At 40.1% G+C, this 72089-nt stretch overlaps 1 pseudogene; it reads right to left on the bottom strand.

The window, feature by feature from the left end:
- Positions 1-26051: 26051 nt before the first annotated feature.
- Positions 26052-49933, bottom strand: LOC127493279 (protein archease pseudogene; annotated as a pseudogene).
- Positions 49934-72089: the final 22156 nt, after the last annotated feature.

Raw genomic sequence — 72089 nt, forward strand, 5'->3', positions numbered from 1 at the left:
CCCTCCTGGGCAGGAGGACTCCAGCTACTTAGCCATCACCACTGCCTTCTGGATTCTGTATCGACAGGAAGCAGAAGTCTGGAGCTGGAGCTAGGACGGACACCAGGCATTCCCAGGGGGGTGTGGGTGTGTCCATTGCTATGGTAACTTATTTTCTATCATATGTTTTCTCCTCGGGTTTTATTTTGGACACTTCCTTTCACAATTAGAGTTCAGTCTGAAATGATGTTAGTGCTTTCATTGATCCTTTAACATAAAGCCCTAGAATCTCTGAGCACCTAAACTCTACTGTCTTTGTCTTATCTATGTTTATATTTTTATTATCATAATGATATGTGTATGACATATTTTCTTGCCTCTTGTGTTTTGAATTATTTCTTTATGATAGCTTTTAAAATGAAACATCTTATTTCTGAATTTAAAGTTACTGGAACATTATCTCTTTAAAATTCTGTAATAATGCGGCCGGTGCTGCGGCTCACTAGGCTAATCCTCCGCCTAGCGGTGCCGGCACACCGGGTTCTAGTCCCGGTCGGGGCGCCGGATTCTGTCCTGGTTGCCCCTCTTCCAGGCCAGCCCTCTGCTGTGGCCAGGGAGTGCAGTGGAGGATGGCCCAGGTGCTTGGGCCCTGCACCCCATGGGAGACCAGGAAAAGCACCTGGCTCCTGGCTCCTGCCATCGGATCAGCGCGGTGCGCCGGCCGCAGCGCGCAGGCCGCGGCAGCCATTGGAGGGTGAACCAATGGCAAAAGGAAGCCCTTTCTCTCTGTCTCTCTCTCTCACTGTCCACTCTGCCTGTCAAAAAAAAAAAAAAATTCTGTAATAATGCTTTATTATTTTTAGCACTCATGGATACACAAAATAATACGATTTCATTCTGATATATATTGCTTTATATGTGGCGGAAGCTTTTTGTTTTTGTTTTCCTTACCTTGAAAACTTTATAATTTGTTTTTTAATCTTATAATTGTCAGATTTTATTTCTATCATAAGGATGCAAATAAACACTGTGAATCTTCCAAATTAACTGTGGCTATTTTTAAGTCCTATTAATCTTTTATTGCCTATTTTTTAGTTAGCGTATGACTTGCAAGTCTGTTACCTTTTATCTCATTGCTTTAATATTTGTCTTTTATGCTTCTTCATTAGAGAGATTTTCATAATTTTTATTTAAAATTTTTGCTTTTCTGTAGTCATTTTTCTGATACCTTTCACATATATATTTTTTTAAAGATTTCTTTCTTTTTTTGAGGGGTAGAGTTACAGAGAGAGAGGAGAGACAGAAGGAAAGGTTTTCCATCTGCTGGTTCACTCTGCAATGATCTCAATGGCCAGAGCTGGGCCAATCTGAAGCCAGGAGCCAGGAACCTCCTCTGGGTCCCCAACACAGGTGCAGGGCCCGAGCACTTGGGCTGTCCTCGACTGCAGTCCCAGGCCACAGCAGAGAGCTGGACTGGTAGAGGAACACCCAGGACAGGCACCAGCATCCATGTAGGCTACCAGCACCACAGGTGGAGACTTAGCCTTCTATGCCACAGCACCGTCCCCTACACATATTTTAATTCTGCTATAGTAACTGTGGCTCCCTTTTAGTACAGCAATCCCACCTTATATATGCCTTCAATTTTCACAGTTTAGTTACCCATGGTCAATCACAGTCCAAAAATATTAAATGGAAATTGCTAGAAATAAAATATTTGTAACTTTTAAATAACTTTTATCATAGCATATAGTTATGTTTTATTTGATTGTTTATTATTGCTATTGATATCTTACTGTGCCTAATTTATAAATTAGATTTCATCATAGGTATACATTTGTAGAAAACCACAGGGCTTATGTGTATATATCTATGTATTTCAATACTGTGAGCAATTTCAGGCATCCTCTGAGGCTGGATCCACTGGATCCACTGGAATGGATCCACGGAGGCTGGATTCACTGGAATGGATCCACTGAGGCTGGATCCACTGGTATGGATCTCTCTGGGTGACAGGGGTCTGCAGCTGACGCATTCAGAGTGTTCACCCACGATCTTGTTGCTTTCATTTAGTGTCTGTCGATTTGCTTTCTCTTCTGTCTTCAGCACTGCATTCCCCGGGTTTTTTATTTGGTTGGATTATTTGCTTCTTTGGATATTGTGATAACTTGTATCTTGTTGAGTACACCTTCAATATTTTCTCTGCTTGGTCTTGCAAATCCTTTTCACATTGGCTTGTTCTTTAAGACTAGCTCTTCTCTTTCCTGCCATTTTTTCTTATTCTAAGTTGTCTTCTTCCAAAAACATCTCTCTGCAGGAGCCAAAAACCCTCAGACTGAACACATGACTCACCATGTGCGATGCTATGTCTCCACTTTAGCTTTACGGTTGCTTGCTCATGGTTGGTGGAATCTCTTTCCCACTTCTTGAGAGCTAAATCGTGAATCTGCGAAGGCTTCAGACTGAAAGTGTCTGGTTTTAAGTCAGCTTTGTAGGTTAACCTGATGCCTTAGGAAGTCAGTGTCAGGGACTCAGGGCCTCTCAATCAACGGAATAAAGAAACAAAAAGTAAAGAGCCTGCAATCACCATTGTAGACTGAGGGCACCAGAATGTATGTTGCCTCTACGTCTCCATGCTGTCAACATTGTAGTTACAGAGATCAATCAAAACTGCCAGGAGGTGATCGTGTCTCTCTGAAAACTTACTTATTTTCTTTAATCTAGCTGCATTTCTCTATGAACGTATGTAAAAACAAAACGGAGGGAGTAACAATCCCTCAAGAAGTGCAACTCACATTCAAGGGGGGAAAAATCCTTGCCGTCTATGCTTATATCTCATGTAAAGATGGGAGACAGACGCTCTAGACTGACTCAGGTACCTGCACTAATACCTTCCTTTGGCCTCTGAAATTCTACATAGTCTGGAAAGCTCCACGCCTTTGCTTCACTGACCCAACTATGTCTTAAATATCATCCAGGTCTTTGCTCAGATCTTAGTATATAACTTCCTCCAGGCAATATTTTTGAGTTTCCTTACATTAGTTTCTCTGTTGGATACCATGGTAGTCTGGAATGATTCCTGTTGGAGTCCTTAGTTTAGTTCATGGAACGTTCCTTAGTACTTGTTATTGTGGAGGTGGTATAAACAGCAATGCACTACTACTAGAAATAATCTGTGCCCAATCAATAGAAAGTAATTGAATGAATGCAAGAGCTCCTAAAGGGGTGTCAATGCTCTTTTTAAACCCAATTTCAGAAATTAATTTTCAGTTCCCATGGGTGTAGGGTATGATAAAATCTATGGGCTCGAAAATTTTTAGTTGATCAGAAAACAAGGGACGAAGGTCGCCAGGATGACTGTAACAAGAGGAGGGAAGCCTCATCAGCACTGAGAATCTGCTCTTCTTTTGACACAGCTCCCAGACTCCGCCCCTAGCATTACATCCTGATAGTGAATCAGGGGAGACGGATACCGCTCAGAACCCAGACTCTAAGAACCCAAGAACACGGGCACTGGGTCCTAGAAGCCTGGAAGATGCATTCTCCTGGACCGGTTCACTGCTTAAGGAAATGAGTTTGTGGCTCTGAGCTGCAGGTAAACATCCAGGCTTCAGGAATTACAGGTATACATACTGTTCCTCAGGGCTCAGAATTTCAATTCATAACACTGAACAGTTTTTAAAAGCTTCAACACATTATTTTGTTTGTATGCAAATGAGGGCTGCTAATTTTAAATGAGTCTTAACTATTTACGTAAGTAGTCCCAAGGGCTCTCTATTTGAACACAATTTGCTGGCAGTTATTTCAAGTACTAGACACACACACTCAGAAAATAATAAGCTGTATGCTTAAATTACTCAGTAAGTTGGGTTACTGATTCCAGTAGATCTCATCCAACAAAATTAATCTGAGTTAGAGATTCTATTGCTATGGCAGACCTACATTTTTTTTCCAAATTTAAGATTTTGAGGGGAAAATGAAAGTAAGTTAGAAACTTAGATGAAATAGGATTTTGCACTTCATACACAGCATTTATATGCACTACCCTATTTGAACCTGACAAGAAGCCAGTGAGGCATGTGCTATTTATATGCTTCTTTAGAAAATGAGGGATGTAAGCCTTTAGAGCTGAAGTCAGTAGAATTGGAACTTGAACTTGAGACTTAAATCTAACTACGCTGACTCCCAATGACCTTCTTTGCCGAGCTGCCACATTGTACGACTCCAGGTGGTCATGATTGTAACAAGGAAACCAGTTAGTAACTCTGATTGGACAGTATGCTTAAAGTGATCGGAGTATTTGCTATTGTCACATACTGGCATTTACAGCAGCAAAAATCTCAGAGTTACTGAATTGGAACTTGACCAGTTCTTCATATCATTTCAGCATGCTAAGGCAGCAGAACAGGGTTGCTTTCTTTTTGAAATAAGAGACACACTGAACAACTGAATGTGATCTTCCCAATGCTATCTGGATTCCAAATTTTGGATTTGATCCTAGGTGGATGAGATTTTGAGCTCATTTAAATGCACAATATGCATTTGCAGATGTTTAAAGCCAAGATATAGTAAGGATTTGTTAAAATCTGAATGTTTAATTTGCGGCAAAACTATATAAAAAACAAGTGATCTATTCAGTCCAGATTTTTTTTCTATAGTATGCTGATTTGAATAATGTTTGCTAAATCATATAAGCATTTGTAAAATATTTCCCAAATAATTATAGGGATAAAGTTATTTTCATAGACTATAAACAACATCGGTCTATGACTAGTTATAAGTATCAAGAAAAAAAACTTTTACTCTTCTTAGATGCTTTCCCTGGGGGCCTACTAATTAAGCTAACAAAAGACAAATCAATGGGAGAAAGGCATACAATTTATGTCAATATTTATGTACAGAGGAGTGCACAGAAAAGAAGTAAAACTCAGTGAAGTGGTTAGAATCAAGGGTTTACATGCCAGTTTAACAAAGGGAAGAGGGTCAGGGCTTATGTGATAATCGTGGGGAAGTAATCATGGGAAATCTAATGGAAGGTAATGTTTACCTTTGTAATGTTTGTGCAGGCACATTGCAATGTTAGCTCCCTGTCCAGTGGGAAGAGTGCACATCTCTCTCTGGTACAGAAAGGACACCTTTACGCAGGAAATTCATGCCCTACTTATTTAGGGAGACAAGAGGAGGGAAGATAATTCCCTACATCTGCTGATACTCAGTTTCCTTCAGCTAAAGATAATTTTTATGCCAAAGTGGTAGAATACTCTGGACTTCTAAGAAAGGAGTTATTTGCTGGATAGTGTCCAGAAAATAGAAAGAGCCCAATACATTTTTATTGATTAGTTGAAGAGTAGAAATAATAAATGCTGTGGAAGCATCCAAAGTCATACGTAAGTGGCTTAATAACTATCAAATACATAAAGAAATTGCAGAAGGGGATAGCTTAGTGCTAGAGCAACTAACTGCAAATACCTAATGAATTACATGTGTAAAAGGAAAAATATGTCATGTTATTATCAAAAATTCAATGGCTGTATATCGTGTATTCAAGAGGTCTTCAAAAAGTTCAAGAGAATTGCATACTATTTAAAAACTAGGCATGGATTTCAAAAGTCACTTGCACTGAAATAAACATCTTTTCAATTCTATATTCTCTTGGACATCTTGAAGCTCCCAGGGACAGATAGGTTTATTGCCTGCTCTGGTACGAAGCAATGGTACAATTTTGGAAATAATACTTAACTTGGACATCAATTTTCTCACTTTCAAAATCTGGATGTTAAAAAAATTGCCTATTGTAATTAAACTGAGCCATTTTAGGGAAAAGTGTTTTTTGTTTGTTTTTACTGGTGTGAAAACAAAGCGTGCTAGTTTTTTAGATAGCCAACCCTAAGCACTCAACATTTTAACATAATTGAGTGTATTTCTAGCTCAGGACACTGCCCAATGACTTAGGAGAAGGAATGGGACCTAACTTCTATTTGATTAGTAGCTTTCTTCAAAGGCATTGATATGCAAATGTTTGTACACATAAGAATCTCTTGGAGGGTTTGTTCAAGCAGATTATCAGATCTGCTTCTGGAGTAGGCTTGAGTTTCTGATTCAGGAAGTAGGAGTTAAAACATGAGAGTCTGCATTTCTGACAAGTTCCAGATGATTGCTTCACAATCTGAGATCTTCTGTTTTTATCCATAGTATCCATCTTCCATGGAGAGGAGATAATCGTGGGATATTGTACAGGTTAGTTCTGGAAGTAGCACACATCGTTTCTTCCCTCAACCCATTGGCCAGAAGTTGAGCCCCGCCCCACTGAGATGCAAAGCTGGCTGCAATCAACAGGATCCCCACAATGGAGGAGAGATGCAATCATTAGTGTAAACTAGCAGGCTCACCACAACTCATTACTACATTATTTGTAATGATAATAACAATACCTAGTGATTTCTTTTACTATCAATGTAAACAGGGAAAAATTGAAATTATAGCACTAACTCGCTGTCATTGGAATTCATTTTCATCTATTAAGCAAGGGGGTAATAAACTAGAAAGTCATTGACTCCCTGAAGAAGCTCATTGGTAAGATTGTTAACTGCGATGTTCACATTTGCTGATTTTAAAATATCCATTTGAACTAAAAATGTTTAAAAAAAAATACAGGTAATACACTTTTTGTGTCAATAAGAATATCATCCAATTCAAGTCCAGCATTCCCCCCAAGTGACTTTCATGTGTGAAATGAAACAGCATGTGTCATTTTGCTGAGGGTTTTATTTATTTATTTTCTTATGGGTTTTATGTTCCTAAGTGTAATCTGAACAGTTTCAACTAAGTTTTCACTGCTCCATTTATAACTTTTCCTATATTTATCTACTCGGAAATATATTATTCTTCGTGTCATGATGCCAAGAAATCTGGTTAGTAAAAATGCCAGATTCTTTTATTTGATTTTATTTGATTTCATTAGGGACCATCCGCCTAGCTGCTTAAGTGCCCGACTACCGTTTGCAGTTAAACATTCATTAAGGAATCCCCAGTGGGTTCATTTGTCTCACTGAGGTCCAATTACAGTGCCACAAAAGCAGTTTTGGTAGCAATTAGTGGATTTTTCCTGTTTATGTTCTGTCTCTTTAGGAAGAGGACTAGCTCGCGGAGGTCAGATTTTTAATTAGGCACGATTTAGGGCCAATAAGAAAACTGATAATTTACTAAATGGCAGTGATGGACTTAACAGCTCAGAGCAGAGGTAAATAACGCAACAGGGACCCCAAGACTCTGTTTTCCTGGTGTGCACCGCTTGGAGCCCTGCAAAGTAAGGAATAGATTACTGTTAAGTGGTTGTCATTGATGCTAATGTGCTATGTGTTGCAGGCCACCAATGTCTTAATCTCAGACACTGTCGGGGTTTGTCACTGGCAGTGGTTCTGTTCTAGTAGCACATCATGAAGGAGAGGCACCTCTTTGCAATTTATTCCCTGAAAGATGGTTTGAGGGAAAAAAAAGTCAGGGAAAGCAGTGCAAGAATATTGTATAGAGAACGTCGTGTGACTCAAACTCAGTATTTCCTCTGGGTGACTTTCATGTGGGAAACTGCACAGCATGTGTCATTTTGTTGAGGGTTCTGTTTATTTTTGTATGCGTTTTGTTTTTTTAGGTGTAATCTGAGCAGTTTCAGTGGTGTTCACTTTTCCATTTATAATTTTTTCCAGTATTTATTTACTCAGGAATATATTGTTTTATTATTATGTATATATAATTAATTGTGATGATAATAGTAATTGCCAGAAGGCTGGGGAGGACGTCTACTAAATGACCTTGAATTGACCCCAATGGTGAGGTTAAACTGTCTCGGGCTGAATTGTGTCTGCTCGGATTCGTGAGTGTGAAGTCTGAACTCCCAGTCCTTCAAAACTGTGACTTTACTGGGAGACAGGGTCTTGAAAGAGGTAATGAAGTTAAGTGACCTCGTCTGTGTGGGCCCCAATCCAATCTGCCTGGTGTCCTGTGAGAAGAGGCGATGAGCACACAGACACACACAGAGGGAAAATCAGGCGGAGACTCGGGGAGCAGGCAGTCAGCAAGCCAGAGAGGCCTTGGGAGAGCACACAGGTGAAGACACCTTGAACTTCCGGCGTCCAGAACGGAAAGAAAATAAATCTGTATCGTTGACGACATCCAGTGTGTGGTTCTTAGGGCAGTCCTGCAAAACAGATATGCAGAAATAGCTGAGGAATTTAAGCCATTGTGTTTAAACAGTAGACAGGCATGATTCCTTACGTTCTCATCGACGTGTCAACTCACAGGATAGCTTCAAAAGACGAAAAATGAGCCATATCGAAGTCAGAGCTAGAGTGTTCACTTGGCACGATGATTTCTGTGATCCACAGGAACCAACGGCACTACCATGCGCATCCAAAGTAGTTTTTCTGCAACCTGTAGCTGCTTCAGCTCCAAACCACAAGAGAAACGCAATTTTTGAAACTCAAGGATGAAGCAAAGGACTGCAATGTGGAAAGACAGTTGGAAGAAACGGTGAGAAGCCATATATGATTCAGTGTGTGCATTTACTAAAATAAAAGCGCAGTAAACGCCATCAGTCACTAAGTGAAATTGATTTTATTCACCCGAACTCTCCTATTCCTTTAACTTCAAAGTGAGCTTGTAAATGTGTCTGGCTTCATCTAGACAGTTTGCCTTCTCAGAGATTCTGTTTCAATGTCTGGAAATGTATCAAGATATCTGTTGGAATTTCTGATCTAAAGTTTTGATTCCACTTCCTCATTCCCTGATCCTAAGACCACATCCTGGTTTCCTGCTCCTGAGACAGAGAATTGCTTTGATGTTGGAGATGTTTCAGAAAAGTTTTTTTTTAATTAACTGGCCAGAGATGAGTACAAGGGCACTTCAAAAAGTTTGTGGGAAAGGCAATTAAAAGATGAATTAATTTTAGTTAAAAAATTTTTGAAATTCAGGTTTTCTTAATATCCATTTTCCACTAAAGACCTCTTGTATACATGGATTTCAAAAATTTTTGCACCAAAGTAAACTTATCTTTTAAGTTTTTTTTTTTCATGAACCCTTTGAAGTCCCCTCATACTGATTTTTCAAACCATTTATGGGAACTATGAACCCTTCATGCTAGAGCCAACCCTGACAACGCCTCTCACGCAAGCCTCGGCCCACCTTGTCCACAGAGAGCTTGACTTCCCTTTAGTTACCTCCCTTCCTCAGCCCTCATCACAAAGAAAATGAAACAAAATGCACAAAGCAGCTCAACTGCACCACATCCTTGTCAATACCTCCTTTTCTCCATTCCTACCAATCTCTAGTCCCTGCCTTTACCCACTAGAAAGTGTGGCAGAGCTCCCGGGTCCCAGCACGGAAATCTGCCCAGGATAGTTGGTGCTTGGTATTCGCTCTCATATGTTGAGATTTCACTATGATAGTTGATGTGTGTATTGGTAAGAATTCATATTTTCTTTCTCTCTCTCCCTCCCATCACCCTCTATTTGTGTGTGTGTGTGTGTGTGTGTGTCTTCCTAACGACAAGAACAAATTAAATTAAGTGAAGTGTTTTGTTTATTTCTTCTTCTTGCATGAAAAGCCAGCTTTTTCTAAACAGTCTAAGAAAAGAATTTCAAGATTTTATTATGTGCCATAGCAAGTTAAGTGCCACTTGGAATACCAGCATCCCACATTTGAGCACCAGTTTGACGGCCGGCTCTTCCCTTCTAATCTAGTTCCCTGCTAATGATGTGTCTGGGAAGTCAGTGGACCCATGTGGGAGACTGAATGGAGTTCCTGGCTCATGACATCCGCCTGGCCCAAGCCCAATCGCTGGGACTATTTGGAGAGTGAATCAGCAAATGGAAGCTCTCTGCCTTTCAAATAAACAAATCTTTTTCACAAAGTGAATTCCATTTGGGATCCTTAGGATAGTTCTTTTGTGAGTTTTCTCCTTCTCTTGTTGTTGTAGCTGCACTGCAAACCGTGGCACGATTATCTCCTCTCCAAGGAATTAGAAACCTGAAGTCATTACCCACTAGATTCAAAAGCGGAAAACAACAAAGAACTCATTTATTCTAGTTATAAATTCCCCATTTACTCATTTGTTCTATTGGTAATTTTTTTTTTTTTTTGACAGGCAGAGTGGACAGTGAGAGAGAGAGAGAAAGAGAAAGGTCTTCCTTTTGCTGTTGGTTCACCCTCCAATGGCCACCGCGGCCGGCGCACCATGCTGATCCGAAGCCAGGAGCCAGGTGCTTCTCCTGGTCTCCCATGGGGTGCAGGGCCCAAGCACTTGGGCCATCCTCCACTGCACTCCCTGGCCACAGCAGAGGGCTGGCCTGGAAGAGGGGCAACCGGGACAGAATCTGGTGCCCTGACCGGGACTAGAACCCTGTGTGCCGGCGCCGCAGGCAGAGGATTAGCCTAGTGAGCCGCGGCGCCAGTCTCTATTGGTAAATTTTAATAGGTGTCAAAATGTCCTGTACATCTTTGAAAGTACATGTGGAATATATAGAAGAATCTCAGAAAAGGGGAGTATTCATCACCTGGGTGTAGAAAGCAAAGATTTAAACTTGAGCGTCCAATTTTCTTCCTCAGGAGATTTTTGAAACTGAGGGAAAAAAATGTAGAAGAATTCTTGGAAAGATACACACCTCTTGGAGTAGTTTCAAGAATTCAGTAACTATGTATTGATTACTTTAAATCTTCTCAGGAGAAACTAAAAGCCCATTCAGATTGACGTACTGTGATATAAAACTTGGAAATGGAGTTGCTACATGGGGCAAAGCAACCCAAACAGACGGTCTATGTGATGTTTTTGGGTCTTATTACATTTTCATGTGTGTAGTAAACCACACTTTTAAGGCTTTTAATCTAATACTTCTTGTGCCTGTTTGGCTTGTGTAGTTTTCGATAGACTTTTTTGTTTGTTTGTTTGTTTCTGTTCCTGTTTCCTAGTGGTTATTGAATATGACTCACGGAGGAGTCTGCCCTAATCCTCAGATTTGTAGTTTCAAAATCAGCAGGCTGTAGCAGAATTTTTATTCTGAATGAAAACTCAGAAAAAGTTGGTTCTTGGTCCTCTTTGGTGCTCAGCTGGGCTTTCTAGTTTTCTCAGGATAAGTCTAGTGTGTGTTAGTCGAACTGGCATTTAGATGAACTGCACTGTAGTTCACTCACAACTTGCTCTTTAGACAAGAAAACAAATGTTCTTCCTACTTCTAGCCAAGATTCCGGGTAAATGTCTCTCAGGTAAGTAATATGTTTCCTCCTAACTAGGATCCCAGGCAGACAACGCAGGATGTCCTGGGGCCCAGTGTGGCAGCTTTGGTCTTGTCCTTGACTAAAAACAGCGACTGTCAGGATTCCAAGCGCAAAGTTGATAACCACGTTGTCGGTTAATTTTGAAACCCGAGTCCAGTCCGACTCGAAATTCTTTCAGGAAGGTAATTAATAATCAGCAGTCACTGAAGGAGCTTTGTACAAACATGAGTGGAATTAAATTCCCTCAAGGCCAAGAATAAATATGTACCTTTTAGAGAATTATGTTCAAAAAAGGACAGTGGCACTTCCCACATCGTGTGTAGACTTTGAGCTCACCGTCTGTTCTGTTTCAATAGGGCTCATAAATGGGTCATTCTAGTATCCCACATTTAGCACTTTCAATAAATTGATAGTTTGTACATGATTTTTTTTTTATCATTGATAGACAAAAAGATGCAGTAGAGGATAGCAACTTTAACCTGCTCTTAAATAGTGGACCAGAAAAACCCTATATGTTTGAGTTTTTCAAAAGTGCTTATTGAAATATAAATATAAATTTACTAGGTTATTGAGGATACAAACAATGTTCTTTTGAATCCTGGGTGAATCTGGCTTGCTTTATTCCTGCAACAGACAGTCCAATAAATTCTGTTTCCCAGTAGCAGTCATTCCTAATGGAAACCTCCGTAAACTTTCTTTCAACAAGTGTTTAAGTCTACATCCTTGAAGTGAAGTCTGGCAGGCTATTAGGTCAGAACATGGGCTCAGGCTATTTAGCATTAAGTAGTAACTGAAACCCACACTTTAATTTCTCATAATTTATAATCAAGCTGTACATTTTGAATACATAAAGTTTTGACAAGCTAGAATTTTTGCTATTAAGAAAAATTGGACATAATAATTTAGAGTCTTTGAACAGATATTATTAAACTAGCAAATTAAATACAAACAGGAAATTTATCAAGTCAAAATTAGTTCATATTATGCTGGGGCTTTTCAACTACCTGAAAGCTAATGATGCAATACAGATTTATATAGAAAATGATCTTAATCCTTGTAAAAATATTGAAGTCATATGTCAGGTTGAACTCAAGAAAAGCAAACAGCCTAATGATTTTGTGTTGATTTAACTTTTTCATTGTTGTTCCAGGCCAGATTTTTTTTAACTACAGAAGGAGGGATCCAAGAGAACAAATTAATAATTCTGTTAGTCTCATTATTTATCATGCCAAATTTAACATGTGAATTTTTTTCTATGTTGCTTTCTTGCAAATGTCAAACAGCCTACCTCATGTTCAAGAAACACAGGCATGTATTTCATTTAAAATTAATAGAGTTTGGCAGTAAAAAATGGAATAGGAAAAAATCACCCATAAGCCAAAGGGTCACATCTGGGGGGTCTACACACCACCAGCCTGTCCTGATTGGCTTTCAAGGTTGGGCCCAAGGGAGAGGTGGGCTTCTTGAGCGTCATGCACACTCGTATGGTCCCAGTCCCTTTATCTAAGACCCCTTGTCTTTCCCTGGGCTGCTGAATCTGCCTCAAGTTTTTCCTGGCATCCACTCAGCCTTCTTCATTTCAGAATAGTGCTTTAATTGCTTCCAGAGTGAACTTTTAAAAATGTTAATTGGCTGAATGCTTTATTGGCTTCCCATTGTTCCAAAAATAAAGATCAAAATCTGGATGTAGCAAGTAGTGTTCTACCAGATGGACCTCTTCCTCATGTCACCTTGACCGTGCTATCTGTGGTCCACCCACTTCTGCTAGCGTTCAGGCTTCTCACAGGCACAGGACCTTCTCCTCTTCCTGGGTGTTTGAGTCGAGAGAACCACGGTCAGAGCAGACTTTTGAGTCCTCTGTTGAGGAAATATTGAGGGTCCCTTCCTGGATGGTGGGCGATTTAACTTATGTGTGAGAAGTCAGTGCAGGGAGGCAGGGAGCAAGAGTTTATCCATTCTCCCAGGGTTGGAAGCACAGCTCTGTCTCTATCTCTGGCCCTGTATCACTTCTGTATTCTGTCTAAACTTCAAGTATATAAAATGTACATAAAGATATATAAAAGTATATAAAATGGTGATGTTTTAAGGACATACCCCACAGGGTGATATAAAGATCCAGAGTATTAATGGCGTTTCAAGCCCTCTTAGCATGGGTGAAACAAAGCAAACACCCAATGCAGGCTATTATTACTGTTACTTTTTAAAATAAGCTCCAACCAAACCACATGTTCTTATAAGTTTCAGAGGCCATAAGAATTGTGTTCATAGTACCAGATGGATGAAGCAGTCCTGGTTGTAACATAGGCTGACATAGGAAAGAGCAATTTTGAATTCAGAAATGAGAATGGACAAGATTTAATTCAGGAATTGGAATTAACACTGTGAGAAATAATGATAATTTTCTTTGTTATACCTATCTCAGGATTTTCCATTTTCTCATGAGGAGGAGTTAATATCAGGTTCATACTACACCCTATTCTGATAACATCACAAAGTTCTTCAAAAATATTTACCTTGAGTAAACACTATATATTCTTGTCACCCAGCCCTGGTAAAGTTTATTTCTGTTTGAGTTGTACCCAATGTTAATGTTCTCGTATTCTGAGTTCCTTCAACTGAGCACAGCCACCAAAATTGGTTTCCAGAACGTTCTCTGCTGGTTTGGATTATATTCCTGGAAAACGAATGCAATAATTACGATGGATTGTTTTTCCCCAATAACCCATGTTCTTATCTGAAGTGAAGATCTGGCCTGAGTTCTAGCAGTGCCAGTAGTGTGAACACAGCAAGGCTGTGGGCTGGCTCCACTGCTCTCCACGGAGCAGACCACTTGGCTGTTGGGGCTGTGTATGTGCTGCAAGGTTGCTTTCCTGTCAGCCTTGTGAATCTAAGAAGATAGCTTTTAGCAACATCTTTATTTCATTTGTTTTTAAAAATGCCCTTCAAAACCCTTTTCTATTCCAGTGCTTCTCCGTGAAGTGCAGACTGTGCTCCCAGGCTGTTGCTGAGGCAGCTGCTAAGCTGAGTCAAAGCAGAGAAACCAGAAGGAGCAGAGTGACGGTAACCCAGGGAAGAGACTAGAAGGTTCCAATAACTGTGCTGAGATATGATTGTCAGCGTCCTAGACATATCATGGATTTTCAATGCATTCAACACAGTTTTAAGTAGATATCCCTGCTTCCATACCCACAGATTCCACCAATAGCACATATTTTGTTTGTTTTTAAATCGAATCTGTTCTGAACATGTTCAGGCTTTTTTTTTTTTTTTGCCATTATTTCTAAATATTGCAGTGTAACAACGATTTACATCAAATTTACATTGTATTAGGTATGTTAAGCAATCCAGAGATGATTTAAAATACACAGAAAGATGTGCACATTTTATATGCAAATGCTATTCTATTTTATAGAAGGACTTGAACATATGCAGGTTTTGTCTGTGAGGGGATCCTGAAACTAATCCCAAGTCGTACTGAAAGTTGACTCACTCTATTATCTATCTATCTATCTATCTATCTATCTATCTAACCATCTGTCAAAGGGGTGGGAACATCCTGCCCACTGACCTTATAAGGCCTGCAAAATCATCGAGTCTGTCCCTGCCAAGTCAATCACAGGTGGGACTTAAAGTTCAATAACTGTGTGGCAACTAATTTTTAAGGTGATAATTCTGCATGGCCCGTGCATGACGTTATAAATATCCAAATTACACCTGGCAGAAAAAAAGGTCCCCTATCCCTGAATTCAAAAGAAAGAAAGAGCAAGCAAAAGAGAGAAAGGAAAGGAAAATGGAGAGAGAAAGGCTGTTATATAATATATAGAAGTATAAATAAACACTTTTTATCAAATGTATTAATGCGCACATGTGACACAAAGAATATTTCCTTGAAGTTCTTGTTATAGGATACATTTTTGTGTTGCAATTGCCCAAGTACTTTCGAAACTCTTTTCAGAATTTGCCATGTGACATATTGTTAATTCTTTGAGATGAAATAGAACTTTTAAATACATACATAAGAGATGGAGTAAATATGTATATTTATACATTATAAATTCAAGCTCTAATTTATGAAATAATAACACTTATTTAACCATCGGACTCAAAATTGAAAATGAAGATAATCGCGGAACTAGAATAACAAAAATGGTTTGAACAGAAAGAGAAAAAGATTCTCAAAGGGACTGTGTTCAGTACTTAGTCAAGCAGTAAGTGCCAGTTAACTCTGCAGTAGATGTTGAATGTATGAAGAGAATTGTCATAATTCCAGTTTGACTGAATGTACATCGCTCATTTGAATGCACAGATTCCAGTCTACTTGGGGTTTTCTCAGTTCAGTGCATATTTGGTATCATAAAATACAGAGACAACATACTTTATCAATTAAGAGAAAAACCTGCAGTTTCAGGCAGGCGCTCACCAATCCCTAGCATTTTGTCTTTGAGAAGTTATTTAACCTTTTTAGCCTGATTTTTTTTTCATCCATAAAATATGAATGTAGCCATGATAAAATTGTTGTAACATATAAATGAATGGGCAAATGAGTGAATATACAAAAATCTAACTTCACATTCAAAATTTTTTAAATTACTGTAGATAGACTCAGTATCAATTTTATTGAGTTAATTTTATTAATATGCATCATCAACAATGATTTATACAAAATGCTTAAGCACATGTATAGCTCAATGATGGATAGAACAAAACTCTTTAAACCATCATTGCAATCTTTTCTACTTTTAATTTGCTTTTTATGTGGTGTGGTGTTGATTGCTTTTGCTTTAGCTGGGGGGGGGGGGGACAAGATAAGGGAGTTTCTTTTTCGTGAGGAAAGGGCAGCTTAAGAAAAGTGTTCAAGAGATGCTGAAACAGTCGCTAAGAGAAGAGTGACTTCAGGTACCATATTCCAGAGAGTTTATTTTTCTTTCTCACTAGTTTCAAATGGGTCAGCATATCAGTAAGACAAGAAATAAACAAAGACCTATCTCAGATTACATCTGCTCCTGGGGCCATCAACAAAGTAAACATCAGTCACTCTGTGAAAAATACAACGATTACCTGTTACTGGACACTGGCAGGCCGGGCCTGACCACCAAGTGGCACCCTTAATGAATCCACTTATTTCTAATACAAATAAACCGGAGAGAGGAAGTGGTCAGCCGAACCTGACTCTGAAGTCATGTGGGGAGATGGTTAATAAAAACGCTCAGGGCTGACACTGCCTTTTATTTGAAACATGCTTTTTCCTCAGATTGACATGCTCTTGATACGGTTTAGTAAGCCTCAGCTGATGCCAGATTTTAAGGTTCTTTAGATGTGTGCTCTTTTCTTATAAGTGAAAAAAATTACTGAAAGAGACATTTTAAAGTTTATCATGGTTTCTACAGGATGGGAATTAATACATAGAAACTGAATTCTTTTCATCTTTAGTCATTCCTCTCTTAATGATTGATGCCAAGATCTCTGAGAACCCTTTAGATTGCTCAAATCCACTACCAGGATGATTTTACGTGGATAGAATTAGATGTTCCAGAGATCATCAGACATGTGTTTGAAAATATGAGCGGGCTTCAAAAAGTTTATGAAAAATAAAATTAACAAACAAATTTACTTTTGTTCCAAACCACCTCAATAGCCATACATACATTTTACATAGCGTGCACTTTCCACGAAATCTTCGATGACTCCTTGTATATGTAAGAGAACATCCCAAATCACTTATATCAGTGACTGTGAAACAGAATAATCTAATGGCTCAGGAAAAAATTAACTAAATCATGATAAGTCCATATAATGAAACATGATGATTTTTAAAAAGCATTAAATGACAAGAGAAAATTGAAGTGCTAAGGGTAATATTTGCCACTAGGTGACTCGTTCATAGCCATTTTCATCATTTCTGTGTTTCAAGTTTTCATAAATATTATTTTGCTAAAACATCCACAATCACGTAAGTACACACTGACAAAGTATTTGCAGAAATAATACACACGTGGATGTTAACATGAATTTCCTTAGAGGCACGAAGTTGAAAATGAATTCCGAATTATATTTTTCTGCATTTTCAAGTTCCGAATGATGAATCTATGTCTTACAAAGCTTCTTTGGGAAAATTGTGCATGGAATGACCATGCATCCTGGTCTAATGATTGTGTAATTAAGTAGAAGATGCTTTGTATGATCCCCACCCCACCCCCCCAAAAAAAAGCCTTATTTCTTCATTTGTAGAGTGAGATATTTTCTTGCTGTCTAATAAAAATTCTTCGGAATTCAATTTTATTTACTTCCTCTCCCTTTTTGCTGGCATAAATGAATAGCAACTCATCACAACCTGATATTTAAACCCGCATTCTTGAACTTCTTCAGCCTTTTCTCTCAGATCCTACTTCTTCTTCAGGGTGGTTTCTGATTCAAGCTGAGCTGTGAAAAGCAAAGGCTAATCCCTCTGAGGGGAATGGTTCTTTGTTGCTTCCCCCATAAAGTCCCAGTCATGCGGTATAATAAGAGGACTCACAGAGGCAAGAAATGGGCACGTCATGCACATAGCAGCAGTGCCCAGACGCATAAATCCCTATAAATGACCAACTGACCCACAACGTGAAGAAATGGGAAAGTCTGTTCAGAAGCAAATCCTAGATTAGAACATGCCAAAGCTGCAGTTTTCATTCAAACATTGAGACATCCCAACTTACAATTAACTCAGTGTAACGTATTTGGTTCTGCATATCCTATGAGCAGTGATTTCAGAGCTGCCACATTAAGTAAAAATGAAAACTAGCTTCATTCCTACAAAGTCACTTTTGACAGATTTATTTTGCTTATTTGAAAGGCGGATTTTTAGAGAAAGAGGGAGATAGAGGGTGAGAAAAAGAGAGATCACCCATCCACTGGTTCTTTCTCTCAAATGACTGCAACAGCCAGGGCTGGACCAGGAAGAATTCAGGAGCCTGGAACTCCATCTGAGTCTCCCACATGGATGTCAGGGACACAAGCACTTGGGCCACCTTCTGCTGCTTTCCCAGCCAGGACTCAAAGCAGTGCTCATACAGCAGGTTGGCATTGCAGGCAGCGGCTTCACCCGCTGCACCACAACGATGACCCCCAGTGTGACTTTTAAAACTTCGTTTTATTCCAGAAGCCACGATGGCTTGCTGCATAGAAATCTGAGACTTCGAAGGCAGATCTAGTTTTCCCTCCTATCACTTATGAATTTTGAGGAGTTACTTAGTCTCTCTTACTCATCAGGAAAATGGGAGAAGTAACACTTAACACACAATATTACAATGGAAGTGAGATAAAAGGCGCACATAAAGTGCCAACCAAGCAGGAGTTCTGGCACATAGAGGATATATGATACACCCAAGTTCCCTTTTAATTTTCTTTGGACTTTTCTTAAGGCTTTTTGATTCTCTTAATTACTGTCAATTGATTTTTCTATTTAAAAAGGACATTTTCTTCAATTAATAATCCCTGAATTGGGATCAGCCTTTTGGCTCAGTAGGTTAAGCCACTGCTTTGGACACTGGCATCCCATATGAGAACCCTGCTTAGAGTTCTGGTTGCTCCACTTCTAATCTAGCTCCCCATGAATACCCCTAGGAAGGCAGCTGAGAATGGCCCAAGTTCTCAGATCCCTGCCAACTATGTGGGAGGTCTGGATGAAGTTCCAGGATCCTGGCTTCGACTTGGCTCCCCAACCCTAGCCTTTGCAGCCATTTGGGAAGTGACCCACCAGATGGAAGATTCTCTCTCTCTCTCTCTCTCTCTCTCTCTCTCTCTCTTTCTCCTTTCTCTTTCTTTGTTGTTCTGCCTTTCACATAAATCTTTTTAAAAAATCCGTGCATTAATTTTGAAAACCAGCACAAACTCCTTTCAATATTATGGTGACAAACAGTTGGGAAATGTTACCTTTTTCTCATTAAGATGTTTATTCTTCACATAATTAGAGTGGAGATGCTTAATGTAATTATAACGAAATTCATTTTTATTTCCTTTTGAGATACAGAGATAAGCAACACAAAACTTTTAAAAACTCAAATTTCTCATCTAGAATTTTTTGTGTGGGGAAAGCAACATGATATACATGTAAATCATATGACAACACTGCACTGGGAGCTGTGTTTAGCCTAGGTCTTAAGAGGCCCGCATCTCACTTCAGAGTGCCTGGGGTAGTGTCGCTCCCCGTCTTCGTGGAGGAACGACACAGGACCCTGTGCTGTTCTTTCGTCTGCTCGGCCCTCCCCGGGTTTGCTGCTGGTTCTTCCCGGGTTGGCTACTGTCCCTTCCACCTCCGTGGAAGGGCGGTTCCCCCTGGCCACTTTCCCCACTTCCGCAGGGGAGCGGCACACCGCCGGCCGGCTCTCTCGGGGGCTGCACAGGTGTTCCCTCAGATGTTCCCCTTAGATGTTCCTGGTGCATGTTGTCTCTCTCCTCCTTTATAGTCCTGCTCCGCCAATCCCAACTCGGCTGCCCACACGCCGAGTACGCTGCTCTCCTCCAATCAGGAGCAGGATCAGCTCCTGCAGGTCATCACTCAAGTTGGCAAGAGGCAGCTGCGTAGAAGCTGTTTTCTCCTCTCCCAGCTCCATATTGTGGGAGAGCAGATGCATAGAATAAGTCTTAATTCCAGTAACTTAGTCTAGTCCGGGTTGCTCCCCACAGGTAGGCTTCCAGTTCCTGCTTCCGACTCTAGCTGCCCACCAGGGCAGACGCTGGGAGGCGGCATTGACGGCTCAGTAGTGGACGTCTCCCCCATGTGGCACCTGAATTGTGTTTCTGGCTGCCGGGTTTGGTCTCACTCTAGTCCTGCAGTGGCAGGCATTTGGAAAGTAATCCAGCAGATAGGACCTCTCTCTCTCTTCCTCTGTCTTTCTGTGTCTCTCTCACTCTCAAATAAATTTCAGAATAGCAACTTTATGAAAAAAAAAAAAAAAGAAAAGGAAACTTAAAAGTTAGTATTGGCTTATGAAAGTTTAAGAAAGCTACTGTTTTACTGAATTTGTTCCATGTTTTTAACATTTTCATGAATTATATCTGCCATCAGTGCTTTGCTCTTTCTAATCATTACATCATCAAATGTACATAAAACCGGCCTCTTAGTGAAAACTGACCTTGAATAAAGTGAAGAGAACGCTATTACATGTCAAAGCACTGTGAAATTTGATTCTGGGAGTTTGTTCTCCCAGGTTGTATCCCAGTTGCACCATCTAAATTTAAATAACCTTATTCACATTGCAAAGCTAGAAAGAATCCATGTTAGTCATGCCCCACTGTTACCTTAATAACAGCCACCAAAAGCTTCCCTCTGCGTGTAGGATATAAAGTCAGAAAACCTGGAGAGTGGTGGGCTGCCATGTGGTTGTGGGGTTTCTGTCTCATGATACCAAGCTCTTCCCCAAGGCTCCAAGATCAGCTGAACAATCATTTAAGGATAAAACTGAAGGGGAGAGGCGTTCTCTAATACGTGAATGCATGGGAGCCACAGTACCCCGACACAACTGTTTCTCCACTCAAGGTGGGACTAATCAGTGCTGGTGGGGCGCTGTGAGCGAGTAGACGTGTCATACTTTTCCTCTAGACATCGCATTCCATTTTGAATCATAAGTAAAGTGTGTGAGAAATTACACTGTAGACATTTAATCCTTGACCCCATCACTTTAAGTGCACTGCTAAAGCACACAGAACACAATTCTTCCAGAAATCTTACTGCCTTCTGTTCAAGCTATGGGTACTTTTTAGTTCTGTTTATTTACCTCCTTGATTTCTTGCTCTGATGATTATTAATGATTTTAGGCTATCCTTTGAAGTCAACTATCCCTAACTTTTCTAGATTCAATATAAATGGCAAAAGAATAATTAAATTTATTATAGTAACCTGTCATCTTATTTAATTCCAAGTTGATCAATTTCTTTACTAGTCCAGCAACTTCATTTTTTTCATTTCTTATGTGTTACTTTACCTTTTTAAAAGCAACATGAAACCTACGTAAGATAACATACATGTCGTAGCTCAACTAGTTGCACCATTTTACAAAAATCAGTTTCCTTAGATTATGGGAAGGAAGAAATTCTTACTGGTGCCTGGAATTGTTAAGCAGCATGCATTTATAATCTTTGGCCTGTAACGGAAAGAATATAGTTTTAATTTGCATTTAAATAAAGCAAATCTCCCATTGCAGAGAGTTTTCTTTTATTAGTCCCCATAAACAAGATGACATTAAAGTGCATAGCCTGTGTAAGTGAGTTGTAGGGATAAATCAAAGGGATCAACAAGGGAAAATCACTGAGAGAAATCCACTCCTGATAAACTTAAATACTTAACATTACGAATTCCTGCTATCAATAAAATAATTTCTGTGCCCTAAGAAAATTCTGCTTACTGGATAGACTCAATAAATACCTCACTTATTAGCAATTCATGAGCACCTAATCTTCTACAGTATTTTCATTCTATTTATATACTAATTAAGTATTATGTACTTTCTAATTAGGTATATACTATGTATCTAGTTTCCTAAGTGTCTTCTCATGAATTAGCAAATGCAAGGAGATAAGCACACCAGATGATGGCATTGCTTTTCCAATGAGCCAGCTAAGCCTCAGTGGTGTGCCAAGTTCATTGAGCTGGCTCAAGGAAGCTGCAAAGACCAGTCTGTGTGTTCTGATGTTTCCAAGACAACAGGAGTGACTACTCTGCAAGGAGTCAACTTGAGCCTGTTTGTTTAATCTTTCACTTAACAAGTATTTACTGAGTGTCTCTTATGGTCAGGAATGTTTACCTCCCACTTCTGCTACAGGTGAGCTCCTTTTCAGAGTTAGACTCTGCAGACAAAGGCCGTGAGAATATCTGTCTCTTCATAACACTGTGCAGGTGAAGTTTCCCCAGATGTCAGCAAGAAGCGAACTGACTGACTCAATAATAATTATTCATAATTTAAAATAACGATTAAAGTTGCATTATTCTTTATACTTATAGAAAAGATAAAGTAAAAATGCATTTGGCAATTTTTGAGGAAATAATTATTTAGTGTTGATTAAAAGGATAGCCTTTAAACTCAAATAATAACACAATGTATCTCAACAGCGTATAGTGAAAATTTTTGAGAAATATTTGCTATTGTGAGATTTGATGTTAAAAACAGTCCAGACATTATGATTGATTTTCTTGGACAGAGAGCTCCTCCAGATGGTGACATATTTGAGTAACACATAGCTAGAACCACAATAAATAAAAACAATATCTATCTTCACAAAAAAGAGACCTCATTGCAAACAGTAATTTTGTGTTTGTAATAGTCAACTCATTTCATCATTCCAGTTTGACGAGATTTTGTTTGTGTGTTTAGTACTGTGCCTGGCCAAGGACAAATGCAGATGAATAGAGGATGAATCAGTTTTATCTGTTTCCAGGAGGTGACTGTCAGACTGAATGAGTGTTGAATGACCACATGTTCAGACAAAAGCCTGGGGACTATGGTCAGAGGCCAACAAGACAGCAGTCCAGGAACCAACTCCTGTCCGTGTCTTCCATATCTTCAGAAGCACCTTGCTCCTCAGCGTTGGAGGGCTGGTGGTTTATGTAGTCTCTCTGTGCGATTTCTGTACCTCCCTAGCTGCTTTCTGTTACTATCCCGTGGTCTGGGACTCTCCACCAATCCTGGCTTATGACAAGGAGTCTGTGATGCACGCTTAAGACACCTTTTCACTACCAGGACAAAGTAAATATGATATGATGTCACAGAACATGTGTATGTTGGCCAATGCCCGCCTTGACACTGCTTGTTGATTGCAAACCATTGCTGCCAGTTCTCAGGTGACTTTCAAAATACAGACTTAACAGAGTGGTATTGGTATCACTCTTGTTTTTTTTTTTTTTTTTTTTTGTTTGTTTTTGGACAGGCAGAGTGGACAGTGAGAGAGAGAGAGAGAGAGAGAGAGAGAGAAAGGTCTTCCTTTTTTCCTTTGGTTCACCCCACAATGGCTGCTGTGGCCAGCATGCTGCGGCAGGTTTGCTGCGCTGATCCGAAGCCAGGAGCCAGGTGCTTCTCCTGGTCTCCCATGCAGGTGCAGGGCCCAAGCACTTGGGCCATCCTCCACTGCACTCCCTGGCCACAGCAGAGAGCTGAACAGGAAGAGGAGCGACCGGGACAGAATCCAGCACCATGACCAGGACTAGAACCCTGTGTGCTGGCGCCGCAGGAGGAGGATTAGCCTAGTGAGCCGCGGCACCGGTGGCCTTGGTATCACTCTTGTACCAGCATCTCTTGTACTAGTATCATTTGTACTAGTGTCACTGTTCCTAAAGAGACAATTGTGTTTAAAAATTAGTTTATTTTTTTAAAGAATCTATTTATTCATATAAATGGCTCCTGCAGGTATCAATACTGGATTTTGCCTCCTGTGTATGCAAGTATCTGTGTAGTTTATAAATCACTGGTGGTATGGCCGGCGCCGCGGCTCACTAGGCTAATCCTCCGCCTAGCGGCGCCGGCACACCGGGTTCTAGTCCCGGTCGGGGTGCCGGATTCTGTCCCGGTTGCCCCTCTTCCAGGCCAGCTCTCTGCTGTGGCCAGGGAGTGCAGTGGAGGATGGCCCAAGTGTTTGGGCCCTGCACCCCATGGGAGACCAGGAGAAGCACCTGGCTCCTGCCATCGGATCAGCGCGGTGCGCCGGCCACAGCGCGCCGGCCGCACCAGCCATTGAAGGGTGAACCAACAGCAAAGGAAGACCTTTCTCTCTGTCTCTCTCTCTCACTGTCCACTCTGCCTGTCAAAAAAAAAAAAAATCACTGGTGGTGATTTCAAAACTAGACTGCTCATATGTGGGACATTTAGCTCAGGCTAGCATGAAGAGCAAATAGAATGTGTATATTTTAAATGATCTCGAACCTATTGATTATGGTAAGCAAATATGTAAAAGAAAGGCAAGTTTCGCTGATCAGGGCCAGACCACATCACAGCAGTTTCTTTCTAAGAATTAGCTTGGCACTCATTTATAAAGTGACAAATGTTTCTTGCTATATATAAAATAAAAGAATATATTTTCACTGGTTCCTAGCAGTCTATGGGGGCAGAAACCCAGTGTGGAATCCAAGCATAAATGTTGACTGTTGATCACTGCCGTGTTTTCCCTTTACAGCAGTTGTCAGGACTAATTGCCTTCTCTCGGATGACTAGGGACAAAGAAGCGCCCTCTTGCAAAACCAGGACAAAGGAAAAGGGTTCGCAGTTGGCTGACCTGAGTAAGTGCATGTGATGAAACGGGTAGAATGCGGCCAGGGAACAAGAAAGGTGTTTGCTTCCTGACCTGCACAGCGCTGACCTCAGGAAGGCAATAAAGAAGTTTCTTCTACAAGTTTGCTTCACTCTGATCATCTCTACCCTTTTGATAGTGTATGGATTTTTTTCTTTTTTTAATATTATAGAGCTAAGTGACTTCATACAAAAGTAGGATGCATAATTCTAACATGTTAATAATCTTTAAAAAATATAATATAATATAAGATGAAATGTGATTCCCTACTAGACTTGAACACAGAAATTCTCCTGTTAAAAATAGCTCATTGGGGCAGCATTATTTGAACCTGATGTTTTCCTTATGTTTACTTGTTGATCACTTTCCCTCATTAAAATAAAACGTCTGTGAGAAGTAAGACTCTTTCTTCCTCCTTGTAAAATTTGAGATTGAATGATGCCTTGCTCATAGGAGGGACTTCAACAAATAATTGTTAAATAAGAGTATGAGTGAAAAAATGAATGAATGAGTTATGTAATCCATAGTTTTGAAACATGACCTTATTGTTCTCTCTAAAATGGTTTGCATCTCTTCCCACACATTGCAGAATGTGCTAAGTTGCTAGTATCAGATGTCTTGCCTAGTCTACATTGGACATGTTCTAGGTGGCATTCTTTTTTTTTTTTTTTTTTTTACAGGCAGAGTGGACAGTGAGAGAGAGAGAGAGAGAGAGAGAGAAAGGTCTTCCTTTGCCGTTGGTTCACTCTCCAATGGCCGCCGCGGCCGGAGTGCTGCAGCTGGTGTACCACGCTGATCCGAAGGCAGGAGCCAGGTGCTTCTCCTGGTCTCCCATGGGGTGCAGGGCCCAAGCACTTGGGCCATCCTCCACTACACTCCTGGGCCATAGCAGAGAGCTGGCCTGGAAGAGGAGCAACCGGGACAGAATCCGGCACCCCGACCAGGACTAGAAACCGGTATGCCGGCGCCGCTAGGTGGAGGATTAGCCTATTGAGCCATGGCGCCGGCCCTCTACGTGGCATTCTTAACAGCATAGCACAGTTAATAAGTTATTGCAAAATTATCATAAAGTAGCCCTTTGGTGACAAAACAAGTTGCATTTTGCATTTTTACTCATTTCAGATGCAAATGTTCTTGCATGTGTCAGACCTCAATACAAATTGATGCAAAGTCATTTCATTTGAGAAACTGTTTAATTATGTTTTGCCTTTTTTATTTATAGAAAGTAAACAATTTTCATATATTTCATAGATACAGTTTTCGGAGCATAATGATACTTTCAAGTGCACCTTTGATTGTACAAATAAAACAATACCAAGAGGTAGAATTTGCTGTTGATCTGAGAGGAAAGCTAAGGCTGTTTGTTGTCAGGGTAATCTTACTCCTTGAGCTCACCTCTTACTGCTCTTTGCTTTAAGTTGATAGTTACTCACAGGACTCAACTTTTCTTGTTTCTTGGCTATGTCCTTAGCTCTCTGGGGTTTTTGGTTTTGTTTTTGTTAGACTCCTCCCTCCCTCCCTCCCTCCCTCCCTTCCTCTCTTTCTGTTTGTGTATCTTAAATGTCAGTGATCACAGAAATCTCTGGCTTCTCTGTATTATGGATCTGTATTCGTGAACACATTATTGCTTTGGTTTCTGTTGCCTGAGAATCCTTGAACAATGAAAATTCTTCTCCCCGTCCTGTCCAAATGACCGTGTTTGAAATTTCTTAGCTCATTATTAAGCACTTTGACTTCCTAGAGCATGGAGAATTCGTTAGCACTGAATTTATAAAGCCACTGATCAAAAACATGGATGAGAAGAGCCTGCAAGTCATCACCTTGGGTTACTACTTCTGTTGTTTGGAGTGGCTCCACAGTCTCAATATCTGCTGTGTAACCAGACATGGCCACTGCACTTTGCTCAAATATTTCCCCCAGAGTACTTGCCTGTGCATGTAACTGGACAGCTGCAGTATACTCCAATTACTCCTACCTTGGGTTGACTCGAGAATTACCTGGCCTTGATTACCACCTGCTCCTTAAACTAATCTCTAACATCTTACTGACCCTGTGCCACAATTACAAGATTGGACACTTTTCTAAAAGTTTGTTTGTTTATTTATTTATTTATTCATTTAGAAAGGCAGAGAGAGAGAGAGAAAGAGAGAGAGGGAGATGGAGAGAGAGAGCTTCCATCCACTGATTCACTCCCCAGAGGGCTGCAAAAGCCAGGGATAGGCGAGGCTGAAGCCAGGAGCCAGGAACTCCCCTGCAGGTGGCAGGGACCCAAGTACTTGAGCAACCATCTGCAGCTTCTCAGGAATATTAGTAGGGAGCTGGATCAGATGCATGGCAGCTGGGACATGAACCAGCACTCCAATTGGAGATGTGGCTGTTCCAAGCAGCAGGTTAACCCACTGCAGGGCAATGCCTGCCCCCAGGCCTCTTGTTTAAGAATCATTTCAAAAATCAGTCTGGATTTCACACAGCAGATTCATGGAAGATCTCTGCTGCTTGGAAATTGTCCAACCTGGAGCACCTGCTGTGGCAAGTTTCCAATCATTGGTGGCAGGTAACGTTACTTGATGTTCCTGGCAAATTACCATGGGTGAAGAAGAAAAATTCTCAGATCTAAGACCATAGATTCATCTCACAGAAATGACGACCAACAATTCAAGATAAAACTTGGTGATGCAAACAATGTGATCAGGAACTGAAATGTAATTTCATTTGCACACTGAACTTACAATCATTATTTTTATCCACAAATTCTCTACCACTTATTGAGCACCTGGTAAGTATTAAACGCCAAGGTTAGTCATGAAATATCTCATTCAAACACCACAACACCTGAAAAGAGGAAGTATTCTCTCTATTTCATAAAAGAAGAGGTAAAATTCCATGGATAAGGAGGAAGAATCCAGAAATTCTTTAAAAATGGATTCGAGGACGTCAGTCCTTCCCAAATCACGCCTTCTTTCCACTGTACACTTGTCCTCCCAGTGTCTTTTCCCAGGAGAGGTGCAATGTCAACATAGATGGAACAGGCTCATACCATAGACATCTCTGAGCCATGACCTTATCATGAGTTGAGAGACAAGTGATACATTAACTAATAGGAAACTGTACATAGACTGATCATGTTTTGTCAGCCAAAAATGGGCATGCCTATCCTGAAAATGGACAGCAAACTTCAAATCAGATGGTTCTGAACATTCTAGGAAACCCAAGTGGTGTAAGCACATGAGAAACAGCACATGAGAGGAGGAGATCACAGATCAAAAGGAGGTCAGTAGACAGAGGACATTCTAGGGTGAAGGCCAGCAGATGGTTATGGGGTAAAAAGAATTCAGAATGAATAAGCATTTAAAACACAGAAGAGAAAGCATTTTTCCTTATCATTCATTAAATAATTTCATATAGAATTTCCTAAGGACATTTAAAAAGGCAACATGTAACCTAATATCTAATTGTATGAGATGTTAACCTAAACTAGGGAAGAGATGCTATGCTGAGTTTACATTTCTTTAAAATTATGAAATGTCCCTTATACACAATAAAGCTTTGTTTTAAAAATAATAAAACAATTTTCTACTAAGTTGTCTGAGATATGAAGCAATATGGATAATGGATATCATATAACCTTATTCTGTTTATCAATATATAATTATGAAGTAATTTATAATAACGCAGTTATTGATTTAACTTCACCCATGTGCCTTCAGAGGATATTTATAGTTTAGGAATGAAATTTAACTAAATTATTGGGAAAAAATTGCCACTAAGCAATCCTAATTAGAAAACAGATGATGATGTGGAGATCATGTTTTACCCTGGGACTCCCTTGATCCCAATATACTTGCCTTCTTAATAGATTAATGTTGCTGTAGCACAACAATTGGGAATAGCTCCTATCAGTTCTATAGAGGTGAGACCCAGGCTTCAGCACACAGTAAATGGAAAACCATGTTATATTTTCCATGAAATGCTCTAATTCTCTCTCTCTCTCTCCTCTCTTTCTCTCAACATCAACAACAGCTGGACTACTATGTCAGAAGTTAGAGATATGTGCAGTATGTGTGGACTTACCTCAGTAGTAGAATCCCATACTCAACCTTTGTGAAAAGCACAAATAAAAGAAATGAAGGGATTAAAAAGGGTGTAGATGAAAGGGAACAAGAAAAGAACACGAAGTAAATAAAAGCCATCAGAAACACTGAGTTTGGGGCCAGTGCCGTGATGCAATAAGCCAAGTTGCCAACTGCAATGCTGGCATCCCATACTGGAATGCCAGTTTGAGCCCTGGCTGCTCTACTTCCAATCTAGCTCCATGCTAATGCGCCTGGGAAAGCAACAGAGAATGGCAAAAGTGCTTGGGCCCCGCCACCCACTTGGGAGACCCAGAAGGAGTTGTGGGCTCCCAACTTTGGCCCTGGCTGTTGCAGCCATTTTGGGGGAATGAACTAATGGATGAGAGATCTCGCCCTCTCTCCATCTCTCTTTATTTCCAAGAAACAAATCTTAAAAAAAAAGAAATACCAACTTTGACATATGCAATAATATCTAACTTTGAACAATAACAATAAAAGATAATATTTTTATATTTATTGGGTTATTTCTAATTAATATATGACAACTTCTTTGTCATACATGAATTAATTTGTTTTATATATAAGGGAGGTTCCTCTTTTGCAGATGTGATGATCAAGGAGGTATTTACAACATAAGTCCAGGTTTTGAGCTCAGAGTGGCTGCCTTTTCTGTATACTTAATCACTGTGCATTGTTACTTCAGTATACTTTAAATTTTACCTTATGTTGGAGACAGATATGAGCAGAACCAACATAGGGGAATGTATTGGAAATGTGACTGCAAATATCCCCTGAAGTTTGATAAGGATAGTTAATGGACAGAGCTTGAGATTTGCAACTCAACTATTCCTTGCCTTTAGTGGCTTCAATATGCAATTATGTCACCAGCTATTGAAAACAAAGCAGATATAATGCCTGAGCAATGGTGTCGAGAATGCACTTGTTATGAAATGGGCAAAAGAATTTCTCTGAGCAAATTGAAAACATTGGTCTTTTAGTGATTTAGTTCTACAGTCAATGTAACAGATTCCAATAAGCAAATCTAAAATTCAGGCCAGTAAATGAAAGGGGAATAATAACTTACGTGACCTCTTACACATTTTCGCTCCCCATTACATTTCATATTACTTTACATGGTTGCTCTTATGTATTACAATTTTGAATTTGAATTTCAACAACCATTATACAAGCATTTTTGTCATCTGCAAATTGGATATTCACAATTTGAAGTGGTCAATTATAAAAATAATTGTGGCACTTTGACTTTGTAGCATAATAAAAGCAAAATTTCTAATCAGAAATATTTAGCAGATCTGGGTCATTGCTAGATTAGGTCATGATACTGGCTAACGGGTTAATAATTGGAAAACAGCCACGTACCATCACTGAATGTGAGGAACAGTTACCAGCATCAAAGGTAGAATGACAGCTAACGTCTAAGGTCAAGCTTGCATGAGAATAATGGTTAAGCTGACAAAAATCTGAAGAACAGAAATGAGTGAAAAGCAAATCAAAAGATAATGAGGAGTCAATTGTGTTTTCAATCTTGGACTTAAAAATCCAGCAAGTGGTAGAAGGAAATGCAGTTGATGTCACTGTTGAAGCAAGGCATAACTAAAGCTTCCCTCTTATTCTTTTAGCGCTGGGAACATCATGGTAGGCTCCAACACCTTCAGAAGAAAGCTGCTAACTGAAATTGTAGGACCATTAGGGATACACATTCAATATTTATCAAGGGTAACTTGATAATAGGATAGAGCTCCTACTGACTGTTCATATATTGAATTATTTTTCTTCCATTTGTGCACTAAAACAAGATTCCAAAATTTTCTGTTCAACATTCCTTGTCTTAGGAAAAAGAAATCTGGCACACAGAATCATGTACTCCTACATGACAAAATTCTCTCAAAATAGTGACCAGGTAGATAGATAGTACTAAGTGCTAGTTCTTGATAGTCATCCTCCAAAACTCATTGAAACTTCCAGTTTCTACTCTGGTGTGTAAAGAGCATGGTAGTTTTAACTTCTGCCCTCATAATAAGAAAAAAGCTGAAAGAACTAAAAATCAACAACTTTCATTAATTCTATTAGAGAATTGAGATCAAGGGCAAGCTACTATCTGTAAAACTACAGACAAAGTTGGTACAAAGAATCACAAGCTATAAGGAGCAGAAGCTACCAGAGCCAGGAACTGATAGAAATACTTGAGAATTGCTAGAAAATCAAAGTGGGCAGGTTTAATATTTAAAACTGAATAGGATCTTTTTTTCATGAATTTATCTCCAGGAGCTCTACGAGATTCTAATGGGGGTAGATCTGAGAAAAATTCCCTTATGATTTCTGTAGTGGATGAGAAAGGTAACCATCATCAAATTTTTAAAATATATTTTATTTGTTTAAGGGAGAGAAAGTGTGTGGGGGAGAGAAAGAGAGAGAGATCTTTCATCCACTGGGTTCAGTCCCTGTATGTCAACAACAGTCAAGGTTGGGCCAGCCTAAAGCCAGGAACGCAATTTGAGCTGCCCATGAGGGTGGTAGGGGCAGAACATGGAGGAGGGCAGCCCTTGACATCTCCTCATCTCTGCTTCTCCTTCGCTTTTGTTGTCCTTCTTCTGCCTGACCCTGAAGGGGCTGCCCTCCAGCCCTCCAAGGCTGCACTGGCTTATGCATCACTCTCTATGCTAATGTCCCAAATCCCTGGAAAAGGGATGATCCAGCTGCCAGTGGAGCAGCAAGGATGGCCTGCTCAGCAGCGTTCCCTACTCACCTGCTCCAGTAAGTGGGCCTGGCTCTTCCCTGGAGCTTTAACATTGCATGCACTTCTTTTCCAATCGCTATTTCTGTCCTCTTATCTAAAGTCACTCATGCAATTTCAAGCTGCAAAGAAAGCTTGGTGATCTTGGGACTCCAAGCCCCTTTACACTATTCTCCAAGGAGCCATGGAAGATGTTGCAGGGACCAGTGAGGAGAGAAGGGAAAAGCTGCTGTACTGGCTCCTATCATCTGACTCTGCTTCTTCCATAGAAGTTTTGTGTCTAAATCTACCTCATGGCCATTCTTATAAGATTTTAGCAGAACAAAGGGTTCCTTGTTCAAAGCAATAACTTGCAAACAACTCCCTTATTCCCTATCAGTTACAAAATAAATTTGATGAAATGATGTTTTCCCCCCAAATCCTTGTAACTCAACTGTGGCAGAGCCAGGGTCAGAAGGAAGTGTGGTACGGCAGCGTTTTCATGATACCATCCTTCCCCTTCTAAGGAGTGTACATGCGCTGTGAGCACTCATTGTGATTTAACACATGGAAGAATAAAGTAAACAAGTGAGAATTCCAGGCAGACTATGGGGTTTTGGTGAAAGAAGGATTTGGAGAGTTCTGTTATGCTTTGAAGCATACCCACAAAGTTTATGAATATTCTTTGCTTGGATCATAATGTCAAAATGGGAATAAAGAATTATGATTTCTCTGTCTGCAAAAAGACATTAGAATGTAAGTGGGTACTGGAATGCAAAACAAATGCGTTTTTGATAATTATCTGTATAACTCATCTTACCCAAATCTAGATTTGGTTGGATCAAATAATTTGGATGCAGAGTAATTTTGAAAAATGTGCTTGAGGGAGGGAGATGGGTATGTGTTTTAATAACAAATTAAAAATCCTAAGTTGATTTCCACATTGGAAATATGATATCTCATCTCTCCAGCATTGAGCCAATATCCATACAAGCTTTGTAACTCTATCTGAAGGCAATTCTAGATAAGGTTTACTGGTCAGATATTGATTCAGTAAACAAGGGAACATAGTTCCATCGTATTTATAATATTTTGCAAGACATATAGGAAAGAAAGGGAGTTGAGATTAACACATTCAGTTTCAAGTTGAATTTCAAAACCAGGCAAAATTTTCAAATTAGTCATCAAAATATTGCTGTAAAATTTAAACTAAGTATTATTCCATGGTATGAATGTACCAGTTTGCCTACCCATCCACCCAAAGAAACATTTGTGTAGTTTCTAGTTTGGGATTTTTATAAATAGTATTGTTATAAACATTCGCATTCAAGTTTCTACATGAAAATAAGTTTTTTATTTCCCTAGTGTAAACAACCAAGAGTACAATGGGTGATTTTGTGCAATTCTATTTATAGTTTTAAAAAAAAAATCTCTCAGAGTATTTTTCAGAGGAATTGTACCATTCTGCTAAATATGTGTGAGGGATCTAATTTCTCTGCGTAGTTGCAAACATATGGTGTTATCACTCTGTTTTATTTGTCACACGTGTAGTGACAATTGTATTTTACCTTGTGTTTGTATTCTCTTCATAGTTTGACAAACCCAATTGTGAGAACAAGGCCTCTTTGTCTCGTCCAGGTACTGGAGTACCCCCCACCTTTTCTTCTAAAAGTTTTATATTTGTGCTTTACATTTAAGTTTATCACTCATTTTGAGTTGATTTTTGTATAAAATGTATATTTTAGGTAGAAGGTCCTTCTACTTCTTCCTTTTGATGTGGACTAGGCAAGAAGTTACTGAAGAACAGGAGCTAAGTGGCTTCCAGCCTTCTTTGTGCTGTAGCTCTGCACCACTTTAAACAACCTCCACCCCCTTCCCTGCCAACTCAGCACACCTTCTTTGCCATGATGTCCCTGAGTCTCCTCTGTCAAGCAAGAGGATGCCTGATGAACATGCGTGAGCTGAGCTCCACGTGGAATACTGTGAAAGCCTCCCAGAGATCATCATTCATGCTGAAACCTGCCCAAACTCCTCCTCCTTTATATGTTCAGTTAGGTCACGCCTCTCCCCGCAACAAAGGGGCTGGCCAACCTGGAGTGCAGATAACTCTCTTCATGAGGTTGCCCTCACTCATACCTTGCATGTGTATAATCTCTTCTCCTTTCAATAAATAAACCATGGTTTTCTGTTCACCTCTAGCTACATCTCCCAGTTGTATCACAGGAAGACAAGAACCTGGACTAAGTCTTCAAACTGGGGGCAGGGGGTATCTTTCCAGGCTGTACTCTCAAGCCCCACAGCATAATCCGGAATTCTCAACCCACCCCTATTTTTTAAACTTTTTCTTTTCATTTTTTGCCCCTGGCTATCCATTGTATTGGTCCAGTACTATTTGGTGACAGACTATCTGCCACCATTGAGTTATTATTGCATCCATACAAAATAATCTAGTTGGACACATTTGTGTGGCTCTGTTTCTTGTATTTTGTCTCTCCCTAAGGATCACACGCTCTTGATAACTGTAGCTATAAGGAAGACATTCCTCTTACTTTATTCTTTTTCAAAATTGTTTTTACTATTCTAAAATCATTTCCTTTTCCATGTGGATTTTAAAATAAGCTGAACTATTTATATTAAAAAGCCTTGCTAGGATTATGTTATATTTGACCCAAACCTGTATATTAGTTTTAGAAGAAATTGCATCTTTCTGTGTTGTGTTCATCATTTACTCTTATTTTCTTTTTTAAAAATGTTTATTTATTTCCATCTACTTGAAAGGCAGAGAGAGAGAGAGAGAGAGAGAGATCCTGCATCAGCTGGTTCACTCCCCAAATCCAAATGCCTACAAAAGCTGGGGCTGAGCCAGGCTGAATCTGGGAGCTAAGAACCCAATCCAGATCTCCCACATGGGTGGCAGCCATCCAAGTACTTAAGCCACTATCTGGTACTTCCCAGAATGCATCTGCAGGAAGTTGGATGGGCAGTGGAATTGCTGGAGCTCTAACTGGCACTCTGATATGGGATGCACACATCCCCAAGTGCAGCATAACACAAAAATCACACACAAGGAATGCACTAATCTCTACCTGTGAGCTTCGCTCATATGTTTATACCAAGGACACCTACCTCCAACAGGAATTTTCTTTGTCCCTGCTTTCTTCAAATCCATATACTTTTTGTCAGGTAAAACCAAAAGTCTTCATTGTCTTAAGAGATTTTATTTTAACACAAGTTAGGATACTTTTCTCCAAAATAACAGCCGTGGTATGTCATGGAGCTGAAAACAATTGGGAAATTTCAAAAGTTAAACAAAGAGTCAATTGAAATTATAACTGTAAGAGCACAAATAAATGTTAATTATTATTAAAGCCATATGAAAGTGTTCAAATATACTTTTTTAATTCAGTTTTTAAGTATGAACCAAGATAGACTTTTATGCCACATATTAAAAAGAATCTTTCAAAGCACCCGTCATTGTCATCAATTTGTTATAGTATCAGAGGGGTTTCTATATTAAATAATAGTGAATGATTTCAGATAAAATGTTCCTGCAATAGTTAATCATAAAAAATAATTTTTTACTACATGATGCATTGGTCACTTAGAAAAATAAAATTCTTGGCTAATATGTCATTATGAAACTTTTATCTGCTTACTATTGACTACAAATATTGCTAATCTCCCAAACCTTTTTGTTTTAATTTTAAGAAACTCAATTTCCAATAATGGTGTCTTGTCACATTCATATATCAACCATTCTAACCTTTATATCAAGCTGGATTGTATTTTATTGTATTAACTTATCTATGCCCCATCATATATAGTCTGAATATATCTTAGTTGGTAAAGAATCTTGGCTTATTTTATTACAGATATGATTATTGAAATATTCAAGAAAAAATACTGTGTGTTGTCAGCATTTCCTTGAATTTGTTAATATATCCAAGTTTTATTTTCCTTGATATGTGTGGCAGGCTATTTTATTTGGATTTTCACTACAGTCTACCTAATTACAACTTGTGAATTTAGAATACTTGATTAGATAATTTGAAGACAGTGTTGAACTGTCTGTGCCAACTTCCTAGAATAATGAGGTTATAATGGTTTAAGTTACTTGAGCTCTACACTGAGATGTGTATATTTTCTTTAACATGTGGGGCACTAGACATTTGTACCATTACAAATTCACTTATTTTTCCAATTACTTCATCAACAGTATTACTGAACGCCACTCTGAGTCAGTTAGTGTGAAAGAAAGACTTTGAAAATAAATGCATCAGAGTGACAACAAACTAGTAAATGGAAAAATAAGTGTCTGTAAATTGCAGTGAGTGCAAGTAGTGGATACAAGGAGAGTGAAGTGATACAAAGTATCTGGTGTGGGAACAAGGAGACAGGAAGATTGTGTTTAGCTGAATCTTCTCTAGGAAGGTACATTTTAACAGAGACCTGGAGAAGGAAAAAGAGAATATCGGCCAGAAGCATTCCATATTACCACAGTCATCCAGGTTAGCAACATGTATAGGGGGCTAAGTACTGATATTTTTGCTCATAAACTTGGATGAGTTTTTAGTATAAACTGTTGGAATGAGGAGGTATGCCTCAGCTATTTTAGGTTCTTGTTACCCCGCCTTCTTTCAAGACACCAGTTCAGTCTCACACCTGTATTGTTCCCCACTCCACCCCCTGCATTCTTCCCCAGGTTTGGAAGCCAGTGGGCCAAACTTGAAGGACCAGGATGGAGAAGCTCACATCCACCTACTGCCCCACACCCCCACCCCACACCACCTAAGATACAAAAAGACCCAGCCCGCTGGAGTCTGGGTCTTCTGCCACATGTTCAGTCTGCACACTGGCAGTTGGTCACCTACCACTACAGATTTATTTTCTTGGGATAAATTTGGTCTGGCTGCAAGTTCATATTCTGTCTCCTCTCTGTTCATCTCCTTTTTCTTACATTCGGTTCCATGTGTGAAGAGGGGAGCAGAGGACCTGGTCTCTGGGTAAGAGCTGTGGTCCCACACCCTTCCTCCGAAATTTCTTTGACCAAGGAACCCTCTGTTCTGCTAAAATCTTGTGAGAATGGCCATGATGTAGACTTAGACACAAACTTCTATGGAAGAAGCAGAGTCAGATGATAGGAGCCAGTCAGCAGCTTTTCCCTTCTCTCCTCACTGGTCCCTGCAACATCGTCCATGGCTCCTTGGAGAGCAGCGTAAAGGGGCTTGGAGTCCCATGATCACCAAGCTTTCTTTGCAGCTTTAAATTGCATGAGTGACTTTAGATAAGAGGACAGAAATAGCGATTGGAAAAGAAGTGCATGCAATGTTAAAGCTCCAGGGAAGAGCCAGGGCCCACTTACTGGAGCAGGTGAGTAGGGAACGCTGCTGAGCAGGCCATCCTTGCTGCTCCACTGGGAGCTGGATCATCCCTTTTCCAGGGATTTGGGACATTAGCATAGAGAGTGATGCATAAGCCAGTGCAGACTTGTAGGGCTGGAGGGCAGCCCCTTCAGGGTCAGGCAGAAGAAGGACATCAAAAGTGAAGGAGAAGCAGAGATGAGATGTCAGGGGCTGCCCTCCTCCATGTTTACACCTGGTGGTAAGCTCCCCAAGAGGGAGACCTAGGCTAACAGCAAAGGGGGCACTATGCTAGAGTGACGGGGTGCAGGGATGGGGAGTCCAGGCAAGTGTGTTGTGGATAAGCTGAATAACCACACTGTACCTGGCCGCAAGAAGACACCGCAACACTGCTCTGACCCAGCGGGCTCAGAGCCCTGGGGAGCACATTCTGGTGCCACCCAGCAAATGAAATAAGCAGTTTAATTCAACCCACACTAAAGTTAAGGTTTATTACTGAAGTAGATAATAACTGTGGCACCTGACAATGATATCTGAACCAGTCAATGCATCTGAGAGAATATTTCTGTTGGAAAAGTAGCCCTTCACAAGAAAGATGAAAAAGTGATTGGCAAATTCTTATTACTAAATCGATGAAACTTTAAAGATAAATGACAGCAATAGATTTTATGGCAAGAATGGTCATTTTTTTTTTTTTTGAGAGGCAGAGTGGACAGTGAGAGAGAGAAACAGAGAGAAAGGTCTTCCTTTGCCGTTGGTTCACCCTCCAATGGCCGCCACGGCCGGCGCGCTGTGGGCCGGCGCACGGCGCTGATCCAATGGCAGGAGCCAGGTACTTCTCCTGGTCTCCCATGGGGTGCAGGGCCCAAGCACTTGGGCCATCCTCCACTGCACTCCCTGGCCACAGCAGAGAGCTGGCCTGGAAGAGGAGCAACCGGGACAGCATCCGGCGCCCCGACCAGGACTAGAACCTGGTGTGCTGGCGCCGCAAGGCGGAGGATTAGCCTAGTGAGTCTCTCTCTCTCACTGTCCACTCTGCCTGTCAAAAAAAAATGTATTGGGCAAGAATAAATACATATTTGACTATAATTATTTCAAAATCAAAAACAGCCTTCGTAAATTAGATTTTAAAAACTGTCGGATCTCAAAATGTGTTTGATGCATGTTTGCAAGTCAAAAATCTTCTGATGTTGATGGTTATCTCACTGGAAAATTTTCATTCTCATTATTTGTATTATGTAGCCAAGGAATTTGGAGTGAGAGGATTCCAAGTGTAATAGGTATAGTGAAAATTAAAGGAAAGTGCATAAGATACATGATGGTTACGCAGATGAACAGTGGAAGTGAACTCTGACCAACAGCTATTTAAAAGGAGAATGTTGTCCCTATGCCATAAAAGAATAACTTTGTAAAAGTAGTATTTGAAATGTCTCCAAATCTTGATCTTCTAAGATCTTCTATTGTGGTTGGTCTTCTGTGACTTAAAACAACAAAATTTGTAAATTTTTTTCTTTCAAATTTTCTGATAAAGTAGTAGCATAACAGCACTGGAGCTGTGTGTCTCTTAGGGTTAGGTTTGGCTAAATGAAATAAAATTGGGAAAGATAAACAGAAGCAATATCTTACTCAAGATAGGGGTTCCTATATATTTCATGAAAAAATAAGTTTTCCAGCAGATAGCACAGGACTAGAGGGACAGACAGCTCCAAAACAAACACAGAAAATACATCTCCTTGTATCTGTGACTCTGCTGTCCTCATGATGACATTTCTTGCCCAAGATGGTTACTGGGTAACACATAATTTTTTTAAAAACCATTTATTTGAAAGAGACGGATAGGGGAAAGGAGAGAGAGGGATATCCCATCTTCTTGTTCACTCCCCAGAAGACCACAATGGCTGGGGCTAGGCCAAGCCAAGGACAGGAACCAGAAACTCAACCTGGGTTTCCTACATAGGCAGCAGGAACCAACTACCAGACCACCACCCACTTCTTCCCAAGGTCTGCATTAGCAGGAAGCTGAAATTGGGAGAGGAACTGGGATTCTAACCCAGGCATTTCGGCATCTTAACCACTATGTCAAATGCCCACCCCTAGACAGAATATGTTTAACCAAGCTTTCAAGAAGAAAGAGGAAAGATAAAGGGATATGATTTTTTTATCATTGAGGATGTTTTATAAAGCTGGGAACAATATATTGTTTTATGTGTCAGTAGTCAAAATATGACATGAGCACATCTGGATGTCAGAGAGGCTACAGAATGCTATCCTTTCACTGAGTGACCACTCTATCCAGAGGAAGTTGAGAGTTCCTTTCACTAGGGAATGTCAGAGAAAGATCCTGGGGGTAGTAATGAGTAGTCTTAGTCAAAAGGCAAATGAAAGGCAGATTTTATTTTAAAATGTATTTTGATGTCCCAGTAACTGTATTTTAGGAATATCTATATAAACAGAAGGAATCTTGTTTCCAGGTTTCTGCTCATTCCAATCTTCCCTTTTAAAAGGAAATTTAAATCAATACATTTTAAAATATGTAGCAGAAGTTTTGTAACTTAGTAATAGAAGTTAGCTTTCCTGAGAATAATTAACTGATCCGCTGTCATTTTCTGATGATTGGCAATGAAACCCCAGAAAATATACAAAAAAGTTCCTAAGGATAGAAACAAAGATGTAATGTTTTAATTGGGCATTAAACAAATGTATCTAAAACATTCTGAAAGGAGTTAATACAAGTTTTAAGCTCTTGTATTAGGCTATTAATAACCAATATACCATTAGTATGGCTTTTGTTTAATTCAAAATCACTGGCATAAATTATTGTAGTCTCTGAAATATATATTCAGTATTATTTCATTTGAAAACCAATGGGTAATTTTTGATCATTTATTTGTAAATGTAAAATGAAATGAATGCATTTTGCTTATCATTATTTTAGTAGCAATGATTTAGAGAATAAGCAAATAAAATTAAGTGAATCCTTTTCAGTGAGTTTGAGAGTTCATTATTTGCTACTTTACTGAGGCTAGTCAACTTTGTAAATTGTGGTGGCCATACAAATTGATATTCATTTTTTTTTTTTTGACAGGCAGAGTGGACAGTGAGAGAGAGAGACAGAGAGAAAGGTCTTCCTTTGTCGTTGGTTCACCCTCCAATGGCCACCGCAGCTGGCGCGCTGCAGCCGGTGCACCGCGCTGATCCGATGGCAGGAGCCAGGAGCCAGGTGCTTCTCCTGGTCTCCCATGTGGGTGCAGGGCCCAAGCACTTGGGCCATCCTCCACTGCACTCCTGGGCCACAGCAGAGAGCTGGCCTGGAAGAGGGGCAACAGGGACAGAATCCAGCGCCCCACCCAGGACTAGAACCCGGTGTGCTGGCGCCACTAGGCGAAGGATTAGCCTATTGAGCCGCAGCGCTGGCCTGATATTCATTTTTTAACTGGATGAGATTTGATTTTCAGTTTAGGAAAGTTAAGTAGACAAAAATCCTAGCCTCATAAGTTTTCATATTTGTCTATAAATAAATCTTAGGTTGATAGAATTTTCTGAATATAATTTAAAAATTAATGCATTGTTTAAATTCCTTATGACTACAACAAATATAAAAATATTAGCTTACTGATGTGGTATTATAGAGAATATACTCTCATATTTTAATCTGGCCCATTTATGTATTTCTCTTGCTATCCATCTTCTGCAATTTAGATATCATATACCACTGAAATATAATGATAACAGATAGAAATCATTTTTCCCTTAAGTTGTTGGGTATTTTTTTCTAATTTTAAGCTAAATAGTTTCTTGCCTTTTTTTTTTTTGCATGTACTTCTTCTTTATTTTTATTATTTCCTGTATTTCACAGGTACAATTTAAGAAGATAATCATATTTCTCTCCTTCCTTCCCTCCCTCCTTCCATCCCCCTCCTTCCTTCCTCCTTCTTCCTTTCTTTCGTTCGTTCGTTCTTTCTAGATTTATTTTGTTTATTTGAAAGACAGTGTTACAGAGAGTGGTAGAGACAGACAGAAAGGTCTTCTATCCGCTGGTTCACTCCGCAGATGGCCCCAATGGCCAGAGCTGTGCCAATCCATAGCCAGGAGCCAGGAGCTTCTTCCAGGTCTCCCACATGGGTGCAGGGACTCAAGCACTTGGGCCATCTTCTACTGCTGTTCCAGGCCATAGCAGAGAGCTGGATTGGAAGAAGAGCAGCCGGGACAAGAACCGGTGCCCACATGGGATGCTGGCGCTTCAGGCCAGTGCTTTTAACCCACTGTGCCACAGTGCCGACCCTTTTCTCTCTTTCTTTTTTGTTTGTTTAGCTTTTGCATAGACATACTTTCCTTTTAGTCCACAAGAAATACAAAATACAAACCAACAGATTTACAGTGAGTGTAATAGTTATCATGTTAAATGCAAAATTGCTGCATACCGTAAAAATAATTTAAAAGAAATGCTTCTTCATCCCAGCTAGAGAAATGTTTATTTCCTGAGAATCTTCCACTCATTCAATTCTTTTGTGAACTTTCACCTGTAGTTTCTATTGTTCTGTCTGTTATTTGCAAAGCATGCACACGAGATAAAACTTCTAACCTCCTCATGGCCTAAGTTGATTCAATATTGCAAGTATTCCTTACAAGAAACTCATGTAATAATACAATAAGTAACATTCAAAAATAATGTTTTCATATTTTAGTAACTTTTACACCTAAATAACTTAAAGTGTAACATTTGAAAAAAATACAGAAATTTTTATAAAGACAGCAACCCTCTTCATCCTTTCACCTAAATATTCCATGTGTGTTGTTAGATCATTATTATTGCTGCTAGTAGTTCTTGTTAATTTTCCGTTTTCTCATTATTTGACTGCAACAATTTAATTTTTAAGATTTCACTGCTATTTGATAATTTCTAGAGAATCCTGTCTTACTCAAGTAGACCCTCTTGGTGCCATTGTGCCTATGTACAGTAGGTTGGATGTGCAGAAGAGTTAGCACCCAGGAATGTACCTCTCAATGGATAATTGCAGGAGCTGGTATAAAATGCCACATCCCTCAGGTGGGATGACTCTCAGGTGTGTCTTGCACTGATTTTCAGTTTCCCACTGAAATAAACCCAAGTCTCCACAGCACCAGTTATTGGATGAGTTCCCTTTCCCCCATCAGTCTCCCTGAGCTCTACTGGTACTGCCTGTGGTTCTCAAATCAAGTCTTTGGTACTAGTCTATTTCAGAAAGACTCCAAGAGAAGACAAAACTTCTTTAAAATAGAATACAAATGTGCTTTAGATGAGGTACAGTCATAACAATCTATTCATGGAAATTAAACATTTAGGACAATTTTATATTACTTTATTTATTTTATTAGATCAAGAGAGAAAAACAGAAAACTCCCAAATGCCCACAACAACAGAGGCTGAGACAGGCAAACAACAGAAGCCAGGAATTCAATCCATGTTTCCTACATGGGTGGCAGAGACCCAAGTAATTGAGCCACCACCTGCTGCCTTCCAGGGTACATATTAGTAGGAAGCTGAAAGTGGGAGTAGAGCGGGGACTTGAAACCTAGCATGCAATGTGGGAGCGGGTTGTGAGTATCCCAACTGGCGGCTTAGCTGTAAGACCAAGTAATTGGTTTGTACTACTACTTTAGATGGCATTTCATTAGGAGTCAAGCTTAATGAAACTGTTTTACAAATTATGTGGCAAAATGCAGTCATGAAGAGTGTCAGGCATAGGTAGGCAGTAGTAGGAGAGGGTAAACCAGGCTCCACTGGCACTGTCTTCCTCCTGCCCCATGTGCAGGATCTGGTGTGCACACCACACTGCACAGCCTCCTAGAGAGATGTGAAGTGCAGGATGCACAAAGCAGGTTCCATGGGACTATGGGAACAATTTACCATTCTGGAAAGCTTTCTGATTACTTTCCCCAAAATGCGTTCCCAAAGGTTATGAAAAAGGCCAAGACAGATGGTCTGAGAGATTATTCACTTCTTCCTCTGAGATGTATGCTCTGTAGCAGTTGACACTGAGCATCCTTTATTTAATTATTAAGTCTGTCTGGGTTTCTTTCTGAGACTAATTTGTTTCTTCCCTTCAAAAAACTCTACCCTATACTCTAAATGAGCCAATAAAATATTACTTACTAAGTCACACAAGAATCTACTCTTCATTATTTCTAAAGAGTTGTCACTAACATAATTTCATGAAGGTAAAAAGTGTTTGTTTTAATAAGAAACAATACCAGGGCTGGCGCTGTGGCACAGTGGGTTAATGCCCAGGCCTGAAGCGCCAGCATCCCATATGGGCTCCAGTTCTAGTCCAGGCTGCTCCTCTTCCGATCCAGCTCTCTGCTATGGCCTGGGAAGGCGGTAGAAGATGGCTCAAGTCCTTGGGCCCTGCACCCACATGGGAGACCTGGAAGAAGCTCCTGGCTCCTGGCTCCTGGCTTTGGATCGGCACAGCTCCGGCCTTTGCAGCCAAATGGGGAGTGAACCAAGTGGATGGAAGACCTCTCTCTCTCTGTCTTTACCTCACTCTGTAACTCTGTCTTTCAAATAAATAAAACAAATCTTTAAAAAAAAATAAGAAACAATAGGAAGTATTTTAGGTGATGTTCCTGTTTCCATAAAACTCGTCTTTTGGTGTTACTTTTCCAGAACTTTCAATCCATTAGATCAACCGCCATGAAGAAATGATTTCACACATGAGATATTTTTAGAAGTAAGCACTATTTAAACTAAATTATGTGAAAAAATCTTGAAGTCTGAAAAGCCTGGATTTTGTTATTTTTCAGTTGATCATGGAGTAGGGACCCCAGAGAGGGTGGAGAAGTTGGGTCCTCTGGGTGCCTTTCCCATGAGTCACCCCACTGGTGCCCGCAGCTGGTGGAGAAGCTACACTTTCTGGGTTCCTTTCCCCTGCCTGCTTCCCCCCGATCAGTTTTGTTCAGACCGTTATGTTTTCATTACAACCTGCCAGCAAGAGCTCCCTTAAATAGAAAGAGTGAATGAAGGCAATTTTTTCCATTAACAATATATTTCCCTTTGGGGTCTCTGGCGCATTATTGTTCTTTTTTTTTTCAAGGAGGAAAAACCCCAAGAAAACCATCTTCAGTCGTGAAGCATTATTATAGATCTTATCTGAAGGCCTTGGGTTTTGTTTTTCTCTTATGAAAACATCCTAAAATATTCCTTTAAATGAGTACAATTTGGAGCCACCATCCATATGTTTATGAGCAAGTATTGTGCTAAAAACACACACCTTTGAAGTTGCATATTTTCTCAAGTAGTGAACATGGAAAATCTGGAAGAGCTGAAGTTTCAAGGTCAGGCAAAATATTACTTAAACATATTTTTGCGCTGATTGCATTCTTTCTTGGGAACTACAAAATATTATATACAATAGCCCAGGTGTATCTATTTTATTGGGTTTGCTTGATTGTGAATCTAATGCCTTAAGACATATATATATATGATCTATATATAAACATGTACTATATATACCACATACATGACATATATATATTAGATTATTGTTCTAAGAATATACATATTATAATAGATGTTATAATGTTATACCATTATGCATATAACAGAATATGGCATATAAAAATTTACCAACAAACAGTTGGGACAACTCATAGGACAATCAATCCTCTCAATCCTTATGTCAGATCCTCAAATTGTATTACTATTTATCACTAGGGTAAGGACTCAATGCTTGTTGGGCTGCCATCTACAATATCCACCACAAGTACTACTCTAAGGAAGAGAGACTTTGACTCTGGCTGTTTATATACTTTGCCCAGGGTCACAGCATAACCAGAGTGGAAACTGGGATTGAACCCAAGAGTTCTCATAAATCTATTACTCTCTCCACCACGTCATGTAAAAACACCCTAGTGTATTTTGTGTTCTGTGTTTTTTCTTTATCATCCATTAAATCCAGTCTCAAGTAGGCAACCAATATCAGGAGTATGAAAAATAGCAATCTTTTCGGCCAATATTGCATACTACTTCAATTTCTGCTAGAAAGTAAAATATGGGTAGGGAAATAACCTTTCAACATTTTCACTTCAAGCGCCAAAGTTCCCCTTTGCCACATGGAAGTACTAGGGTGATAACTTTTCATAGACAGTACCATTTAAAATCAACAGTGGTTAAAAGTTTAAGAAATGCCTCTTTGCACTTGGCGGTCCTATAGAAAAACACAAACGGGCAAAGGCAACACAAATGGATAACATTACGCAGAAAGCTTGTTACTGTGAAGGAAAGCCAATTCCTTTCTCTCTGTTTTATTTTACTTTTAAAATTCTGCATGACAGGTCATAAACTCAATTACCTACTATGATGAAAGAACAGAGAGAAAAGAAAGAAAGGCAGGTAAGGGAGCAGCTCTCAGCATCATATTTAGTTTAAAATGAAAAATAACCTCTGTAACTCATTTACAAATTGATGCTTTGGTTCTGCACTCACCTTGTTGGTAATTCTGAGCAAGAAAAATTTTTAGAAAGGAAAACTGTAACTGTATCAATTAGAGGTGTTTCTGTGTCTCACCAGGGATCGCGAGGTGGGTGGGATTGCTGTGACTTAGCTTTTCCTGACCCTGTGGCTCCCTGCCTGACAAGGGTCCGTCAGCTCATCTAGGGACAACTTACAGTCACAGAGGTAAATGTTCAGAAATAAACACATTCCAGTAAAGGTTACTTAATGGCTTTCCATGGATTTCAAAATCACTTTCCAGCTACATCGGGCCAAAAAAAATTCTGATAATTTATGTTACCCAGATGTTAAGAAATCCAACAGCTTTCACTACTCATAAATTTAACAGCATTAAGCACCTGCTGGCCCCAAGCAGCAACTCCTACCAGGAAGGAAGGAGCTTTGTGATACACTAATAGGCTCCTTCCCTCACCATCCAAGCGGAGTTCAGGTCCCAATCCTGCAGCTTCACACCCCCCTCAGCCTCCCACAGAGAGATCCCGAGATTCCAGGCACCAAGGGCGGCCACCACCTACTCTGCCAGCTCTACACTGAATGCAGGGAGCTAGAATCGGAATTGAGATTCGGCTGTTTCCAAATCTCAAGGAACCCTGACTGTTAGCTAAATTAGTAAACAAGAGAGCCATCACAATGAGTTCAGAATAACAGAGGCTAAAACTTTGAGAGCAGAATAAAATTGTAATGGTTCATTTTAATCTTCTTTCATTGTGAGCGTCTGGACATGCCTTGAAATAGATGCAAAACTTTTAAAACCATGTAGTCTGACTAGTTACCTTTTCTCTCTGCCAAACCCATTAACCCATGTTATTACTGGGAATTAAGTTGCACATTTTTCTCTCCCATTTTGTTTCTTTGACGGAAATGCTAATGAGCATCAGAATAGTAGTAAATAGGAAAATCTGGAAGAGGTTGGGTATAAAACATATAAGAGACCGAGATAGTGTTTGCTGAATCTACTGAGTCTACTGTTGGACTAAGCCCATAACAAGGAAGTAGTATATTGTGGTAATTCCAAGTGGTGTGCAGAATTTTGATTTGCATAACTTCCAAATAGACCTGGGCCTTCCTCTCTCACTCTAGCCAGCCCTCCCCAAGACTGCCATAGATTTTTTTTTTACCATCTCCTGTGTTTCTTATGGAAACTCAGAATTTTAGCCATGGGACTGGAAAGACACTATTAGTGGCCACAATTTTACCTGTTTCCCTCAGAAGCCGTCAGTCGGAGGGGTCTCCTCTCCTAGTGCACGTGTACCTAGTATGCTGAATGGGTTCCCCACCTGAACTCAGTTCTGACTATTAAGTCTGAGAACTGCACTCTCTAGAGGAGAGCTCTGCCCATTCCCTACCCTCCTTCATTAGGTAACAAGAAAGAAAAGGTCGCAAACTTTTTGAGGAAAATACCATGATTTCACTTTGACAGTTGCTGATCTATTCACAAACCGTAATGGTTACTACTGCCTAATGCTTACAATGGAGTAATCACTTCATGTGCATTATATTCATCAAACCTCATCCTAGCCCTGTGGGGAAACAGGCTCTGAGAAAGCCAAGTAGTTTTCCCTGAGAGTATTCAGTTGGTTTGGAATCTGAATCCAGCTGGGTGTTTCTGGAATGAGAAGTTTTAATATTATCCCTGTGGATAGAGATACTGTGGTCATCATGTGCACCTATTAAAATACTTTCTTTTTATCTATCCAGTTCCTTCCTAGACGCAACTTTGATGATTTGCAACTGGTTAAAGTAGCGGCATTTGTTTCCAGCATTGCTCTCCAGTGTAATGAGATATGAGGAGGAGGTACTGGCAATGCTGTTATCTAATGTGCTTTTCAGTAGAAGATTCTGTATAAATTATCATCATTAATCATTCATGGAAAAATGAGCCCTGTGTGGGTGAATTTTTTGGAGGAAATATTATCTTCGGTTATTAAAATGTAAGTAGATTTGTATGCACAGGAGTTATAGACATGAGGGAGAAAAAATAAACTTAAGCAGCAAACAAAATCCAAGTTAGAGGAGTTAAAAAAAGAGCTGAATGTTTAATTTCAATTTTTATTTGAAATGCAGAGAAATAGTGATAGAGACAGAGACAAAAATACAGACAGATATATTCCATCTTTTTTTCCCCAAATATGTGCAGTAGCTGCAACTGGTTCAGACTGAAGGCAGGAGTCTGGAACTCCATCTGGTTTCCCACAAGGGTGGCAGGGACCCAAGTACTAGAACCATTATCACTGCCTCCCAGGGTGAGCATTAGCAAGAAGTTGATATTAGAAACAGAGCTGAGACACACACCCAAGCACTTGGATAGAGCATACCAGTGGCATCTAAACTGCTGTGCCTAACACCCATCCTGAATATTTAATGTTAAGTAGATGCTATCAGGCTTCAAATCTCAAAGGTTATCTAAGCAAGAGTTTTAACAAAGTTATGGGAAACCACAAGTCTAATTTTTAATAATAAAAAGTACATATTTCAAACCTGGCTTACCTGTTGCCTCTATAATCCATTTAGATATACTATTGCATCTATGAAACCAAAAAATCTTTTGGTGACAGAATTTTTGAAACTAGATATACACATTCAAAAAGGTTAAAAAAAGTTGAGGAAATATGCAAAATTTGAAAAGATTTGCAAAAATGCCAGAGAAATACAGATAGATACCAATCTAGGAGCTCAAAATCCTTACAATATAAATTAAATAAAGAGACGAATAGCAGTGAAGTGGTGGAAATAATCAAAGAAATAATCAAAGAAATAACAGAAGAAAATTTCTCAGGGTTGAAGATAGCTGCGAATGAATAAGTGTTAAGAACAAACATGTTCACCAAGCGCTTAGCAGCATTCACAAAAAGAGTCTGGAACCTGGACATATTCCAATAAACATTTTAAATGAAGTACACATAAAATATATTCCAATTATTTATTTATTTTTATTTTATTTTTATCCATTTACTTATTTATTTTACAAAGAACTAAGTTTCAAATCATCATTAAATTTTCTGATAAATCGCAAAAAGAAACTGATCAAGTTTCTAGGAAAATAAATGAGTTTGTACATTATTCTGTAGTCAGGGATGCTAATAATTAAATGTAACATCAAAATAAAATTTTCCAGAATATAGGAACTGAGAACTTTATCTCCTGTTATTGCCTCTTAAGGAAATTGAGGAGGTTCTCCAGTAAAATGGTTGATTATTTGAGCTTTTTCAATTTTTATTTATTTTAATTTGAAAAGCAGAAGTTGGGGGGGGAGAAAGAGAGAGAGAGAGAGAGAGAGAGAGATCTTCTATCTGCTTGGTTCACACCTCAAATGCCTGTGGCAGCTGAGTCTATGCCAGACTAAAGTCAGGAGCCCTGAACTCAATCTGGGTCTCCCACGTGGGTGGCAAGGATCCACGAACTTGGGCCATTACCTGCTGTGTCTTGGGGTTTACATTAGCAGGAAGCTGAAATTAGAAGTGGAGCTGTGAATCGAACCCAGATACTCCAAATGGGATGAGGGTGTCCCAGGCAGTGTCTTGACACTGTGCCAAACGCCTCCCCTCCACTCCATGGCCAATTATGTGGGCACTTTTGATTTTTTTAAAAGCAGAATGGCACAGAGGTAGAGAGAAACAGAAAAAGAGAGAGAGAGATTTTTTCCAGAGATTTTCCATGTGTTGATTCAATTCCCAAATGCCCACAAAAGTCAGGGGTGGCACAGGCCAAAGTCAAGAGCCAGGAAATCCAGATAGCTCTCCCATGTATGTGGCTCAAGTCACCATCTGTTGCCTACCGGGATGAGCATTAGCAGGAAGCTGGGTAGGAGAACCAGATAGGACTTAAATTAAATACATTGATTCGGGATACAGGTACCCCACGTGATGACTTAACCCCCCCAACACCAACCCCATTAGAACTTTATGCATGAATTACTTCCATAAGAATTAAAAGTCAGCAGTGAGTGGTGGGCATTTGTCCTAGTGATTAAAATGTCCATATTCCATATCAGAGGACCTGGGTTCAAGTCCTGGTTCTGGCTTCTGATTCCAGCTTCCTGCTAATGTGAGAGACATCAGATGATGCCTTACGTGATTGGGTCCCTGCCACCCGTGTGAAAGACCCCAACTGAGCCTCTGACTTTGTTCTCACGCAGGCTGAGTCACTGCAGGCATTTAGAGAGTAAATTCGTGGGTGGGAGCTATCTGTCAGTCTGTTTGTTGGTCCATCTGTCTCTCTGTCTCTCTGAGTCTCAAATAAGAAAAGAAAATGAGTTTTAACAGCAGAGAAAAATCAAACAAATTCCTCATGTTCACTAAATTAGGGCAGGTAAAAGCCATGTGTTTCAGTCTGGTTGCTCCAGGATGCAGATGTCAAGACAAAGACAAAGTGCAAGAGATGTATTGAGGCAACACCTCTGAAAGATGAAGAGAATACGAGTATGAATGGATAAAGAACAATGCTGTTGTGAGACCTGTGAAAGGCGTGTAGTTATAAAGAAAGATTGGGTAGGAAGACTCTCAGACTACGCTGTAGCTTCGTGAAGGACTCAATGCAACCACTGGAGGTCCCAGTACAACGACTGCTCGTGCGGAGAAGGAATAGGCAGACGCCAGCATGCTGGCATGTTCAGTCACTGCGTGAGCTGCCCAGGAGAGCACGGCCTCATCTAGAATGGGCCGCAGATCCCAAAAGCAAGATAGCTGGAGGTTGTCTGCTATCTGCCCCCCTCACAGCTAATTGTCCTGCAAGTGTTCTCTGAGGGTGGTCTGAGCAGCTCACCTCCAGTGCTGCCCACCATGGCTAGTGGAGTCTACAGCCCATATTCTCAACCACTGTTCTATGATGATGAGAGTGGTAAGAGATGAGTAACTAGTAAATGCATTCTTTTTTATTGTGTGGCAATTTCTAAACTTTATCCACTAAAATTAGCTATTTTAAAATCCTTGTTGGGGCCAGCACCATGGCTCATTTGGCTAATCCTCCGCCTGCAGCACCAGCATCCCATATGGGCAGCAGTTGTAGTCCTGGTTGCTTTTCTTCCAGTCCAGCTCTCTGCTGTGGCCTGGGAAAGCAGTGGAGGTGGACCCAGATGCTTGGGCCCAGCACCCACATGAGAAACCGGGAGGAAGCACCTGGCTCCTGGGTTCGGATCGGTGCAGCCCTGGCCGTAGTGGCCATTTAGGGGGTGAACTAACAGAAGGAAGACCTTTCTCTCTGTCTCTCCCTCTCACTGTCTATAATTCTATCAGTCAAATTAAAAAAAAAAAATCCTTGTCTTGGAAAACATTAGCAGTGTCCTATAAAATTATAAAACAAAACATACATATTTACTGTATATGAGAGTAACAACTATAAAATTTTGATTCTATGTAATTAGTATGAAAATGGGGCAATATATATATATATATATATAACACACATATATATTTACTTTTATGTGTCTAGGTCCTGTCTAAAAGTCTAAAAGCTGACACTCTTTGCCTAAGGAGAAAGAAACTGTATGGTGAGACATAGATATAGCAGAGATGTTTTTCAATACACACTTAGCTGAATTCCAGGCCAATGAAAGTGCAACTATATTGTGTAATATGTTGACAGCTTTTAGATATAACATTTCTATCTTTTAGCAATGGCATTATGTTCAGCATTACTAACAGAACCACTGAGAGAGATTTCATTTCTAGCACTTCTTTTTAAAGCCCACAAGCTCAGTTGTCAATACTTGAATGCACAGTAGGTTATTTTTGCCCAATGTGCCTTTTCCCTCTGTGACCACAGCCTTCTCCCATTCTCTGGGGCTAGGATCCATGAATAATTTTCTCTCTTCACATCTCTCAAGAACTTGTTAAAGATTCCATTTCTTTTGCTTTGTCATTTCCTCTCTCCTCCCTCATTCTCTCCATGAAGACAAGTAACATGACTTTATACCTTACATCTGCCATTATGCATTTTCTTTCTCTACAGCAGATACGTACAAGTGTTGGCAGTGCAGAAAGAATTATTTTCTACATGAATAGTGCATGCACTAATCACTCCAAGCCTCTCAATGAGGACAGATGTGCTAGAATTCCACATCCACCTCATAAACACATCAACGTGTAAAGCTGTATTTTTGGTACAATTTTGTAAACATAATATAAGAAAGAATTTGGGTTATATCAGATGCATGACAAAGGTAGACCAGAATTTTTTTTTAAATATTATGTATTTATTTGAGAGGGAATGACAGAAAGGTCTTCTATCCGCAGGCTCACTCTCTAAATGGCCACAATGACCAGAGTTGGGCAGATATGAAGCCAGGACCCAGGAGCTTTTTCTGCACCTTTCACACTGGTACAGGGGCCTGAGCACTTGAGCCATCCCTCCACTGCTTTCCCAGGCCACAAGCAGAGAGCTGATTGGAGGAGAAGCAGCCAGGACAGAACAGGAGCCCATATGGGATGCCAGCCCCACAGGCGAAGGCTTAGCCTACAGCACCACTGTGTTGGCCTTCAGAGTTCTTTTTTTAAGATTTATTTATTTGAAAATCAGAATTACACACACACACACACACACACAGAGAGAGAGAGAGAGATCTTCCATCCATTGGTTCACTCCTCAGATGGCTGCAATACCCAGGTTAGGCCAGGCAGAAGCCAGGAGCCAGGAGCTTCATCCAGGTCTCCCACATAGCTGCAGGGGCCCAATTACTTGGGCTATCTTTTGCTGCATTTCCAGGCCATTAGCAGGGAGCTAGATTGGAAGTGGAGCAGCTGGGACACAAACTGGAGCCCATATTGGATGCTGGCATAGCAGGTAGTGGCTTTACCTACTGTACTACAGGGCCAGCCCTTGAGGCCAGGATTCTAAAATTAAGCTGACATCAAAGAAAGTGTTTACTCATTAAAACACTACAACTTGACATTATGAATAAAAAAAAAATCCTGATTAGGTCAGTTAAAAAGACTCTACCAAAATTCAAATTATGCTACACTTGCACAAAGGAACACACACTATGACTTCTTGATGCTTTATAGCTAACTAGAAACATATTTTACTCTAGTAGTGAATGTACTATAAATGTACTCATTTACTTTATTGTTGTTTGGAGTCTTTCATCCCTATTTTACCATCAAAACATTCTAGTGCTGAAACATGTACTTCCTGAATACAGAACTGAATTAAGCAGCATGAGCTCTCCTGCATTTCAGGAACAGGAACCGTGAGGCAATTTGAGTTAAGACAAGGACTAGCTGAGAAAACTCTCTTAATTTCCTAATAATCATTTAATTTCCGATTGCCAGACCTTCCTCACTTCAATATGCATGCAGACTTAAATAATAATCCTTGGGAAAGTAACACCTTCCCCGAGTCCCCTCCTACGGAAAGCAAGGAACCTGGAGAGTCGCCAGGAGTATATTCAACCCTGATCATATGACCTATCTCATTTAATTGTTCTTTGGGTAAGACTTTTTTTTCTGTCTTCACTTACCCACTTTGTTCCCCCAACAATTAATTCATTCTCCCAAATCATCTCTATGAGTGTCATAAAATAGAATTTGTCACAGTTCGTCCTCATATGGGGAAATAGATAAAGCGTGCCTTTCAAGAACCTGAGATTTCCCTTGCTGAATTTTTAATTAATAACAAATCTATGGCAGGAGCTTAAGGGCCTTTAGTGTCATCGCTCTGCTCTAGTTTGCCTTCGTATCTGAGCAGAGACATCTGGCGAATACTTGGCTGCAATGGTGTTTTGCTTTCTCTTTGCAAGTGTGTCTGGCAGTTCAAGCTGATTTTTTTTTCCCCTCTGATCTGAACAACTTTGTGCATACATTCAAGCTATCCAGTGCCTAGCTAGCCTCTGACTATTCCCATCAAAGCAGAAACAATCAGACGTGTGGGAAGAGCTAGTGGAGAGATGCCAGTACTCTTGGAGGACTTGTTTGAGAAACAACACCTTGTCATGCGTCAGCTTTCAGGGAGAGACCTTTGTGCTAGTGCAGAACGCCTACACTGTTGAGGCAGGAACACTACCGGCACTGAGATGGAAAAACAGCCAGCACACATCCTTCTTCGTCTCGCTCTCCGATTCACGCCCTGAGAGGGCTCACGAAGACTGGCAAGGAGGATGTGTCTGCAGAGCAAGGCCTGCCACTCCTCATGTCCCTGTGCATTCCTGGGAAGCACCGTACTTTGGGATTTGGGGTGAAAAAAAATGCAACACAAACAATGTAGGAGTTTTCCACGGTGGCCCTGAACTGTTCTACTCTGCCCAGGCACGGAGGACGTTAGGAAATAAGCTGGTTCTAGTTACAGGAACACTTGGTGTCCAGTTCGGAAAAGAACCAAAGAGGCACATGATTAAGCATAGGCACACAGATGTACACACAGGTGCATGCTGCCTAACCAGAGGGACACTTTCTGGGAAATGCGTCAGGAAATGGTTTCACTGTTACATTTACACAAACTAAAGTGACGTCGACTTCACGAGGCCATGCCATCTCACGGGACTGTCCTTATGCATCTCATGCATGCAGTCACTGACTACAGCATGTGGTGTGTGTCTATAGACACACACACACACATGCAACATACATGCACACACAGGAAAGTATTGCATTCACAGTCTCTCAGGAAATTAAGAATAAAATACTTGTCAAGCCTTTATAAAAAGGGACCTACATTTTAATTTTAAAATGCAAAAACTCCTATTGTCTGACTTTTCCACATTATTCAAACAGCTGCTGTATTCACAGACAGGAACTGGTAAAACTGACACTTCTAATATTTTCTTTTTCTTTTCTTAAGAAATACTACCTGGGACAGATGTTGTGGTACCAAGGGTTAGGCTGCTGTCCAGGAGACCCAATCACATATTGGAGTGCTGGTGCAAGTCCAGGCTTCTTCACTTCTGATCCAGCTCCCTATTGTTGAAGGCTCAGATACTCGGGTCCCTAGCATTCACGTGAGAGCCAGATGGAGCGCCTGGCTCCCAGCTTCACATGGCCCAGCCCAGGCTGTTGTGGATATTTGGGGAGTGAACAAGCAGACAGATGGAAGACCTGGGTTTTTTTATTATTTTAAATATTTACTTTATTTTTTATTTGAAAGGCAGAGTTACAGAGAGGCAGAGGCAGAGAGAGAGAGAGGGAGAGAGAGAGAGAGAGAGAACGAGAAGTTTTCCATCCACTGGTTCACTCCCCAAAATGGCTGTAATGACCGGAGCTGGGTCAATTTGAAGCCAGGAGCTTCTTCCAGGTCTCCCATGTGGGCGCAGGGGCCCAAGGACTTGGCATATTTTTAATCTAGGAAATTCGCTTTTATTTTCACCCTGACAAGCCAACAAATTGCAAGCTAGAAAGTTCATCTGAAGTTAATTAGTAAATCGGTTGAATGGGAAAAGTAGCTTGAGCAATATGAACTCCGGTTTCTCAAACTGATTGCAAACCTTTTTATTAAGATACAGAAAAATGAACTCTTAAATTTTCACTAGATAGAGGTTGAACTCGCCTGTTTATGTTTGTGTGTTTGTACAGAGTTAGAGAGCAAAAAAGTGCAAAATATAGCATTTTATGTAGTATTCTGTCAGACTGCGGTTTCTTAGAAGATAAGCCTTCCTCACACAATCAATGCTGAGTTCTGTACACCAAGCCCAGCTGAAAGTTCAGATATGCATTTATCATAACACTTGAAATCCAATCTCTGCTCCTTTTCCTTTTTCTTTGTAAAAAGTCATTACCAAACATATTGACTTTGAACCCTGGGGACTGAGAACCAGCAAAATTTGGAACAAGGATAATAGATAACAGGTTTTTGTGAGTTTGCCTCCCTCTCAGTAATAAAGAAAATGAAGAGAATGAGATTAAAGAAGAGAAATAAAAAGTGAACATAGGCCCAAGACCAATGACCTCATCATTCCACAGATTAGTCTGGCGGACCCTCTTACATGGAACATGTTTGGAATATACAGAGCCCACTGCCTCTTCTTTCGCGTGGGAAGTGTTCATCACTCGTGACAAAGGGCAGTCGTTTTGTGTGATGCTTTGTGCTAGACAAATAACAACCGAACTCACAATGGGAGCTGTTAAGTGATAGGTAATGATTTTTATTTGAGAAATGTGTACTAATATTGCTTAACTGATTACCGAAGAGGACTTGGTCCATGTGGCTACATCCCTCATTCTGACTGCGGCGGTAGGATTGCTTTAGTATCGGCAGTGTCAGGCCGCTCCAGCCCGGCACCTTTCATGCCCCATTGATTATTTTCAACCTATTAAGACATACAATCCATCGGTCATTTTCAAGAACCATTAGCTTTCAGTTTTATACAGCACTCTTCCTGAGGGAAATAGACCAGAGGGCCACAGGATCGCAAATATAGCAGGAGCTAAAACCAAACAAGGGAGTTCCAAGACAGGCAACCGCGGTGCACCATGTCCCTAGGTTCACTGGCAACACTTCTAGGATTTTACATTATTGGAAATTTTGGTCACTAGTAATATGTATTTTCTTCAAGGTCAGCACGCACTTGTTTCCCGCAATGTGGCCCAGAGAAATGTTTATGCGACAGCATTTGAAGTGTAATCCAAAAGTTTCATAATCAAATATTTCAGTCCTAGGAGACACTCAAATTCAATCACTCAGAGATAAATGCTGAGAAAGCCATGTTTAAGCATCATCTTTGGCATGCTGGTAGAAAATAATCCTTTGTAAAGGCTCATTGTAACACTGAGAAAAAAACTCTCCACCACTCATAAACACAACAGCTGCATATAAATCAGGTAATCTGTTCCGTCTACATGAATTGCATGACATGGCACTGGAAGCAAAAGAGAGAAGATTGAAGGGGGTGAAAATAGTTTCTATGCTTTGGATTTAAACAATGCTATTTTCTATTGCTTCACCCTGCGTCTTTGACTTCCCAAATCCTACGTGTGCTTTATCATTTTACACCAAGTGCAAAACACACCTGTGAAGATGTCAGAATTAACCTCCATTGTAGGAGAACACAAGCACCTACATGTAATTTTTTATTTTGTTGGTATTTGAGTTCGTTTGCCTAGGACAATGCCTAAGAATTTTTCTGTTTTACGAGTTATTATTTTTTCCTGCATTCTAACACAATACATCAAAAGATGTCATGGTGGCCCCATGGAGGAGGTATGACTATTTTTCAAGATGATCCTTTGGGGCCAGCACTGTGGCCTAGCAAGTAAAGCCACCACCCTTGCATCCCATGTGGGTGCTGGTTTGTGTCCCAGATGCTCTGTTTCTGATCCAGCTCTCTGCTATGGCCTGGGAAAGCAATGGATGATTGTCCAAGTCCTTGGGCCCCTGCACCCGCCTGGGAGGCCAGGAAGCTGCTCCTGGCTCCTGGCTTTGGATCTGCCCAGCTCTGGCCATTGTGGCCATTTCAGGAGTGAACCAGCAGATGGAAGAAATCAGTAGAGGATGGCCAAGTCCTTGGGCCCCTGCACTGGTGTGGGAGACCTGGAAGAAACTCCTGGCTCCTGGCTTCAGATCGGCGCAGCTCTGGCTGTTGCGGCCAACTGGGGAGTGAACCAGCGGATGGAAGACCTCTCTCTCTCTGCCTCTCTCTCTCTCTCTCTTTCTGCCTCTGCCTCTCTGCCTCTGCCTCTCTGTAACTCTGCCTTTCAAATATATGAATAAATATTTTTTAAAAAATATCCTTCAATTCATCCAAATTTTGCATTAGATTTATGCATAATCTTTAGTTCCCTTCATTTGCAATTCTATTTTTTTTTTTTTGACAAGCAGAGTTAGAGAGTGAGAGAGAGACAGACAGAGAGAAAGGTCTTCCTTTTTCCGTTAGTTTACCCCCCAAGTGGCCACTACAGCCGGTGCATTGCGGCCGGCACGCTGCACCAATCTGAAGCCCGGAGCCAAATGCTTTCTCCTGGTCTCCCAGGCGGGTGCAGGGCCCTAGACTTGGGCCATCCTCCACTGCACTCCCAGGCCACAGCAGGAGAGCTGGACTGGAAGAGGAGCAACAGGGACAGAATCCGGCGCCCCAACCAGGACTAGAACTTGGGGTGCCAGCGCCACAGGGGAGGATTAGCCTATTGAGCTGTGGCGCCAGCCTACAATTCTATTTTATCTAACTACTGCAGTAAAAAAAAAAAAAAAAAAAAAAAAAAAGCAAAGCAAACAAAAAACCTTAAGTGACAATTTCAGTTGCCAAAGCAATGGAAATTCTATCAATATGATTTACAGAATTATTGCTAAAGTTAAAAGGCTGAATGAAAGAAAGAAAGAAAGCTTAATTGATATTTCAAAGTTTTGCTTGTTTATTTTTAAATTATATTTGAATATCATTTTCTTTGCTTTACTTTCAAAGAATTATTTCATTTATTTGAATGACAGGGAGGAAGGACACAGAGAATGAGTGGGAGAGTGAGTGAGTGAGGGAGAGGGAGAGAGAGAGAGAGAGAGAGAGAGAGAGAGAGATCTTCCATCTGCAGGCTCATTCTGCCAATGGCTTCAACAGCCAGGTATGGGCCAGGCAGAAGCCAGGAGCCTGGAACTCCATGCAGGTTTCCCACATAGATGGCAAGGTCCGAGAGGTTGGGCCTTCATCCACTGCTTTTCCATGAGTATTATCAGGGAGCTGGATCAGAACTGAATTATCTGGGACTTGAACATGCACTCTGACCTGGGACGCCAGCTTCACAAACAGCAGTGTAACTACCTGCACACATTTGTCCTTCTTTTGCTGTTTTAAAAACTTACCATGTTAATAAAAACTTAATTTTACTACAAGAACAGGAAATACAGAATTTGCGTGTCTTCCAATGATATATCCTTCTATTATCTGTATTTTTGGCCAGTAGCCAAAAGCTCTTTTCTTTTTTAGACGTGAACAGGATTGATGGTTAGTTTTATTGGAGCTTTACTTTTACTTTAATACTAATTAAATAAAATCGTTATCAGTTGTCTTTGAATTTGAAAGTCATCATAGGTGCTTTTCTTTGGTTTGTTTCGTTAATGATTGTTTGGCTTGACTGCCTCAAAGCTTAAAACAAACAAACAAAAGTCTTTAATGATCTACCCTGGATAAACAGCTTTGCTGAAAGCAAAAAGGGGTCCCGTTTGTGTGGATGATAACGTTTGACAACAGAAATCTTACTTTCTGCTAAGGAGCACGGAAGCTACTTGTTCCATTTACTGCCTGAAGAGAAGGAATAAGGTGTGATTATCCTCAGCGTAAATTAAGACGTCTTGTGCACATGGTGCTTTAGGTAATATGTTAAATTAAGGTTCTCAGATGTGTGTTTAATTAAGACATTTAATTTGAAATGTCTGTGCTCTTCTTTAATTCCAATTGATTATTAAGAATAGATTTCTTTAGGATATTAAAAAGGCAAGTAGAAAAAGACATGGTGAAGCTGACCTCAAAAGTTTACCCAAGATACCACAATTGTCAAAGGCGGCATCTGCCTTGCCTCTCCTGGAGTTCCCTCTGTAATGCTAGGCTACCATTCAAACGCTAAACTCATGTAAATACGGGATAAACAGAAGATGCTATCTTAACTGACCAATGGATAGCCTTCCTCAGAATCTCCCCTTGAGTTTCGGATTTAATTTTTGCTTACATCTGATATATCATTTGCAATATTGCTGTGACAATCAAAACACATCTTGATGTCCCAATCTTCAGACATTCACCGAGCACCTACTATTTGGAAAAGATTATCCTAGATGTACAGAGAGTTGGAGAAACCTGGAAGCATTCCAACCTCAAGAAGTCACACAGGGGCTGGTGTTGTGGCAAAGTGGGTTAAGCCACCACTTGCAACACTAGCATTCCATTTCCAAGTGTAGGTTCAAGCCCTTGCTGCTCTGCTTCTGATCCAGCTTCCTGTTAATGTGCCTGGCATAGCAAGAGATCATGGCCCAATTACTCGAGAGCCTGCTACCACGTGGGAGACCAAGATGGAGTGTCTGGCTCCTAATTTTGACCTGGCCCATCCCTGCTGTTGCAGTCATTTGAGGAGTAAATCAGCAGGTGGAAGATTTCTCTTCCCTCTGTTCCACTGAGTAATATCTGTGAACATTCAAAGAATTTAAAGGTGTAGGTAATTTTAGTGGTTGTAATGGTCAACAATGGTCTTTCAAAGGAGTGGAATTTTGTCCTGAAATTTGAAAGGTCAAAGATAATAAGACAAACTTTTACTGACCTCTTATGCTATTAAGTACTGCTGATTTATTGTCTTAAACCTCAAAGTTTATATACACACTTGACAGATAAGGAAACTGAGGCATGCAGTATTGAGGTCCCAGAGCCATGAAGTGTGCAGCCAGGACGCAGAACCGTGGTTCAGATTCCAGAGCCCTGCCCTTGACCATGCCACCCAGGGCTGCCATGTGTTCACAGAAGCAGAGTGACCAGTTATAGGTAAGCATAAAGAAATGTTTCAGTAAGATCTCAGTAGTGGGAGAAATAGTCAAGTACAAATCATATTCCAAGGGAATGATTTGAGCGTAGAGCTGTAAATGCAGGCTAGGACCAAGGCGAAGACTGTAAAAGGTAAGTGGGGTTGACTATGCTTCTTTCCTAAGGTGGTGGGGCTCACTGGAGATCTTTAGTTCCTGCTGGTGTAACAGAAGCAGGCTTTGCTGAGCTGGCTCTGCAGGGAGGGTGAGATCCTGAGATGCCACCATCATGAATTACCCATTAGCGCCATTCCCTTTCACCCTAGTTCTACCAAACCAGGATTTTCATCTGTTACTCTTGTTACTCTTCTCTTTATGTGTTCAGTGGTAAACCATATGTCAGTTATTTCTCAATGGAAACAAAGAAGCAGTGTTTGATTTTGGAGAATCCAAAACCAGGATTTAACTCTGGGGTAACAATACTTAGTTGTGGGGCTTTGTGTACTCTGTTTCTTTTCCAAAACTCAAGAAAAACTGAAATAGACCTATAGATGGAATGGAAAGGCTCAGTAGACTCAGAAGACTCATGGTAGAGACAAAGCTATCACTGGTTTACTGCTTAATGTGTGGCAGGTGGTGTGCTATGTATTTTCCTGTGTTCATCTTAGAATCCTCCCTGAGTACTCACTCAGACGTATGTCAAAGAGGAACAGAGAGGCAAGTTCCATGCTCAAGTCTCAAGACAAAGGACAGAGCAAGGACAACTCCATGTCAGCCTGACCCTGAAGACTGCGATCTTGTCCCCTGTGCCAGACAACCTATTCCCACTTGCTTCCTGGATGGCATCGCTGCACCCCCCAAACAGCCTCTGCTTTCAGAACGATCCCTGCCTGATCTGCGTTTGACCACCTCTAAAATCTTCCCCTTAACTGTGGACTTCGCCTGACCCGAGAATGTTCTCCCTCAAGTGCAGGGTTGACCTTCACTTTGTACTGCTCAAACTGGTTAATACTTTCCTGCTTCTCATTGCTAAAGAATGCAGCAAAAATCCTGCAATGTGAAAGTCAGCATTCTCATGGACTGCTCTAGATTTATGACCGTGTCTCTCTCTAGGACCTGTGGATACGAACTTCTTCTCCATCCGGGAGGCTCTCTGCTTCCCATCCCCAGCCTGCTTTGAACTTCCTCATGGGGGGGTTTTCGCTTGTGCCAATTCTACCCCATGCAGACCCTATATGCATGACCCTTGCTGTCCACTACCAAAGACATAGGTACTAAATGCATCAAGTTCATTCATGAGGTTTAGCAGGGCATTCTAAGTAATCTAGTGGATTCATAAATGTAGTGGCAATGTTGTTCTTCCTGATCACTATTATAATCCCCTCTCCTAATCTTGTTCGTTATCTCTCTATAGGTATATAGATACATGGACAGACATCTCTCTCTCATTTTATCTCATGTTAGAGATAGCTATATGGACAGAAAGAAACACATACACATAAAACATGACACACACATTCATGTGCACACATTATTTGGACATTTGTAAAAAATGGAATTAAAAAGTAAATTTATTTTGTCTCAAAGTTTGAATCCCATGAAGTCCTTCCAGGTGGTCTCTTATTTTTTTGTTTTTGCTGGTTTTCTTTTTTTTTTAACTTTTATTTAATGAATATAAATTTCCAAAGTACAGCTTATGGATTACAATGGCTTCCCCCCCATAACGTCCCTCCCACTCGCAACCCTCCCCTTTCGCACTCCCTCTCCCCTTCCATTCACATCAAGATTCATTTTCAATTCTCTTTATATACAGAAGATCAGTTTAGCATACATTAAGTAAAGATTTCAACAGTTTGCTCCCACACAGAAACATAAAGTGAAAAATACTGTTTGAGTACTAGTTATAGCATTAAATCTCAATGTACAGCACACTAAGGACAAAGATACATAATACTTGATAATTCTGTATGACTGTCTGTGAAGTCCAGCAATTATCTCCTAACGCCAAGAAGCAAGACCTCAGGCACTAACCATCCTGCTCCCTACCCTCCCCCCACATCCGTGTATACGTGTATACACAGAACCCCTTCTCCCTACACACTCACTTCCCTTATTTCCAGCCTAGCAATCGAAAACATTTCCTGCTAGTTCTTCCTGATGGCAGATACTGCTTTAATTCACCAGCACTCAACAGAAGGTGCACAATAGCTACTTCTCTGAGGGTACCACATCTACATCCCCGGGGGCCCACAACTCCCTTTACTAATTTAGTTTTCTTTTCACCCTTTAGAGACCCCTGGGACACAAAGCCAGACCAAGTGCATAAAGCTGGGGAATGACTTGAAATCTCTGGAGATGAGGGTGTTGAAGCAATGAATCCTTCTGTTTCCCTTCACGATGACTGAAGTCTTAGCACCTGTTAGATACACTATACATGGCCCTAGTAGAGTCCCTTAGTTGGAGAGACGAGGTCATGTGAGCCCTTTCACTGGTCTCAGGCTGAGCAGCTGTGGCTTGGGAATACCAGCAGACTCTAACCTAATCAAGAAAAAAACAATTTGGAAATTATGGAGATGATAAAAATGTTTCAAGAGGCAGGTCGATAAAACAGATGCAACGTGGAAAGTCTGAGCATAGAGAACATTCGTGAACATGACCATGTAGCAGAGGGTCAACCCAGACAGAAGCGTCTGACACTCTAAAAGGCAGAGGCCACAGAGTATTTGACAAAAAAAGCTGAATTTTTGTACAACAAAAATCCATTAAGGACATTGGAAAGGAGAGTGAGAAAAAGGAGGAGGGCAGCTCACTGGCAGGCACAAACATAATTACAGCTATTACATTTTTTTCCTAAAGTAGTTATTTGTGGGGCCTCCAAACTCTAATGTGTTTTTATGTTGCAGCCTGTTGTGATTGGGGCAGGCTGCTTGACATTTGCAAGGTTCCATTGCTATTAAAAAGAATGATGTTATCAAGAGGAAAGCGAGGCGACAAAGCAAAATTAATTAACGCCGCCATCTAACAAAGCAAAATAAATTAAACGATGGTTGACTTGCGTTGTGTGTTTCTAAACAGTTATGGAGAGAAAACCAAAGCTTTTAACCCGCTGTGCTCTGAGCTTAGCACCGTGGCCGAATGGGTTCCAGTAATACAGCAGGACAGGTTATCTCCATGTTTCCACACGGGCAAGCACACAGGTCAGCCCTTTACATCCTTCAATAGTAAAACTGTTGCTTCTGCATTTGACATAGAGGGCAGCAGATGGAACTCTGTAGGGAATGTTTTCCCTTTCTGCATTGCCTCCAAGCACACTTAAAAGAAATATTATTAGCTTTGCCACACATCGAACATAAACGAGGACAAACCAGCTGGTAAATTTTAAACCAACTGGAGTCCATGGTGTCCTCAGATACTGCAGGTACTGTGCCAGTAATGATTTGTCACTGTACACATGCCAGTGTCACCGATAATGGCTAGAGCAAGTTGCTTGAAGACAATGGAGACTTGCTAGGAAAGTACAGACAGGGTAGAGAAATGAACATTGTCAGAACTGTTTGCCAATGTAAGTCATTAAATGAAGATTCATACAACATGTTCTCTGTAGCCAGAAGTGCCACACAAGAAGAGAAGAGAGGCAGACAATGAGTATGTCCCTGCTGTCCATGAAAGTTCATAATCTGGTTGTATTGCCAAGATACAGGAAGGTGCAACAAAGAGAATGAGACAAGCATGTATGCATGTGTGTATCATTTACAAGGGTATTTCAAATGTGAATGGAAAATGGATTTAAAAATTGGGGCAAAAATTTGAAATCACATAATTTTTTTCATGACGTGCATCTTTCATGAACTTTTCAAAACCCTTCATATGCATAAATATCAAATTCTTTACACAAAATAAACTTATCCTTTAACTCCATTTCCCACAAATATTGTAGAGTACCATTGTATATACACAAGTGCGAGATCTTGCAAATGTTCATGGAAAATGTGCATTATCTTTTGATTCCATTTCCATGAACATTTGAAGTCACTTCATAAAGATCGGTATTTTACTGATCTACTTATAAAGAGATTTAAACAGATCAATATCTGTTTAACAGATCAATACTAATAGAGTATTCAATTTGGGGGGAGAACTAACCCACTGCTTCATGTTTCTAAGATATTTTATATGATTTGAAGCCCCTTAGTCTATATTATTGTATGTCATCATCATAATATGGCTGATTAATTGAATTAAAAGGTAGGCAGGACAATCATGAACATTCCCATTTTATGGAGTAGTCACAGGCATATTGAAATTAAGCCTGAAGACTGGCAGTTAATTACAATAATGTACAAATTGCTTATTTTTCATGCAGTTTGTACACCAGTGAGAAGAGAGGATCACTGTGAACTGATGACATTGCAGAAGAGTTTGCACAGAAAGTGCTTGAAGGAGGAAAGAAGAGGTACTCAAGGCAGTGGCCACAGCAAGGGGAAAATTCTACCTGGTCCTGGATCCTACCATTGGAGGCCATCCTCAGGGAAGTTGCTTTGATCAGATATTACCATTTACTTTCCCAATGACAGTATTATTAAGCAGTTCAATGGATTCAATAGGTTCTTCTTTAAAATCTGTATCAGTAATTAGATGGTTGTAATTACTTCATAGGCACATGCAAAATTCACTGAGCTTAAATTTTTAAGGGAAAATGCACATGAATTTTTGTAGGTGAATAAAAATGAGCTTTTCCTAAATCCCAAGAGATAACCTCAAACCTGAGATGGATGATGTCTCTAATCTCCAGGAAATGCCATTGCCAACAACTGTTCTCTTTGTACCTATTGCTAAAATAGCACTTCCTTTTAGGGGAACTTATTTTCAAAGGCTATCATGCAAAGAAACAGGTTTAGCGTTTCCATTGCTCCACTGGGAAATTTCTAGAGTTTATTCATAAGAAATAGGGTTCTTATGCTTAGTGTAATAGTGGGAAAAATAGACAGTTAATACCCCCAAGTGTGGAGGTTTTCACCATTACCAATAAGTCAGTTGCTGCTCAAAGACAACAAACAGGGATAAGAAGATAGGAACATTAATATGCACATTATCACCACTAAGCGTTGCTCCCAAGCTCAAAACCACTGACATAGCATATTTTAGGAGTCATACATTTCAACCTTGGTCATGTTCCCCAGAAACTTGTTTTCTAAATCTAATAGATGTACATTTTCATTATCTTTGCTTCCTTATCTTTATGTATGAACACATATGTGACTACTTAAAATATAAAACAAAAACATTAAATACACATCATGCTTATTTTCTTCATTTGTTTTATTTTATAGCTTTGTCTATCTCCTTTTCTCTCCTCACAGCGAAGTGCATATATGCTAAAATGTACCCAGCTTACCCAATAATTAAAATTGTGGTTTAAAGGCAATACAATGACTCTAAAGTATTGGCTGTTTTTCAAAATACAAACATTTATTTCTGAAATATTTAGAAGAAAAATTAGCAACTTTTTCTAATTACAAAAAGTTATATTTTCCATGGAGAAAGACTGGCAACTGATTCATTTAGATCATCTTTGAGGCACCAAAATTGGATTACAAGAAGTATTCTTTTTTGTCCAGCAACTCTATGTGATACAATGTTAAAGTCAGGAGTTAAATGTGACCCAGTTTTGACATTTTTGATTCTAATCTAGACATTAAAATGCCTTAATTACATTGCCTATAAAATGGAAATAGGATTCTATAGAATTCCTTGATGACTTACATAATGAAGCATTTATGAATCATCACAGTTAGATGTAAAATAGCAGTGACAAAACATTCACCACTCCAACACTCTGATTTCTTTCATATTCCAAAGGAAAAAAAGTTCACTTTAATTTATATTTTTACCCAATTAAGAATATTATGTCTGCTGATTATTGTTTTCATTTATTAATTACAAGTTACATAACCAAAGTTAAAATTCACTTGTCTTATTTGAATGTAAAAGAAAGTACCCCACAGATACTCATTGACAGGGAGATGGCCTACAATCTAAAATACGTTTAGTAACCTAACACCACCTCATATATGAACTCACACAGGTAAATTTATACTTAACAACTCCTTTGTGGGCCGATGTATGATGGTACTTCCAAAAGTTCATGAAAAATGGAATTAAAAGATAAATTTATTTTGGTGCAAAACATTTTTGAAATCCATGCATCTGCCAGTTTTCAGATAGTTTGTAGGAATGCAGGAAAAAAATTACACAGGAATTTCAAAAAATTTCACACCAAATATGATATATTTTTAAATTAATTTATTTATTTGAAAGTCAGAGCTACAGACAGAGAGGTCTTCCATCTGCTGGTTCACTCCCCAAATGGTTGCAATGGCCAGAGCTGGGCCAACCCAAAGTCAGGAGTCAGGAGCTTCCTCTGAGTCTCCCACATGGGTGCAGAGGCCTACGCACTTGGGTCATCCTGTGCTGATTTCCTAGGCCATCAGCATAGAGCTGGATCAGAAGTGGAGCAGCTGGGACACGAATCAGTGTCCATATGCCCATATCAGTGCCATAGGCAGAGGCTTAACCTACTATGCCACAGGGCCAACCCCAAATATGTATTTATTCACCCATTCCTTACTAATTCATTTTTTTAATTGAGTGCCTATTTTAAACTCTGACTTACATGGTGTATTCTTTTCCTAAGATTGCTGCGACAAAGTATCAAAAACTTGTTGGATTAAAACTACAGCAATTTATTCTCTCAGCGTTCTGGATTCTGGAAATCCAAAATCATGATGACAACGGGCCATTCCACCTCTGAGACTCTTGGTAGATTTGTTCCTTGTATTTCCTCAGCTACTGCTGATGACCTTGGATCCTGAGTTGTTTCTTTGTTTGCCACTGTGTCACAGTCCCATATTGGCCTCTGTTGCACAGGATATTCTTGTCCTGTCTTTTTTTTCCTATGCCATTTTGTTTTTCTTACAGACACCTGTCACATTGGATTAAGTCCCACTCTAATCAAGTATGACCTCATCTTAACTTGATTACATCTGCAAAAACCCTGGTTGCAAACAAGCTCAGATTTCAGGTAGCAGGGGTAGGACTTCAATATATCTTTCTGAGGACACAATGCAACCCACAGCATAGGGACATGATTACCCTGTACACAGAATGAGTATGATTCCTTGCTTAAAAGAATACACAATATACAGATGTGCAAACATAAGAGACATTTAAAATCATTAGATAGGTGAGTGATATCAATTATAAAAATTTTTTTAAAAACACAATGTTAACTACTAATAAAATTATAAGTATCAGGAATGTGTATTTTGTACATTCAGTACCTACATCAGGCAAGAGTAATCAGTCATTTTAGGATGCAGCTAAGTCTGGAATACCCAGATTTACAGTTACAAACTAGTTGATTATTCTAGGTTCTTTTAACCTCAGGTGTTCATTGACTCTTAAAGTAAAGCAGAACTAGAAATTTTGCTGTCACTAAGAGATGTTCGACCACAGAAGAAATAAACAAGCAGTAGAACTGTGTAGTGTTCAGATTATGTGGAAAAATGTTAACAAATACTCATAAATAATGTCGACACTAAAAATACTTGGTTCAATATATTTTGAATTCCCTGTTGCCATCTGCTCTTCAAGTGTTGATGATATTTGAAGCCGATCAGGAGAGAGGTGTAGTATTGATTAAAGAATTACAATTTCTGATTTATGAGGGTTATCTACAAAGGAGGATTCCAAATCTCTGAAAATGAAACGGGAGGTATTTGCTCTTATGAGTAAACTGTAATCTCCCGTGGAGGCTCGCAAGTTGAAGAGGGATAGAGAATCTAGCCGGGCAATTTACATAGCAATGGGAGCCATTACAAATTTCTGGAATCATGGAAAGTGAGATTATTTGTCCCAACTTTGGGCCTAGCAAAGGAGAAAATTCCTACTTTGCTCCACTTTTCAAAGGGGAAATCAATTCTCAACACATGGAGTTCCCATGTCTACTCTCACAGTGGTGGAAAATGGCCTCCTGCTTCCACAGTTGTATATAAAAATCTTACCATACATACTATCTTACATAAAAATCGGAAAAAATCAGATGATTGAATTAGCACCTCTCTTTAAAATTCCTAAGTAAAATAGCTTGATGACCAGAGTTCATGGATGCTTCTACTAAGATCTTTCCTTTTGCTTCTATTTAAAGATTGTTGAAATTCCACAGGCCTGGAAATGTAGATAACAGATCAAAAAAGTCATAATGACAGTCTTACTTAGTTTGGTTCTATTTAATACGTCAGTTTCCAGGTTTTTTATGATTATTTTTAGGAGTTAATTACTAGCAATGGTCGTTTTTCTCTTCTATAACCTATTTTCAATTCAGAGCATCTTTTGAGTATGAAGAATGTTTATCCTCTTACACAAGAAAATAATGTTTCAAGGTTGACTGAGACTGGTTTCTGAAGGTCCTTTTTGTTAATTGATGATTTTTGGTAAATCTATTTGATATATGGTTATTTCTATGTATTTTAGAAGAGGAGTCCTCCTCCCTTCCAAATACATGTGCTCAGCTACCCTGTGGTGAGTTAGTGAAAGGTGTCCACTTATACACAGCAGAAAAGGGACGTAATGAATCAGAAAGGGATGTGTTTTATGCAGTAAGCACTTTCCACTCTCCTTCCTGCACTGCTACATTTATGCTGAAATGGTCCATTTATTTTAATCCTGAATAGGGTCCCCAGACAAGCTCTGAGAATGGAAGTGAAGTAAAAAGAAAAAGAAAAGGATTTCTATTCCAGGACAAACTTAATTTAGAATGAGGGGGGAAAAGCCAGCACCAATTTAGCCCTTGAAAAAAATCGAATTTTGGTGGCTCCTACTCTTTCTCTCCAAAGGAATTTGCTTTCAAAGTTTCTTCTTTAATCTCCAATCCAGACAGGGCTTGCAACTACATAGATCATCCCTAGTCTCTCATCACAAGTTGTTGCCACTTCAGTCCTGTATCTCAGGAATCTTGAGAAGGTCAAGTTAAAACCATGTGTTTGAAGTACAGACATTCAATTTATGTGTTCTAAAAAGGAGTCTGTGTATGTCTGTATCCCCTACAAAATGACCAGTGAGGTCAGTGTGTAAAGCCAAGGGACAGCCCTTCCATGACCTCTTATAAACCAACCCAAAACATAGTCATGAAGAGAAACATTATTAAAGGCAAAAATTCAGACTGTGAGAACTGTAATGTGTCAGCCCTAACTATGACATCCAGGAAAGAGTAAAAACTTGCCCACCAACTGTAGGTAGATGGTGGCAGAGCATAAAGCAGATATTGAATCTGGTACAATGTAATGACCTGTGTTGGGTGGATATGTGGGTAGTGTAATTATAATAAATCATTGTTCTTAGAGTTACTCCACAGCTAGCTATTCAAACATAGGAAGTTGCCTGAGCTGTGGTGGAGTTGGTAAAGCTGCCGCTTGCAGTACTGGCATCCCGTATGGGCACCAGCTTGAGTCCTGTCTGCTCCACCTCCAGTCCAGCTCTCTGCTACGGCCTGGGGAAGCAGTAGAAGACGGCACAAGTGCTTGGGTCCCTGCACCCACATAGGAGACCTGGAAGAAGCTCCTGGCTCCCGGCTCCTGGTTTTTGGTCAGCCCAGCTCCAGCCTTCACTGCCATTTGGGGAGTTAACCAGAGGATAAGATCTCTCTCTCTCTCTCTCTCTCTCTCTCTCTCTCCCCCCTCTATCTATAACTCTGCCTTTCAAATAAATAATTTTTAAAAGAAAGTAACTTGGAATCAAATTATCCAGATCCAAGACTTTGAGAAACCACATAATGATTATGAAACAGCAGAAAGCAGAGTCCAGGAATTCAAGAACAACAAGGTGAGGTGGTTGCTTTTCACAGCCCTTGACTGCTTTAAAAAACAAGAGTATCAAGTCCATAAACTTCATGCTAAGTCTTAGAGCTTGCCAAAAGATCTTACATCTCATAACCTCATAGCCAAGCTTGATGAAGCTAAATAAAAAAATTAATCCAATTGGTTGCTTAATTATAGTAACGATAAAATTCTCAATCTCACCATTTCTCAGTGAAGATAAAGGCATTGATTATGGATGAGAAGAACTCCTAGAATGGGAAAAGTATCTCAAACCTAAACACATGTGAAGTGTTTGCCTGAAGTAGGATCCTACTGTGTTATGTGGTGATTCTTCATTTAAGAAGGAAGCCAATATTAACATCCACTGGATGTTCCTTGCCATGCACCAAGGGACTAATTAAAAGCCATTGGGAGATTGCTTCTCAGACTTTTGGCTAAGATCAAGCGCAAAGGATCAAGGGAGTAGAAGGAATCTTCGTTGCACCAAAGTATTGCTGGCTTTTCTAGATATTGTAAATCTGATGAACTGGTGTTGGAATATATTATGAGAAACCTAGAACCAGAAATACAAAGTATAACCCTAAATCCAGCACAATGTCTACCTAAGAGAGAGCATGAGTGGGTAAGACTGGTCCACAATAAGCAACACTATGATAGCCCACCCTAAACAAAGACAAATTGCCAAAAATGGCATTGATTTAATATGGGGACAAGAGCTCAATGTCTTTGGAGCATAGTCGTGTTGGAATAAATGACTTCCAAACAATGAGAAATAAATATGGAGACTATCAGAATTTTTGATCAGCTCTTTACTGACAATTTCCCTATGTCCTGCAATGCTATTATCAGATATCCATTCTCTAACTTTAATAGAGTAGGATTCCAGAGTGTCAGAAGCCAACTGGACATCCCTCAGCCACTATCTGCAAACAGAATGATCATCTGCAACAACAGTGTGGGAAACAAAATGGCCTTAATCACAGAGGTCTTAGGGAGTAGTCCATGGATCAGAGCATGCGTGGGATGAAAGCAAGTAATTAGGCACTAAAGAACCCAGCATCTTAGAGCAGAGCGATATCTATTTTAGCAAATAACCATCCCTCAGATAAATACCTCTTAGATGGCAAATGGGTTTTACTGTAGTCTGATTAATTGATGATGGGAATCAAAAAGATCCGTCACTCTGAGTTGACAATGAAGATCTGGATCATACAGGCTCCACCTGCTCACAAGTTTTCCTCTTCCCAGAAGCAGCCTGTCATTAAATGAAAGTGATTTCTGTGATACTGGAAATGAGTTGGTCAAGAAATTCTCATTATTAAGTGAAGGAAGTTCGTCTAAAAAGTGTATACACTATTGGATTCTAATTACATTTCATTGTATTTTTTGTAACATTTTAAACATATTTTATTATATACACAGCTTCATAATATTATTGATATAGTAAAAAATATATATACCAAGTATTTTCACAATGAATGCTACAGATCGGATAATAGGATAATGAATAAATTTGGACCTATCACATATGCATTTTACACCACTTATTCTACAGGAGAATAAATTGTGATCTGTTACTATTAAACAGAACTATGAAACAATGGAAACAGAAGCCAGAGGTTCTTGGGATGATTCATCATACTTCCTGCCCAGCAGTGAAAGAGAAGCCCTTTATGTCCCATATGGAAGTGCCACCAAGATTTGAGTTTCTGCACTGGAGGCTACGGTTTGGATGTGTTTTGAGAGTGCCCCCCAATCATGTGTTGAAAACTTGTTCTCCAGGGTGACCATGATAAGAAGTGGCAGGACCTTTAAGAAGTGGAACTTTGTAGGAGGTCACTGGGGGCACTTCTCTTGGAAGGAACTGATAGAGTTTCCTAAGAGACCCTGGTTAATTGCCAGGACAGGTTGATTACGAAAGGAAGAGCCAAACCATTGAGTCACTCTCTGGCTTCCTGTCTCACCATGTGAGAATATAGCGGAATACAGTGAACATGGGTATGATCACAATGCAGCTACACACGTGTGAAATGTCAGAAGAGAGGGAGCAGGATGTGTCAACGATTGGCAGTGCTTTTTCAGAAATACTTAGGCGTTGTAAGAGAATAATAACCCCAGAGTGTATAAAAAAATATTCCTCCCCCTTCCCAAGCTGCTCACTGCTTGAATATCTGCTGTTTCAATAGGTTCCTCCCGGGACTGGACCAGAAAAGAAAGTAGAAAAGGAAATGTCTAATTATGTCTCTTGAGATTCTGCCATAAGAAACACAACCCTCTGACCCACTGTTCACAGCCTCACATATCTTTTCTTACCCCCCCCCCGCCCCCCGTCTGAACATCTTTGTCAGAATTAAGGACCTTCTGGACTGGAGCCCTGAGTACTCTCCTGTGCAGGAGGTGCCGTTTGTTACTGGGATCCTGGACTTCTCTTGTTTCCAGCCCTGGTGGTTTGGACTTTGTCCTTCCTCAGGGATCCCATGTGCTCACACAGACTGTGTTCTCTGCAAACAGCCCTGAGTACCTCTGCCGGCTTCATGACTGCATCAGCAGTGAAAAAAACCCGGACAATCACTCACGCTCCCTCCAGTAAACATCTACTGCCTCCTACCCTACACCACTCCTCCCTGCAATACTACCAAAGAGGGTTTTCTGTCTTGGACAACAGAAGTTGCTTATTCCATCCAATATATGATCTGTACTAACCTA

This window comes from Oryctolagus cuniculus, chromosome 5, assembly GCF_964237555.1.
Source record: "Oryctolagus cuniculus chromosome 5, mOryCun1.1, whole genome shotgun sequence".
NCBI classification, from domain to species: domain Eukaryota; kingdom Metazoa; phylum Chordata; class Mammalia; order Lagomorpha; family Leporidae; genus Oryctolagus; species Oryctolagus cuniculus.